Source organism: Siphateles boraxobius, unplaced genomic scaffold (assembly GCF_051911475.1).
Source record: "Siphateles boraxobius isolate OS27281-9 unplaced genomic scaffold, OSU_SipBor_1 32, whole genome shotgun sequence".
NCBI classification, from domain to species: Eukaryota; Metazoa; Chordata; class Actinopteri; order Cypriniformes; family Leuciscidae; genus Siphateles; species Siphateles boraxobius.
Genome location: NW_027508942.1, coordinates 5982507 through 6054595, shown reverse-complemented (window position 1 = coordinate 6054595; position 72089 = coordinate 5982507). Strand labels below are relative to the sequence as shown.

The following is a 72089-nucleotide window of genomic DNA, read 5'->3' as shown; positions in this document are numbered from 1 at the left end:
CACCATCACCTTCATGCGATGCGCGAGCGTCTGAAACTGCAGCAGAATCAGGATCTGGCCCAGAAACCCAGGACTCACACACGCCCCCACTGCATCATGGGAGCTATGGCTCTGAAAGCACAAACACACACGATCTAAAAGACCTGGTGTGGAAATAAAAGAAGCATTTTAGATTTATGATGTTAAAGGGGTCTGATCCTAGACATGAATCTTTCCAGATCTGATTCAGATTCTGATTCTTTCCTGATTCATTTGAACTGAATGAGTCTGTATGTTAATGTTTCTAGCACTTCCTCAAATCTCCTCGTCATCGCATTAGACTCTCAGAGGAAGAACAAACTCAGTGTCACATTACATCTGAGCATTAATTTTCAAACACACTGAGTGTCTTCAGAGTTTGAGCCACGCTGAATCAACCAGAAACATCAACCGGAAGGAGACGTTCAGTTTAGTTCAGTTCAGTTCAGTTTAGTTCAATTCAGTTTAGTTCAATTCAGTTCAATTCAGTTCACTTCAGTTCAGTTCAATTCACTTCACTTCACTTCAGTTCAAATCACTTCACTTAAGTTCAGTTCAGTTCAATTTAGTTCACTTCACTTCACTTCACTTCACTTCACTTCACTTCACTTCACTTCAGGGTTGTTCGACTTGAACCGGCGCTGCACAGACCGATCGGTTGATGACATCAAAGTACCGCGAGAGCGATTCAAAAGCATAAGGAGCCGTCTGCTCTCTAATCGCTCTCGCGGTACTTTGATGTCATCAACCGATCGGTCTGTGCAGCACCGGTTCAAGTCGAACAAGCCTTTTAGTTCAATTCAGTTCAGTTCACTTCAGTTCAGTTCACTTCAGTTCAATTCAGTTCAGTTCAGTACAACTCAGTTCAATTCAGTTCACTTCAGTTCAGTTCAGTTCAATTCAGTTCACTTCAGTTCAATTCAATTCAATTGCCGATGAATGGACAGATGGATGGATGGATGAACGGACAGATGGATGGATGGAGGAACGGACAGATGGATGGATGGAGGAACGGACAGATGCATGGATGGATGGAGGAACGGACAGATGGATGGATGGAGGAACGGATGGATGCATGGATGGATGGAGGAACGGACAGATGGATGGATGGAGGAACGGACAGATGCATGGATGGATGGAGGAACGGACAGATGGATGGATGGAGGAACGGACAGATGGATGGATGGAGGAACGGATGGATGCATGGATGGATGGAGGAACGGACAGATGGATGGATGGAGGAACGGACAGATGCATGGATGGATGGAGGAACGGACAGATGGATGGATGGAGGAACGGACAGATGCATGGATGGATGGAGGAACGGACAGATGCATGGATGGATGGAGGAACGGACAGATGGATGGATGGAGGAACGGATGGATGGAGGAACGGACAGATGCAGAATCTCGTGCATGACACGGCGTCCTGAACATGACTGGTCAGTGTGAATGTGTGAGACTCGAGTCCAAGACAATAAAGTGAACTGAACTGAATTGAAGTGAATAGAACTGAATTGAACTAAACTGAACTGAACTAAATTGAACTGAACGTCTCCTTCCTGTTGATGTTTCTGGTTGATTCAGCGTGGCTCAAACTCTGAAGACACTTCAGTGTGTTTGAATGCTAATGCTGAATCCATCCATCCATCTGTCCGTTCATCCATCATCCATCCATCGATCCGTTCATCCATCCGTTCATCCATCATCCATCCATCTATCCGTTCATCCATCATCCATCCATCTATCCGTTCATCCATCATCCATCCATATATCCGTTCATCCATCATCCATCCATCTGTCCTTTTATCCATCACCCATCCATCCATCTGTCCGTTCATCCATCATCCCTCCATCCATCCGTTCATCCATCCCTCCATCCATCCGTTCATCCATCATCCCTCCATCCATCCGTTCATCCATCCATCCATCCATCCATCTATCCGTTCATCCATCATCCATCCATCCGTCCGTTCATCCATCATCCATCCATCTATCCGTTCATTCATCATCCATCCATCACCCATCCATCCATCCATCCGTTCATCCATCATCCATCCATCTATCTGTTCATCCATCCGTTCATCCATCATCCATCCATCTATCCGTTCATCCATCATCCATCCATCGGTCCTTTTATCCATCACCATCGCCCATCCATCCATCTGTCCTTTTATCCATCACCCATCCATCCATCTGTCCTTTTATCCATCAACCCTCCATCCATCCATCCGTTCATCCATCCATCTATCCGTTCATCCATCATCCATCCATCTATCCGTTCATCCATCATCCATCCATCTGTCCTTTTATCCATCACCCATCCATCCATCTGTCCGTTCATCCATCATCCCTCCATCCATCCGTTCATCCATCCATCCGTTCATCCATCATCCATCCATCTATCCGTTCATCCATCATCCATCCATCCGTCCGTTCATCCATCATCCATCCATCTATCCGTTCATCCATCATCCATCCATCACCCATCCATCCATCCATCCGTTCATCCATCATCCATCCATCTGTCCTTTTATCCATCACCCATCCATCCATCTGTCCGTTCATCCATCATCCCTCCATCCATCCATTCATCCATCCGTTCATCCATCATCCATCCATCCATCCGTTCATCCATCATCCATCCATCTATCCGTTCATCCATCATCCATCCATCTATCCGTTCATCCATCATCCATCCATCTGTCCGTTCATCCATCACCCATCCATCCATCTATCCGTTCATCCATCATCCATCCATCTGTCCTTTTATCCATCACCCATCCATCCATCTGTCCGTTCATCCATCCGTTCATCCATCCATCCATCCGTTCATCCATCATCCATCCATCTATCCGTTCATCCATCATCCATCCATCTATCCGTTCATCCATCATCCATCCAACTATCCGTTCATCCATCATCCATCCATCTGTCCGTTCATCCATCATCCATCCATCTGACCTTTTATCCATCGTCCATCCATCCATCCATCCATCCGTTCATCCATCTATCCGTTCATCCATCATCCATCCATCTATCCGTTCATCCATCATCCGTCCATCTATCCGTTCATCCATCATCCATCCATCTGTCCTTTTATCCATCGTCCATCCATCCATCCATCCATCTGTCCTTTTATCCATCATCCATCCATCCATCTGTCCTTTTATCCATCATCCATCCATCCATCTGTCCTTTTATCCATCATCCATCCATCCATCTGTCCTTTTATCCATCATCCATCCATCCATCCATCCATCCGTCCGTTCATCCATCATCCATCCATCTGTCCGTTCCTCCATCATCCATCCATCACCCATCCATCCATCCATCCATCCGTCCGTTCATCCATCCATCCGTCCTTTCATCCATCCATCCATCTGTCCGTTCATCCATCCATTCATCCATCCATCATCCATCCGTCCTTTTATCCATCACCCATCCATCCATCCATCCGTCCATTCACCCATCCATCCATCCATTCATTTATCCATCTGTTCGTTCATCCATCCATTCATTCATCTGTTCATTCATCCATCCATTCATCCATCTGTTCGTTCATCCATCCATCCATCCATCCACACAGCTTGAAACTACAAATCTCTCTACAAACATCCCAAATTTTAAAACTATGCAACACTTGCCTTTAAACTCATTTTGTTTTATTAAGCCATCATTCACAGTTTTTCCTCTCCTCTCTTTCCCACCTGTGCTGCATTCCTGATCTCCTCTCAGAGGCGCAGCACTGGCTCCAGGCCACGCACACACACACACACACACACTAGTCACGGCAGTCCTCGATCTCACTGCAACAGCTCTGCAGAGTTTCTGTGCGATGATATAGAGATATTGTCCACACCAGCAGCTCCAACCCGCTCAATTCCCATGATCTGATAACATGCACACCTTGTAATTGTAAGTTGGAATCTATCTATCTATCTATCTATCTATCTATCTGGTCAAAATATCACTTTTGGTTCTACTTCACCAGTTAATTCATACTGAAATCACAGCCATTCAGAATATTTTAGATAATGTATATTTATGTCTGAATAATGTAATATGGAGAGAGTTTATAAACCTGTTTGTCACTCTATCACACTGTATGGGCCCTATTTTAAGGATCTAAGCACATGGTCTAAAGCGCACAATGCAGTTAGGACAGTTTAACGACGAGAAAAATGGTCAGTGCTCCCGGTGCTGGTCTGAAATGTCCTTATTATGAGTAATGGGCAGTGTTGTGCAAGTTACTTCCAAACTGTAATACATTATATATTACTTGTTACTGTTATTTAAAAGTAATTCATTACCTTACAATATTACTGTCTCAGAATTGTAATGCGTTACATTACTCCTGTATTACTTTTGAGTTACTTTCACCAAAATAACTATACAGAAGTAGAACTTAACATTCTAAAATGACTAGGGCTGTAGCGATATGCGATATGAAACCGAAATCGCGACACTCAGATCCATGAACCTGCAGAATGGCGACACACCCCTTCCAACTCCCAGCGTTATCCATACCGTCCAGATCCAATGCTACCACATCTTTAAATTACTATTAGTATTATTTGAAGTTAACTTAACATTATAAAATATGTAGACCTACACCACAAAACTAGTTGAGGATAAATTATTTAAAATTTGGGAATTCCAGCGTTATGGACATGACATTTGCAGACTTGCAGTCAAAACTTATATAGGCCTAATTATATAAATTCTCAGAAAATGCATTAATACCAAAATATTGAAACTTCTGTTTATCCATAGGCTCCTCCCAGAAAGGAGTCCAGACATTAGAAAAATATCAAATCGACAGTCATGTGTGACAAAAAAAAATCTTTAACTTTTAGGAGGCAACGATTTTTGTTGTTGTTGTAATTCTGTGAATTACACTGCGCAAATCTAATGAAGAAGGGTTGGCTCTCCACAGAACATAAAATATTCATTTTATTTTATTTTTCGTGTTCGCATTTATGAGGAAAAAACAATGTTACAGACGTGACAGTTCTCCGTTACGCACGCGATCGCTCTGAAGCGGCACTAAAAGAATGCTTTAAAACTTTCACAGACACCTTACAGAAGACACGAAGCCTTTCTTTAAAGTGAATTTCGTTTTGTATTACGGACCTGAAAAATATATCTATATTGAAATGTCTACTTGTAAACAGAACAATTCAAAACGAAAGAAAACAGACTGCTCTCTGCTTATGAAATGAAATGTGCATTTCTCTCTGGTGCATTCACTAGCCTACTGCGAAGATCGCGAGTCAGCATCGTCAACTTCATCTTGACTTTATTAATAAACAATCAACATGTCTCCTTGCTATATTTGACATATTCATAATCATTGCTTTTGCCGGTTCTTTGTGACAGCTTTTAGGTGCTTTATCGGCAGCGCCGCCGCCCTTAAATAAACGCGTCACCACCGCATCAAAAACATGATTGCGTGATGAAAACATGAAAAATACCACATAAACATAGCCTAACTGTTTAGAAAGAAAACACAGAACGAATAGCCTAATGCGCATACGTCCATCTCGCAAATGTAGTCTTTTCCATGACATCTTCACCATTAGCCGCTTTCCCTCTGGCCAGCGCGAGCACAGAGGCCGAAATCATACCTCACGGCACTCCTGTACAAAATAAATCGCTAAACAAATATATCAGACGCTGCCATTTAGTCTTTAATTACAGACTTGGACACCACACGCGGCTATTGACTGACCACGAACAGGTAATTTAGCTACTTGCATCTTTTATTCGTTAATGTCTGGCGGTCTTGCTGTTTTTTTTTTTACAATTAAAACTAAAAGTCTGTTGTAACGCAAGCCTTACCGAACATGTATCGAGTAAAATATTACTGAAAATTGATTAGTAATGCCTTACACTACTGCGTTACAGCAAAACGTAACATGTTACTGTAATGCATTACTTTTGTAACGCGTTACTCCCAACACTGGTAATGGGTGTGTTTTATCTCTATGCTCTTAATGAGTAATAGGTGTGTTTTAGTAATGGGTGTGTTTTATCTCTATTCTCTTAATAAGTAATGGGTGTGTTTTGGCCGTAACGTGCAATAAACCAATCAAAAAGTCTCATCTCCCATTCCCTTTAAAAGCCAGTTGCACTCGCGCCGCGGCGGATTCACTATTTACATGGAGGAATTCACAAGTGGAAAAACTGAACGCGTCTCTAGCGAGGAAACGGATCTGCTCGTGCGCGAGGTTAAAGCACAAACAGACCATCTACGGGACAAAGAGTTGCGTGTTGTGGACGCACACATTACTAACGCACTCTTTAAATAACTGCGCCATTGACTTTTGACCAGGTTTCAGTTGGTCAATGGCTCAGTCTTTAGCCCAACTTCTGCGTTGCAGTCACGCCGTAGCTACGTCGTAGGCTGTGTGTAGCGCGCATACCCTTCGGCTTACCCTGACGTGCACCTCTCCAAAAATGTAACAACGCGTCAATTCTACGTGGACGCAAGCGCTGTGATTGGTCCGCTAGAACCCCTCCATCGGGTTTCACATGCTCCCTCTGCATGTGTAATTGTGTGTCAACGCGGACAACAACGCAGAAGTATAAAAAACCGATGCGCAGTCTATAGCGTAGATGCTCCGGCGTACGTCCGACGCAGAACCATAAATAAGCCTTATTTCAGTTCCTCAAAATAGCGACGTGCAAACAATACGTCTTAACACACACCTGGTTCTCAGACCAGCAGCCCATGGGTACACAGATGGGCGCAAATACATTTGATATTTAAACAACGTGGCGCAGAACATGAAAAAGAAACTAGCGAAACACTTGCGTCGCGCCTGGCGCTGCATTGTGCATTGTTTATGATAAGGGCCTTTGTTTGTCTCTCTATCACACTGTATGTTTGTCTCTTGTGGTGGCAAACAACTTTACATAACTGAATAAGAGACAAACGTGTACCAATTGTCTTTAAAGGTTTCTTGCAAGAAAAGGCCAGCAGTCACACAGAGTGGCTGCAGAATGCGAACATTTACATGAGCGCATCCTTCCTTCTTAATAGTTGACTCCCTTTAATGTGATCAAGTGACTAAATGAACAACATGTCCCATAACCAACACATTGTTGCATCTACCTTTGAGTAAAGGCTCTTTGTCTCAGTCATACATTAGTCAAACATTCCTCTATAGTTTAAATCAGCCGGAACCGGGAACACTTCGCATAAATCCTGATGTACTTGGTACATTATAAGAAGGATGGCGTCTACGCTAATATTAGTCTCTCTGTTTATCCCTAGATTTACCGCAGTCTGCCGGATCCAGGCCGTATCCAGATCTGATGAAGGACCTGCGCCTGTACATGACGACATTGCATCCCTGAAGTGTCACTAGTCTCTCCCTTGTGAAGGCCTCCTTCCCTTTACATCTGTACTGATAAAACGTTGACAGGATAATTACGATTCACGTAGCTACGCGGAAGCGATAAAAACATTTTCAGAGCCGCCAGGCATTGTTTTATGCAAATGAGCGGTCGGATACCATTAAAAGGTTTTCTGTTAGAACGGTGTCGTGTTAGCGGCCGCTAAGTTAATAACTAATGATCGTTGCTACGGAAGTGAATAATTCAAAACTAACTTTAGCTGGACAATAACTTTTTTCTAGATCTGCTGTAAAGCCAAAACAATCTCTGTTACTGTAATCTCCTATTATCACTGTAAAGCTGCTTTGAAACTCTATATTGTTAAAAGCGCTGTATAAATGAAGGTGACTTGACTTCAAATTGTCCAGTCATGTTTTCTTAGATTCTATGCTTTAAAGTTTATGCAAATATATAGAACATATTACATTTCTTCCACAGTATGTTCATCTCTCTATCACACAGCTCCTGTAATACCTTCCTCAGCCTCCTCCTCGCAGGGTTGAGTTGACAATTAAAGGTGACTGTGGAATCGGGTTCCCAGTGAATCTCCGCACATACCAGTTCCAGTTCTCCCACAGCCGTCTCCCTCAAACCAGAGAAGTCCCTGCTGGAAGCCGTCAGTCTGAGAGTGCAGGCCTGAAGCTCCTCGGCCGATTTAACCTGAAACTGGATCGCTTCTGGACCGAGACCGAGACCGAGTCTGCGTGTCGGCGTCGGGAAGATCGGAGGCAAACCGGCCCGGATCGAGGATCCACTCAGTTTCCTCGAACCCCGGTAGAGACCCAGAACTGTGACTGTGAGTTTCCCCTCTGCTGGTGAGAAAAGTAAAGTGAAGTGAAGGGATGGTGTGTGTTTGTGAAAGTTGGAGCCGTAATGTTGATTGTTATTCCCATTAAGCCTGTCGGTTTCCGCATACAAGACGTCATTATTGCGTTTTTGCGACTTGACCGCCAGACTGAGTTTAGTAATATTTGGAAGCGAGGAACGAACAGGAACGGCATGTTTTGATGAAACGATGGGGGAACTGAGTCGACGTAGACCGAAACGAGACTTCGAAGCGTGAGGAAGAGATGAAAGGTCTTCCGAAGGCGTTGAGTTGCTGTTAAACGAGGGATAGTCAAGGACATCGCCGTCAAGCTCCTCATACTGCTGTTTGATTGGCTGAGTGTTGATGGAAGGGGCGGGGCTAAGAGTCAGGGTCACATGATCCACAGGTAGAGGAGGTAAGGATAGCTCCGCCTCCTTGTCATTCGTGGGATTGGATTTCTGATGCCGACAGCCGATTATGCAGCCAATCACCAGGCAGAAACAGAGAATGGCTAAACCAACAGCCAATAAGATCTGGAGATGCACTAGTGAAATAAACAAACACACATAATCAATGTAAAGTTGAAAGCCTCAGTTGAAAAGAAATAGCAAGTAATAAATGTGACAATTTGAAGTAGACGTTTTTCTCAGTTATCTGCAGTCAAAATTGAATTCACCCTTTTTCTTGTAAAACATACTCCAATAATCTTTGAAAAATCATTTTTACAGTGAGGGCAGTGGGTGGTGTGGTGGAAAAACGTGATTATATATATATATATAGGCTACTGCAGCGTGATTTTACAATAATTCAAATGACTCATAACATAATTTAAGACTTTGGTCGTGCCAAAGCAATATTAAATATTCTGCTGTAGTGCGCTAAAGGAACACACTGCATAAAAAGATTTTCTAGTATTTTTGTCTTGTTTCCAGTCCAAATATCTAAACATTCTTAAATCAAGAAGCATTTACTAGAGAAGTAAAATGACAAATTATTTCTTGTTTTCTGATAAAACATTTTTTTTAATTAAGTGAGTTTTTGCTTAAAACAAGCTAAATTATCTGCCAATGGGGTAAGAAAAAAAATCTTAATTCAAATTGAAAACAAGAAAAACAATCTTAATTCACACGAAAAAGAAGATTATTTTTCTTACCCCATTGGCAGATAATTTAGCTTGTTTTAAGCAAAAACTCACTTAATTAGAATATATTATCTTGTTTTCTGATTATAATAAAAAATTACATGTCATTTGAAAGCCTTCTTGATTTATTGATTTATATTTGGACTGGAAACAAGACAAAACTACTAAGTAAGAAAGGCATTTTCTTAAAGTGCAAGAAGTTATTCCTCACTGTGAAAACTATTAGGCAAACACAGACTCATAATAACTGAGGGCTTGTTTACTGCATCTCTCCTCATCATTGCTGATCGCATTAAGGCAGAGGAGCAGAGGAAATGATCCTGACTTTACAGCATCATCATCATGATCAGAACCAGAGCTGATGTCACAGATCATGATGATGGATATGCATGACTCAATTAATCTAATCCATAACAGTCAAAATGAAATAACATGCCAGTTGTGCTTCTAGTAAGAACTCCTATCATGTGAATCTTATCATGTGCATCTGTGAAAATAAAACCAATTCAATCATTAAGTGAAATTGATTTTAAACATCTTAGACATTTAAATAAAGAATGACTTATGGTGCTGCTGTTGCCTTTGTATAGTATAAAAACTCATGCATGACATATCTTCCTTATGATTATGAACTGAAAAAGAATAACATGCAAAAAAATCATTAAAACATAGAAGCAAAAAATGAACATCAGGCTGATATTTTTCTTACCTTCAAGTTCCGCGTGCATGTTCTCAGAGACCGCTGACTCCTCAAATCTGACTAACTAGTGCTGTCTGGTCTGCAGTCGTGCTCTCTAGTGAGTGCTCACGCGTTAAACTCGAGCTCACGGGTCTCTTGCGCGTGCACACACACGAACAGAGTCTATAATCGAGCCGAACGTGAACGCGCGCTAGCTAGGCACGCGCACCGCAGAATTCGGTTTACCGGCGCTGATGCGTGATGATGATGATGATGATGATGATGATGACGAAGAAACGAGACAATTCGACTTAGTGAAGAATTGCATTTTAAAAACGGTGAGATTATGCTATATATATAGAAGCGTCGGATTTATGTTATTTCCACATAATCTTTCGGGTAAAATTTAAACAATCTCTCAAATCAGTATCTGAGAAATATATAGAAAGTATAATACAGCAGGTTCATCACCGTATACAACACACACACACACACACAAACACACAGAGAGAGACTCTCACACACAGTCTCTCTCTCTCTCTCTCTCTCTCTCTCTCTCTCTCTCTCTCTCTCTCACACACACACACACACACACACACACACACAATATCTCTCTCTCACACACAATCACTGAGAGACTCACACACAGTCTCTCTCTCTCTCTCTCTCTCTCTCACACACACACACACACACACACACACACACACACACACACACACACACACACACACACACACACACACAGAGAGAGACTCTCACACACAGTCTCTCTCTCTCTCTCTCTCTCTCTCTCTCTCTCTCTCACACACACACACACACACACACACACACACAATATCTCTCTCTCACACACAATCACTGAGAGACTCACACACAGTCTCTCTCTCTCTCTCTCTCTCTCTCTCTCTCACACACACACACACACACACACACACACACACACACACACACACTATCTCTCTCTCACACACACAATCACTGAGAGACTCACACACAGTCTCTCTCTCACACACACACACACACACACACACAATATCTCTCTCTCACACACAGTCTCTCTCTCACTATCTCTGACACACACACACATACACACAATCACAGAGAGACTCTCTCACACACAGTCTCTCTCTCTCTCTCTCTTTCTCTCTCTCTCTCTCACACACACACACACACACACACACACACAAATCATGCAGGAAATCCTGAAGGACCTGCACAATGCATTCATTTTGTTTCGTGATAAATTTCCTGTGGGACTTTTGTGGGATTCCTAAAAAAATATTATTGCCAGGACAGTATAGACTACACGACTCCAGCATGAATGTACCCTGTACCCCGGATTCCTGCAGGATTTTCTGTAAGGGACACACACACACACACAGTGTACATGGACACAATTATGTCTAAAAGGCACGACTGGAAATTGATCAAGAGATTTTCTATTAGATAAGCTATACATTATTTTGCTTTAATTAGATTCTTGTCATCGTATAAAAAACAACCAAGTTACAATTAATAAAGACGAAGTACCATGCAGGGTCTATTATAGGCTTTTATAGAAACACATCCTTTAAATTACAACACAACCATATCCATTTTTTGAACGACACTGAGTTGAAAAAGCCGACTGACTCCTGCATAAGCCAGTCTGACCAACAGGCAAATAACCTTGTTTTTTTGGACTTGTATAAGCTGATTATGACTCCAGAATGACCCAGTGTTTCTGAGAGATCGAGCATGAGTCACTCTCTCTCCCTCTCTGGCGTAAAAGTGCAAATTCGTTAAAGTAATTCTGCCGCTGACGGATGACTTCATTTTGGCCGGTTCAGTGCAGAGACTCCCTGAGTTTCATCATATAGTGACTTCAATGCAGTCCAACGGGTCGAAGGTCCAGATGTGAGTTTCAGTGCAGCTTCAAAGTCCCGACACGATCCAGCCGAGGAATAAGAGTCTGATCTAGACAAACCAGCGACATTTATAACTAAAGAAACATTTATATACTTTATAACCACTAATGCTGGTCCTGCACGAGCTGTGATGCGACACACATTACGTAATCAGTCACGTTGAAAAGTCATGCGTGACGGAGGGGGAAGTACTGAGTGTTTACAAAGCTAACGTGCAAAGACCAGGTCAAACGCCATTTACAATCAAATAAATAAATAAATGGTAAAATAACGACGTTGGACGATTTTGACGTTTAGGAAAAAATGAGGAGTTTTTCACCCTACCTTACATTTTTCATCAGGAACACGCGTGACCTGTCATACGTAATGTGTGGCGCATCACAGCTATGAAAAAGGAGCATCTGTGGTTAAAAAGTATATAAATGTTTATTATTTTTTAGAAAATGGCCGATTGTTTTGCTAGTTAGCTTCAGTCGGCAACAAGTCTATAGGGTGACAGGGTGATATGATCACTAGTACCTAAAGAATGATCTGGAATACACTGTAAAAATATATTATTGGTTTAACTTAAAAAAGTAAGTTACCTGGTTGCCTTAAAATATTAAGTTGTTTTAAATCAAAATTTTTAGTTAATGCAATGAAGGAGATTTAATCAACAGAAACTCAAAATATAATGTTATCTGAACTACATTAATTATATATTTTTTTTACAGTGTTGCATCTAAAATATAAGTAGTAGTAGTAGCATGAAAATAGATACTATGTTTTGAGGATTAAATGTTAAAACGGCTTGCCATATGCGCTCGGTCAAAAGAATTAAAAGATCTGCTTTATCCGCTCATATAAACTATACTGCAGCTATTCATCAGGACAAATCTATTGCCACGAAAGACAAAGCCAGCGTTTAAAAAGTTGCATTTGCAATGTTTACTTCCATGATGTGATGCATTTCTGAGTAAAAAAAAGAAAAAAGATTTTCCAACAAGACCAAGATCCTTCATATAGACTATAAACAGTTGTGCATAGATATATGTCTAACAAGAACATCCGCACTTTATCAAGATAAACTTTATTCTACAAGATAAGCTACTGCATATATATAAATGTTTCTTTAGGAATTTAGTTTTTATTACACTCAAAAAAATAAATTTTGCCTCTTGTTAAATTTAATTAATTAAAATAAGCAAAAGGAACACGATTGTTTAATATTTTGTCACAACTTAATTTAATTGTGTTCAATCAATCTAATATATTTAAAACTGAAGTTTACTTAATTAATTTGTGTGAAAACTACATGAATTATTTTTGTTGACAACTAACTTGGCAGTGGATCTGTAGCTCCCAGCATGCTTTGCAAGGGACTGCATTATGAGGGTAAATTTAGGGATTAAAATGTTATTTTATGTGTTTTTCAGTAAACGGAAAGATGTTGTTAGTTGATGTTAGTATTTAACGTTCAGTTATGTTAGAAACTTAGAGGACTTTATGTAATGTTTTTGAATTTTGTGGTTACCATTATGCAGAAGAGTGACGACTGTGTTTAGGCTGTGGGAACTCAGTAAACACTCCATATGCATTAAACCTCACTTGCATCCCTGCCTAAGTCATATCTAATATTACTATGCGAAAAGTTGTTCTAATTATATCGACTGCTATTCGCTAATATCATTGTAAGTAACTATAGAGTCAAACTAACTAAAATTATAATGTTGACGATTTTAGACAGGACAAAAATTAAATCTGGGTAACTTGACAAAATTCTATCTAGTAGGAATGACAATTATTTTAGTAGTCTTGACCAAATTAATTTAAGTTCATACAGCAAGATTACAACAAATCATTTCAAACAAATTCGTTTGTGTTGGATAAATATAATTCAATTTCGTGGAAAACCTTTCCTTAATTTAATTAAGTTGGTTCAACAGATTATTTTTTTGAGTGTAGTAACCAATTCATATTTTTCCCTTTTGCCATAAATACCCCAAAAAAATTCCCAAAAATATGCCAAAAATATATATAATTTGCATTATTTTAAACCATTACTGCTGTTACAGACGGACATTTTATACAGCTCAAGTATCTATAGTTTATCTTTAAATCCAGTCAGCAAAACAAAGGATTTTCTCACAGAATTTGTGACTGCATCATGTGATTTCCAAAAGCACATCACCGCACATTTTTGTTTGTAAACAAAACCGTTTGTAAACAAAACAAACAGCCAAGTTGCTCTCCCAATACTTGTGTAAAAGCATCTTGTTATTTAATTTTCTACTCTTGTCAATTCAAATATTAGATTTGTGTTTTTTACAACGAACAAATGTTTGTGTTTTTTTCATGCAGTTACTATGACTGTTAACAGAGAGACTTTTCGGTGTATGAAAGAAAGAAAACAGACCCTAGGCGAGGAGAAGACACGCTTAGTTTATTCATTAGGCCTACTTTTGATTTCTGCCATGTGATGTTTACGAATATAACGCTAAAACATTTAAATCAGTGTACACAACGCGTCTTCTCTGAAATTTATGATGATGTCATTTCGCGCTCTTAGCTTACTCGAAGTTACTCGTGATCAGTCGTCACACATTTCGAATTAAATGCACACTAGGCCTATTCAAGATTTGTACCTTTTAATTTCGATCCTCAATCGGACCGCGCGAGGAACCGGGCAAGAGTCCCACTCGCTCAGGCTTTCACTGTTAAAGCTGATTCCTGCGATTATCATGAGAACAGTTGTCAGTATCTCACATAAGTATCAGGACATAAATAAGCCTACACGTTCCGTGCACAATTTTCAAACTATTATGATAAATTGCAATAATCATGACATCACAATGGCAAAAGAATGTTAATATAATAATGCGACGTACATGTAACTTTATTGATGTGATCTGGCATTTTGTAATGTTTACATTATACTCAAAAAACACAAATTAAATCATACAGTAGGCCTAGGCTATAGGCTATTTACTTGTAATGTAGCATATATAGCTGCAATCATTACACGTTATAAGCCTTCAAACACGGTAGGCTAGGGGAGACCGGGGACAGTTGCAACACTTTTTGCATTTGGCTCTGTTACTCAGAGACGGTTTGGATTAGACAAACCAATTGTTTATACAATAAACTTGCATCTGTATGCTAATAGTCCAAACCATTTAAAGATAATTACAGAATTTACATTTTTCACAATTTGCATTTGAATGTAAGGAGTCAGATGTTGCCCCGGGCCCGGGGACAGTTACAACATGTTACAAATACAATATATTACAACATATGTCAGTGTTAGCAAAATGATTATTAACAAAAATGTAATATTACAGTGTTATTTATTCATCAGCTTTGATTAGATGACAATTATAGATTTGTCTAGATGAGTAGGCCTTATGCGCAGATGTCAAATATTCAAATTGATATAAAATACAGTAGGCTTTTAGTGACATAGGAAGAATGGAACAATTTGTGAGACAATTAACTTTTATTTAGCCTATTGTCACGTTAAACATTTTTTTAAACTATATTTTATATTATCATTTTTCATTTTAACAATATGTTATGCATGGTCACAGACATCTGCATGTGTGCGCGCACATGCACACACACATAAACCTCCTGTCCTTGCTCCAACTTGATGAACTATATTATATTTAAGTAAAAACTTATGAATTTTTTAAAAAAAATACTGTTATGTGGTCTGTTTTTATATTTCTGCATTGTAAGGGGACTGTTGCAACTGTCCCCTCTAGCTAAACAATTGACCTTCTCACTCTCGCCTGTGACTCTAGGCGGCGCTGTTTGACAAAAACGTAGTGTGCATAGTGTGCCTTTAAATGAGAATATCAGTAACGTATGTAAAACTGGGTTTTTAATTACAGTTATCTTGGCATTCAGATGAAGGACCATCCCAGCATCCATCCCACTATCAAGTGCGCTGCACACACACATACACACACACACACACACACACACACATGGCTGAAGAGGATAAGAAACTAAAACCGCGCCTCCTCTTAAAAGTCTGTGAGGAAGTTTAACAGACGCACTTTAAAACTCACTCAGTCTGTCATATATCGCTTGTTAAGATGGTCTGGACGTGTTTCTGTGTGCTGTCGATATGGATGTCATGTGTTTGTTCAACAAAACTGCATTATGATGCTCGAGTGACGGTGAAAAACGAAGGTAAGCGAACATTTACATGTTATATTCTCAAAATCATCGTTTTGTGAAGGAAAAAAACTAACCACACACACACACAGACACACACACACACACACACACACACACACACACACACACACACACACACACACACACACACACACATAGATATATAATAACCTATAATATATATATATATAACCAGGCTATTACAGTCAGTAAGAATAACAGGGCTGCCAACTTTTGAGTTCAGCTTGGAGTGAGAATTATTATTTTAATATCATTTAAATTACTTTTAAATAATATGAATACTACTATAATATAAAAATAGCATATTAACTGATTTTATACAATGAATATAAGGTGTTTTTTATAATATCATATTTTTCTAACGATATAAGAGTAAAAATAGAATGGATATGTAATATAGTGCCTATATTTAGCAAAATTCTCCTCTAAAGTAATTTTTCTAGCTTACTATGTTATGGTCATTGAATGGCTTTTCTGAGATAAAAGTGACATACATTGTTTACAAGATGTTTTACTGTCGTTTTCTGTGATTGAAACACTGATTACTTGAGACAAATGAATGATTTCAATAACTTGTTCTGTATATTTCAACATTCCTACGGATGTTGATTCATGTCTATTTAACGCTGTAACTACTTGTACTAAAGAGGAAGAGATGATCGGTTCAAAAGGCACATTAATACGGAAGCTTGTTTCCGTCACGGAATAAAACGATTCAAAAGATAAGTGCGACTTATTTACATCTCACAATTCTGATATAAAGAATATAAACTCGCAATTGCGTTAAAGTCAGAATTGCGAGTTTATATTGTTCAACTCTGACTTTATAACTACACCCTTGCCTCATTTAGTATTAGCGGTTTTATGTGCAAATGTGCCCCGCCTCCACGCACTCACAGCAGCTCAGAGATTCACTCATTGACGATCACACGTTGACCTGATTGGTTACAAGGTAGTTTGTGACGTCAGAAACTGTCTAGGTTATGACTGTAACCTCTGTTCCCTTCTGAAAGGGAACTCACACTGCGTCGATTTGACGCTATGGGGAACGATATGCCAACGCCACCATGCTGAGGGGAGTTATGCCAAATTATGGCTATGACAAAACGTCAAAAAATGGCAGTTTCACTGAAATGCCAAAACACTCCCCCTTCGGGTCACGTACAGGCTGTCAGTGACAGTATTCCCTACGGCCACTGCCAAAGCTATAAGATACAATGAAGGCCTAACAAGGCCACGTAAAGACCTGGAACCAACCGTTTCCGTCCGCTGTAGTGTTACAAATGTATTAAATGATTTAATTTACAATAGTATATGAACTGAGAAAGTTTAGTAGACCGAATTTAGCATTTGAAGTATAAATGATGAAATCAGAAAGAATTACCAGCAAGAGATTCATTGCCAGTCCTGTTCTCTCTATTGTAAGTTAAATGAGTCAGATTACTGAGACTCTCACCCTTTGTTCTAATGACTCTAGGAGCCCCTGTCCCAGTCACTGAATAGTCCGGCTGATTGGATTACAATATTTACAGTTGAATCACACTGTTATGCTGATGAAGATCAGGGTTGGGGAATTTCCGGTAACGTGCTGATTCCTGTACTTCATTTACATGCTTTGTTCAGATTGTCGCCATCTATATGGAAATCCCTCCCCCTTGAAAAGATATAAACGCTGTGTTTTAGCTATTGAGTTCAGACTTGGGAAGACTACAGCGATGCAACAGCAATAAAGAACTCTGCTGTTTAATAGATACCCCCGAGTCTCCTGGTCTTCGCTTCTGAGTTGCCTACACTTTAGAAGAAAAAGTTCACAACTCCGTGTAAGGGGTTCCTTTAAGGCAGGGGTAGGCAAGTTCGGTCCAAGAGAGCCGCTGTCCTGCAGAGTTTGGCTCCAACACTGAAATAAACCTCACCTGCATATAGCCGTAGTAATCCTGAAGACATTGATTAGCTTGTTCAGGTGTGTTGGATTAGGGTCGGAACTAAATTCTGCAGGACAGCGGCTCTCTAGGACCGAACTTGCCTACCCCTGCTTTAAGGGAATATGGCCAGGGGTCCGACAGGAGTCCCGCCCAGTCACTTTTTGAGGGGGACATAGTTAACCCCACATGCCACCAGGGAGGCTGACCTGGTCTATTTTACTGACCTAGTCTTGCCAACAACCTGTCTGTTTCCTACACAGAGTCTCTAACGTTATTTGCCTCACTTGTGGAGACATCCGATAGGGAGGACTGCAGATAGTGGCAGTAATCGCTCACAGACCGGATCATAGAGATGGGCATCCTAAAGAGTAGAACTTTCTAAAGGGCCAATTTATACTTCTGCATCTAACTCACGCCATAAGCCCAATTTATGCTTCTGCATCTAACTCACGGCATAAGCCCAATTTATGCTTCTGCGTGTTTAACTCACGCCATAAGCCCAATTTATACTTCTGCGTCGGACCTACGCCGGAGCCTCTACGCTATACACTACCCGTTGGTTTTCATTTATACTTCTGCGTCTTTGTCCGCGTTGACGCGCAATTACACATGCAGAGGGAACATGTGAACCCCGAGGGAGAGGTTTCTAGCAAACCAATCACAGCGCTTGCGTCCGCTTAGAGTTACACTCGGCTGTACCGGTCGTTGTTATATTATTAATTTAATACAAGTATGCTGCTAGTTCAGACACACACTTATTTTCCTGTTGGTTCTTTGCAATGTTAATAAAATATATTGTACGCTAATTCTTTATGGGTCATTACTTTGTACTTTTGAAGGAAAGTGTTTATATTCACACACACACACACACACAAAAAGATTCAGATAATCGATAATCGCTTTAGCATCGAATCGCAGCCCTCTGAATCGTAATAATATCGAATCGTGAGGTGCCTAGATATTCCCACCCCTACTACGACGTAGCTACGGCGTGGGTTCGACGCAGAAGTATAAATTGGGCTTTAACCCTTGCGAACGAGGGAACTCTACTCAATCCTGGATCTACACAGTCCTGCAAAGCCCTGTGGAGGCAGTGCACTCTTAAAAGGGACCCTAATAAGGGGAGCGCATCCAGCTCTGAGGTTTACATTGCCAAAAGGCAGTGTACTTAGCAGAACTGCTATCGACCCTTTAAAGCAAGGGGAGTACAATCTGCTGCGTTCACACCGGACGCGAATAGCACGTCAGGCGCGAGTGATTTCAATGTTAAGTCAATGCAAAGACGCGTTACGAGCGTAAAAAATTCATGCGGTGCGAATGAGGCGTGGAGCGCGGCGCGGTAGACGTGAATACGCCTCATTCGCGCGGCAAGTTCATGCGAATGGCGCGAATTGAGCATCTGGCGCGTTACGCGCGAATGGTGCATTTTGTGAATTAACGCGTTTGACGCGAATTCGCGTCTGCCGCCCGAGTTGAAAAATCTGAACTTTGGCGTCAATTTGCGCCGCGTTAACCAATCAGGAGCCTAGCTGCCTGCTGTCACTCAGGAGGTAAAGTGACGTAAACTCCCGCTCGGAATGTTTCATTCCAAAATCAATGACAGCTATGGAGGAAAAATTAATTCTTGCTGTAAGCAGTCATCCAGAATTGTACGATTCCACTTCATATTTTTACAGAGACGGGTACGAAAAGGACCTTTATTTTATTTTATTTCATATCTAAATCTAGATTATATGAAACATTATTATTGTAATGTAAAGACAACCAACATTAGTGTCTGGACAGTGTTGAATAAGGAAAAAACACAGGACAGGTTAATTACTTTTGGAGGCTGGCTCCATTTATCATCAAAACGCTCCGATGCGGGACAACAGGTCATCAAACTGGGCGCGGGACAAGCGGCCGTCATCCAGGCGCAGCTTCTGGAACAAATTATGAAATTCGCCGAACTGGGAACGCCTCCGGAGGGTCTGGTGGACCCAAGTACGGCGACGACGACCCATACGCCGCTGTTCTGCTTCTCCAGAGCAAATACATAGCGGTGACTCTCTCCACGAATGCTCGATCAACATCAGCCATCTTGTAAAAAGATGGCCGTCAACGGGTTTCGCCTTCGGAGTTTCATCGGATTTCGCGTCCGACGCGCGTAAATTTCGCTTCTAACGGTACTGATCCATTTTTGCGACACGACTGAAGCGTGGTGTCGCACGCCTCTTCACATTTGTAAGTTGATGGGCGTTCCTCAAGTTTACCGCTATGGGCGTGGTTTTGACCCAGCGGCCAGTCTAGAACAAAGGCCCCTCGAGAGACTACTTCTATTGGATAGACGCGTCGCGTTTGACGGATTCATTTGCATAAAGATGGTCATCGGCCAGCTTTTTGACGCGCAGCATTTTTCCCAAACGAAGCGCCGCCTTCCCGGGATGCTTTGCGGGCGCTTTAAAGTTGCGTGACGTCACCCATAGGAATAAAGCGCAGTGCGGCGCGACTGAAGTGTCGCACGGACAAGTGGATCAGTACCGTGACTTTTGTTTTTTACGCGCGTCAATTTCGCTCTTGACGCGCGAATGGATTCAAAGTGGTCAAGCGTATAACTAGACGCGGTAGGCGCGAATTTGACGCGCTATTCGTGTCCAGTGTGAACGCAGCATTATGCTATCGAGGAGGCCTACTATAATGGTGCGTTCACACCAAACGCGAATAGAGCGCATGTGATTTCAATGTTAAGTCAATGTAAAGATGCGTTTACGCGCGTCTAGAAGTCCTGCGGCGTGAATGAGGCGTTTAGCATGGTGCGGTAGACACGATTTCGCCTCATTCACGAATGACGCGAATTGAACATCTGGCGCGAATGATTTTATTTGGTGCATTCACGCGTTTGACGCCCAAGTTGAAAAATCTGAACTTTTGCGTCAGTTCGCGCCGCGTTAACCAATCAGGAGCCTGCTTGCTGCTGTCACGTGGTGAAGTAAATATTTTATCACATAAAAACTTGATTTCAATATATGAGACATATTAATTTTGTATTGAATGCTATTTATTACATATCTAATCTAGATTATATAAAACATTATTATTCTAATGTAAAGACAACCAACATACTTTAGTGCAAGAACATACTTCGTGTCTGGACAGTGTTGTGTGAGAAAAAAAATCACAGGACAGTTTAATCACTTTTGTAGGCTTGCTCCATTTATCATCAAAACAAAAATAAATTACAGATTAGGTGGGTGAGGGCGAGGGTGATCTTCGCTCCGATGCGGGACAACAGGTCATCAAACTTCATTTGGTGTGAACGCAGAGTTTTGAATGTCACATGCGTCAGCCCGGGCAGTTTTCGGCTCTAAGGGAGCATATCAGGGTCGAGGCCTATTATCATGCATACTTTACATGACAGATTTTACATTCTCTACTAAATCCAAGGAAATGGATGCTGATGGATCAGAGGATGTTATCGCCTGAATCGCCTGGTACAGAGACCCGTCCCTCTTCTCTCGAGGGTTTTCTCAAGGGAAAAACTCATCATTGGCACAAGCAGATCCTGCATGCTCTGAGCCCAAACAATGAACACACAATTTGTGTGTGTCATCAGGCGTAACCCACAGATGCACACACTTCCTGACGCGTTTTTTCTTTTCTCAAAAGCCATGATTACCTTTTTGAAGTTCCAGGTTGAAGAGAACAGACAAAACGGTCCCTGAAGACGAAAAAGTTGTTGACGTTCTCCAGTCTCCCCTTATATACTTCCGGGTCGCATTAGTAGTGATGTTATAGTTGCCGTGATTAGATAAGCGTTTACACGAACACGGAGGCGTTCCCCATGTTCCCTTTCTAAAGGGAAACCAGCAATTTCAAACCGTGTTTTTGAGACTGTCTTTGGTTCACTGCAGTTTTAAGGAGAAAATACTCAGCAATGCTGTCGACTTATGAATTTACACATGATTTGTCTTAAAGCATATTAAAGGGACATAAAGCATATTAAAGGGACAAATGTCATCCATCTAGCGGTGAAATTGTATTTTGCATTCAAACGAATTGTGCTCTCCAGCGCCTCGATTTTTCAAATGAGTGTTGCATCTACGGTGGCTGTGATGTACCAAAAAGCTATGACAGGATGTCTTCTAACAGCACTTCGTCGAGTTTTCCTTCGTGAGAACAGGTTTGTTATTTCAAACAAACTGAAACTTGACACAACGAACACACGAATGTTACAGTATGAATAATAACAGTGCAATGCAGTCTCTCACTGCTCTGCTCCTCCGTTTCTGGTGCTTTCAGTCACGTGACGCTGGCTCTGAACGAAAACGCCTCGTGGAAACGCGTTGGCCTCGTACTTTTTGGCCCTCTCTGCTATTATAGTTTTTCAAGATGGCGGAACGACATGGAAGCCTCCGTGGACCTACCCGTCACATGTATATAAAGATAATAAACTCTTCGTTTATGAGGATAAGTCAGATAATTGGCGTTTGTACATCATTGAGGACATTTTTATGAATAAAAATATTGATTTTAGATAATAAAATACCTAAAAATCGACACATATTCCCTTTAAAAACACCACATAGACACATAAACAACATTTAAAGCTTGATTTTTCACCACAGGGGGACTTTAAATTGTTTGAAAAACATTTTATTGTCGCATATTACATGAAAATGTTAACGGTGCTTTATATCCAAAATCTAATATTTAATAGTCAAATATTCACATATTTATGTCAAAGCCTCACTTCATGTTCACATGTATTCTCATGAACTCCATGGAAATTACCCACAAACCCCTCAGGGGTGTGTTTCCCGGAGCCAACTATGATACGAACTCAACTGAACTTGCGATCATATTAGTTGGCTAATGATGCTTTTGGGAAACGCAACCCAGAGCTGGTGTTGTGCATTATTAAACTGGATTCACACTTTTTGGATATTATATCTTCAGTTTTTCTCTCTCTTTCAGGTATTACCAGGTTTTCTTTTGGAAACCACTATAGTGGTCTGGTTAAGCTGGTCGGCTCCTCTGGGAGCATCATCTGGCTTGGAAGAAACAAAACGCTTTATTCAATCAAACCAGCACAAGACTTCAAACCCAAACTGGTAATTGATATAGATGTATAAAACCAGCTGATCATTGTCTGCAAAAAAAAAAGAGAAGATATTTTACTTTAAACGATTATGCAAAAGCACATGCAACTGCTCTGATGAGAACCATTTGAAACATTGACATACATTCAAATATTTTTGAATGTTTATTGCTTGAGTTTCATGATTAGCAAGTTTGAAGGTTATGTTTGTCTAGTTTGTCTTCTTGTCTTGCTTGTAATTTGATATGTTTACAGTAATAGACTTGATATCTGTTTGGATCCTTGTTTAGGTAAATCTGAATCTATGCAAGGATGAAAGCGAATATTCAGACAATTCAGTAAGTATTAAGTATTTTTGTAATGCAAGATTTGTGATATTCAGGCTTCATAGGGTATCAAACTTGACTGACTCTAGTATCTACCAATATACTTATTACATTTTTTGTTTTAAAACCAGTACTGGTTGTACTGGTTTAAATGTAAACATGATTTCCATGCTGGTTTGTTTGCGAGACTTAAAAAAAATATTTTTTATCTTCTTCGTTCGGCTGCACAAGATGAAAACATTTCTATAATATCTTGTGTTAAAATGGAAGTCTATATATTTCTGTGAAACTTTACCAGTGCGGATGATTTTTTGTCACATGCGCGCGCACACACACACACACACACACACACACACACACACACACACACACACACACACACACACACACCAGAAGTCGGCAATGCAGGTTAAGTTGTTTAAATGGCAGGATATAATAATCTTACTATGCTATATTTATTTGTTTATTTTTTATTCTTGGTTTTGTTTTTTTGATGGATATTGTATACGTATTGCTGTCTTTTTTATTTGAATATTTTCTATTTTAATTGTTCGAAATAAAGATTTTATTCATTCATTATTCCAATTAATGCACTTTCATGACCACTCACATTTTATTGTGCATAATCGAACATTAACGTAAACATTCTCAATGTTGTTTCTGGAGCTTCATGTATTTTTTGTCGCATTAAAGATCACTAACCGCTGTTGAACTTGATTTCTCAGAAGTGTCCGTACAGGCTCTCTCTGCTCAGTCCGGGCGCTGATGGAAATCTGTTTTTCTGTGGATCTGGTAATGAAAATACAAAGTGCTGTTACTTGGTATGTCCTGTTTTTACTGTATGCTTTTTAAACTGGTGTGAATGTATGAAGCTGAATCATCTGTTTTGTTCCAGACCTCCAGTTATTCCCTGACTGACTGCTTCGAATTAGAAAATTATGAGCCAGATATTAATGAGCCATCATTACTTGTTGGTGAGTATTGCACACTGTTTTGAGTATTGGCGTATGCGTTTGTGTTCATGTATGAATTCATGTTTTACCACCGCGGTTTGTTACATTTCGTAACATACCCGTGTTTATTTTAGCACTTCCGTCAGTGAAACACCACACTACAGTCTGTGAAACATTGAAGTAAATATCAGTAAATATTGGTAACCTAAATATTATAAGTTACATATTTAAAAAAAACATTTGTTTTAAATTTCCCAAAAAGATGCGTCTCTCTCTTCGCTTTAAAATGTGGGACACGAGCAGGAAAGAGTCGTTCTCTTTTCTAATATCTTCATGTTTTCTCCTGAAGAATCGGACACTTGTTGTAAAAAGTCTGAAGAGCGAATTTTATCTTCCGCAGTTTTAAGACAATTTAGGCTATGTTTGATTTTATTTGCTGCCAGAGAACGTGAAACTAAAATCCCAAGCATGTGTGAAATGCGCTATACAAATAAACGTCCCATAATAACAAGCACAAACTGTGTTAAATAAAATTTGATGTGGAAGCACAAAGGTATCAGGCCTATTATAAATCGCATTTTTACTGTGATAGAGTAGAAAAAAAAAGCTGTAGGACAAATTAAAAGCGAACCAAAAGGAAGAAACGTTTATAATCCCCCGCGAAAATGAGACGTGAGAGAAGATTTGGGAAAATAAAAAACAAGATATTCCATGTCCAAAATGAAATATTGGTAAATTCGCTGATAATCAGGTGACCAGATCGCAAAACATAATACAAAGCTTAAATGTATGGGCTTGCGTGTCGTACTTTTCTCATTCGGCACGAATCCAAATGATTCCATGGCTGCAATGTAACGTTTAATCGCTAAACTTCGCTAAAGCTTCGCTCCTGTCATAATATTCACGTAAAACAGCATTCAAAGCGTACAAAGAAAATGTGATGTGGTTGTCAAGTTGGCAGAGGTATTTGTACACCATTGAGGACATATTTATGAATAAAAATATCGATTTTAGATAATAAAATACCTAAAAAAACTACACATTGTCCCTTTAAAAACACCACATAGACACATAAACAACATTAAAAGCTTGAGTTTTTTCAAGTTGCAGTTTTGGTGCCATTAAAAAGAATTGAAAAAATAATGATGAGTTCATATCTTGTTGAATATTTGTGGTATTGAAGGGCTGGATTCATCTGGTGACTATGATATTCTGAAACACCCACTCAGATTCTTTACCATCTTGTTCTTCGGCTTGTTCATTGTTTTGCAGCGGAGCACAATAGGAGGATTGTTGTTATTAATTTGAGAAACGGGGGAGATTGTGCTTGGTTTGTTTTCTCGAACACTTTCCCTTCTGCTCCATCCCGTTCCTCCATAAATATCAAGGCACTAATCTTTAGTATAGAAGCTTATATTATGAAATAGCATTCCACAATATGATTTCTCACCGGTTGCGTGTTTGTTCTAGCAGTGTTTCAGGAAGCCGTCAACGTGTTGAAACGCTGCGCGGTTCCTGAAGCTCATGCTCCAACTAACAAGCATTTGCATTTATTGCTGATACTACATATAACTAACTGTCAAAGTTCAACTCGTATTCTGGAAAACTGACAGGAAAGTTGAAGGATATTATATAACCCTAAAACATTAACATTCATGTCGTTCCAAAGAAATGGAGACGTTTAGCAGAATGTTCACACTGCTCTATTTCATACAATGTCAAGCTCGGAAAAGTCAAGAACATTATTTATAAAGCGCTTTTTACAATACAGATTGTTTCAAAGCAGCTTTACAGAGATAACTGGAAAATAATGTTGTAATAATATTGTTAAATATAAAATTAAATGTCCCCAACTAAGCTAAAAGCCAATGGTCAAAGGCGAAGAAAGGCGAAAATGCGACAAAAAAAAAGGTGGAAAACCACCAAGTATGACATAAATATGTAAAAGCAGGTCATATGACTTTACAAGTCTTTTGCAGTCAATTGATGCTTTGTGTGAGGAACAGACTGAAATGTTTATCACTGAAAATAGAAAGAGCGACTTGGACATTTTGCTATAAATATCCCTGGAGACTCATACAGTATTGAAAATCCTCAAATGCTCACGTTCGGTTAAACTACAGTGTCACGAATGCGTCCGAGAAGAGATTGTGATTTCTGCACACTGGTTTGTTTCATCACAACATCTGAGAGAGGAACTGAGAGAGGAACTAAAGCTTTCCGTTCTCTGATGGTCTACAGTTCGTCTCCATATATAGATCTGACAGATTGATGTTGACCCTTGATTAGAGTTTCTGTAAATTATTTGTTTGACCAATAGGAACGAGTCTGTGCTGTCTCAACCTTAAATATTTTCTGGTTGCATCAAGCACATAGGGAGAATCTTTACAGATTTTCTTTCAAATCTCAAACCTGCACACACTACAAGACTTAAAAATTGTGGCGCATCACATAAGTACAAGATATTCTTAAAGTCCTTCTGTAATCAATAATCATACCCCTTAAAACTCGTCTTTGATCACCAAAATTCCTTAAAATATCTTGAATGTAACTCGACACCCTTGCCTCATTTAGTATGCGCGGTTCTATGAATATGCAAATGAGCCCCGCCTCCACTCACTCACTCAGCTCACTCAGAGATCCACTCGTTGACGATCGCACGTTGATCTGATTGGTTACAAGGTAGTTTGTGACGTCAGAAACACCAGCGATTTCAAAGCGTGTTTTTGAGACTGTCTTTGGTTCACTGCAGTTTTAAGCAGAAAATACTCAGCAATGCTGTCGACTTATGAATTTACACATGGTTTGTCTTAAAGCGCAATAAAAACACCACAGAGACACATAAACAACATTAAAAGCTGGATTTTCACCACAGGGGGACTTTAAATGCACATTGACTGCAACCAACACATTTCACAAGAATGCTTTGAAAGGTAAAGCATCACTTCTGCACCAAACCGAGAAGTACATAAATGGTGCTTGTATGTGCAAAACTTCCTTCTGTGATGCTAAATATATGGAAATAAAAATAAATATATCCGTCAGAGCTTGGCTATGAGATTGTTAGTGGTTTCTTACTGGTTCAAATCACAAGAGTCCATTGTCAAGACTTCTCTTTATATATGAGACTTTCGGTTTGAGTTACACATTGAAGTTTAATACTTGGTGTTAAAGAAATAATTCACCCAAAAATGAAAATGATCCCATAATTTACTGACCCCTCAAGTGTCTAGACGATCTTCTTTCAGCCAAACACAATCAAAATTATATTAAATAATATCCCGGGTTTTTCCCAGGAATGACATTGAATGGTCCCTGAGTTTTTGAAGCTCCAAAAAACAAATCCATCATAACAGTAATCCATACGACTCCAGTGGGTTAATAAAGGCCTTCTGAAGCGAAGCCATGGGTTTTAGTAGCTTATCAAGTTTTAAATATGGATATTTTTCTTGTAAAAACCCATGGCTTCGCTTCAGAAGGCCTTGATTAACCCAATGGAGTCGTTTGGATTACTGTTATGATGGATCGATTCACTTTTTGGAGATTCACTATTCACTCCCATTATAAAGCTGGGAAGAGCCCGGATATTATTTAATATAACTCCGATTGTGTTCGGCTGAAAGAAGATAGTGTAGACACCTAGGATGGCTTTACGGTAAATATTGGATAACTTTTGGGTTTGTTTACATCACTTTGTGCCCAAGGATATACATTAGTCTGGGTGGACACAATATTACATTTAATGTGGATGAAAAAGAAGTTTAGACTTTTTTTTTTATATATGATTTATTTATTGAATTTTTCACAACAACAGAGACAAACACTCAATAAAAAAAAAAAAAAAAAAAAAATTAATTAATTTAAATAAAAAAACATCAATTCAAAAACACCAACACACAAAGTCCTTCAGAAAATGAAGTTTAGACATGCACTGTATAAAGGTCAAAAATCATTTTCACACAACTCTCAACTTTCAAACTGGTTTTAAGGAGTTTTTGTCAACTCAGCCTTTTTTGTTTTGTTTTGGCAATATCTTTTTTCAGCAGAACAATTGGCATGTTGTTAAACAACAGTACATTGCTGTACGCCTCGTTTTCATTCTGGTTCAAATTAAAATGACATTACACTGACTAAGGTCTACATGATTGAATAGCAACAGTAATGCACTATTTGCTTTTATCACATGCAACATGTGACGTCCATGTTCTTTCTTTCTTTTACAGATAATATGCTGTACTTCACTACGTCTAAGATGGGATTGTACAGGGTAAACAAGGACAAAAATTACAACATTTGGTCTCAGTCGACTCAAACGGGTGAGAAATCAGATTAAAAACGCAATAATACTGATATCTAAACGGTTTCATTTCACTTTCTCACTGAAATGAGTTTCATTCTGAAAAGTGACGTTTTTCTCTTGTAACATTTAGAGCAAAAGTATTTGAAGCTGATCGCTGGTAAAGGCCACAATGACAAAGTTTATTCGTTCTTCGCTGAGAAACACAAAAGTAAAGATGGCGAATCTGACCAGTGGATTGCTCGAGTCTCTCAGAGCTGCAAGGTGAGCAGAAACACAGCAAAACATCTCCAGATCTTCTTTTATTTGTGTGTGATTGTGTTGTACAGCACACATATGTGACCCTGGACCACAAAACCAGTCATAAGGGTACATTTTTTGACATTGAGATGTATACATCATCTGAAAGCTGAATAAATAAGCTTTCCGTTGATGTATGGGTTGTTAGGATACGACAATATTTGGCTGAAAATCTGGAATCTGAGGATGCAAAAAAAATCTAAATATTGAGAAAATCGTCATTAAAGTTGCGATTTTGCGGCATCCACTCACAATTTTTTTTTTATATATTTACGATAGGAAATTTACAAAATATCCTCATGGAACATGATCTTTACTTAATATCTGAATGATTTTTTGGTATAAAAGACAAATCTATAATTTTGACCCATACAATGGCTATTGCCACAAATATACTTGTGCAACTAGAGATTCCCCTGACCTGTATATAAACTTCTTAAAGGGTTTTTCTACATCTGAGGAACCTCAATAGGGGTTTAACAATATATCGGGTCACAAAAATGCAACAACAATATGTATCGTGGATAGTTCACCTAAAATTAAAATTAAGAAAAAAGTCAAGTTTTCAGAGTTTTAGTGTCAGTACTACATTAAACTACTATATATAATGTTGAATATAATGTATAATAATGCAATGGGGGAATATTTGTGGGTCCTGATAATGCCAAATTATAAACTACATTATTTTAAATATATCTAGTCAGTGACAGTGCAAACATATGCATCTAAAATAATTCAGTATTTTCAGCTTCACAATCATTAATATTGTTATTCTGATGTCTCTATTGTCCTGTGCTTTGGGTTTCCAGCACCAAGTCCAAGACTATTCATTTTACACACACAATATAGTATCAAATTTAGCATTTTAATCAACGGCACATTTCTTGTTAACCTTTTTATCGCAATAATATGGTATCGTGAGTTCGGTATCGCGATATGCATTGAATCATGAGGGAATTGTTACACCCCTAAATCTAAATCTCAGGCAAAGTACAGCTTTAGTGTTTTTATAGGTCATGTTCATGCATTCATATACAACAACAACAATTTTGCATGCTTACTAACCTCATCTAATTATGACTCCACCCAAACGGTCATTATTTACTCGTCCTAAAGTCGTTCCAAACTTGTATGACTTCACTGGAACACAAAAGACTTAAAAAAATATAATTTGTCCATAAAAGGAGCGTCCATATGATGGTGAGTAAATAATGACAAAATTATTTTTGATGGGACTATCCCTTTAACACAAAATCTGAAGAAACCGCCCAATGACATGTTTATCACAGAACACTGCAGACGTCATGCAATTTAATTGACTTCAGATGTACACTAGCAGTCAAACGTTTATTAATGTTTTTAAAAGAAGTCTCTTCTGCTCACCAAGGCTGCATTTATTTGATTAAAAATACAAAAAAACAGTAATATTGTTAAATATTATGACAATTTAAAATAACTTTTCCATTTTAATATAATTTAAAATGTAATTTATTCCTGTTATCAAAGCATCATTACTCCAGTCTTCAGTGTCACATGATCCTTCGGAATCAGTATAATAAAAAAAATTCAGCTTAAAAAAAATCATTATTATTATCAATGTTGAAAACATCTTTTTTTCAGGATTCTTTGATGAATAGAAAGTTTGAAATAGAATCTTTTGTAACATTATAAATGTCTTTACTGTCACTTTTGATCAATTAAATTAATCCTTGATGAATAAAAAAAAATAAAAAAAATTCTTACTGACCCCAAACTTTTAAACGGTAGTGTTTAATGTTACAAAAGCTTTCTATTTCAGATAAATGCTGTCATCATATTATAGTGATTTCTGAAGGATCATGTGACACTGAAGACTGGAGTAATGATGCTGAAAATTCAGCTTTGATCACAGGAATAAATTACACTTTACTATATATTCACATAGAAAACAGCGGATTTACATTCTAATAATTTTTCACAATATTACTGTTTTTTGGTATTTTTAATCAAATAAATGCAGCCTTGGTGAGCAGAAGAGACTTCTTTTAAAAACATGAAAAATCTTATCGATCCAAAACATTTGACTCGTAGTGTACATAAGATATAGTATCAAATATATAGTATCAATGCATATATATATATATATCTGGTGCACAGTGTAGGTATCACTTCTGTTTCTCAGTCAAGTTCACATTTGTGTGTGTGTGTGTGTGTGTGTGTGTGTGTGTATTTCCTCTGTTTCCTTTCACCTATTTTAATATGACACCTGCATGTTTAATAAAGATGTTTGTCAGTAACTCACAGCCACATTTGTGCTAGAGGGAAATTTTATTTAATTATAGACACAGGTGCTGATGACACATGTCAAGTGTTCGGGCCCTATCTTGCACCCAGTGCAATTGACTTTGCACACCGACGCATGTATCATTCGTATTTTGCACCTGCGCAAAAGCGTGCTTTTCCCTCCACAGACGCACGCCGGCAAACTAGGGAATGAACTTGCGCTCCCTGGGCGGTTCAGCGCAAAAGACGAGGCGTGTTCCGGCGCAAAAAATCCTTGGTGGTATTTTGCTGTTCTATAAAACAACTGCGCCACTGACCAGTAAAGACCTAGTCTAAAGTCAGTGGCGCGTTGCGCGTACATTCAGATGTTATTTTAAGCGCGCATGCTTGGCCATAAAACAGAGTGTGAACAACGCGCATACACTGTAGATGATTCTCTCATCTACACAGATGCATTTAACTTTTTGCAAATGACACATTATTATAAGGAAAAATATTAAAACACGAGGGAAATCATTGTTGTGTCCATGACGAAGGGAAAAATAGGCATAAAGCTTACACATTTACCCAAATTATCATATGCATGTTTAACCGAAGCTAATTTGGGTGGGTTTGTCCCATCCCCAATGTCCCTTCTCTTTCTTTTACGGCCCTGACGAGAACATCGATCTCCGGGGCTGAGAACCGATTCTGAAATCGCGCCTGGTAAATCCGCCATAATAATAACAATCCGCCATGCAACATGCGCACCTGCTCTTAAAGGGTATGTTGGATGACGCTCTGATTGGTTTATTTCACGTTACGCCCAAACCACACCTATGAATAATGAAGCTATTTCAGACCAACCCCTTTTGAACTTGTGTGAGGCGCAAGAGTCATTTATCCCGCCGGTAAAATAGCAACAGCGCCGAGATCCGCCCACAAAGTTACTTGATACTTGCGTTTCAGATCGTTAAAATAGGGCCCATCATGTCAAAGCTCTGATAGATGCAAGAAATTTAACAGAAAATGTCTCTGAATTTTTGCAATTATGAAAGCATTGACTGAACATTAAAGGGGTCATATGATGCGATTTCTTGTTTCCCTCTTTCTTTAGTGCGTTATATAGCGGTTGGTGGTTATATAGCTGTTAGTGCGTTATATAGCGGTTGGTGGTTATATAGCTGTTAGTGTGTTATATAGCGGTTGGTGGTTATATAGCTGTTAGTGTGTTATATAGCAGTTGGTGGTTATATAGCTGTTAGTGCGTTATATAGCGGTTGGTGGTTATATAGCTGTTAGTGCGTTATATAGCGGTTGGTGGTTATATAGCTGTTAGTGTGTTATATAGCGGTTGGTGGTTATATAGCTGTTAGTGCGTTATATAGCGGTTGGTGGTTATATAGCTGTTAGTGTGTTATATAGCGGTTGGTGGTTATATAGCTGTTAGTGCGTTATATAGCGGTTGGTGGTTATATAGCTGTTAGTGCGTTATATAGCGGTTGGTGGTTATATAGCTGTTAGTGTGTTATATAGCGGTTGGTGGTTATATAGCTGTTAGTGTGTTATATAGCAGTTGGTGGTTATATAGCTGTTAGTGCGTTATATAGCGGTTGGTGGTTATATAGCTGTTAGTGCGTTATATAGCGGTTGGTGGTTATATAGCTGTTAGTGTGTTATATAGCGGTTGGTGGTTATATAGCTGTTAGTGCGTTATATAGCGGTTGGTGGTTATATAGCTGTTAGTGTGTTATATAGCGGTTGGTGGTTATATAGCTGTTAGTGCGTTATATAGCGGTTGGTGGTTATATAGCTGTTAGTGTGTTATATAGCGGTTGGTGGTTATATAGCTGTTAGTGTGTTATATAGCGGTTGGTGGTTATATAGCTGTTAGTGCGTTATATAGCGGTTGGTGGTTATATAGCTGTTAGTGCGTTATATAGCGGTTGGTGGTTATATAGCTGTTAGTGTGTTATATAGCGGTTGGTGGTTATATAGCTGTTAGTGCGTTATATAGCGGTTGGTGGTTATATAGCTGTTAGTGCGTTATATAGCGGTTGGTGGTTATATAGCGGTTGGTGTGTTATATAGCGGTTGGTGGTTATATAGCTGTTAGTGTGTTATATAGCGGTTGGTGGTTATATAGCGGTTGGTGTGTTATATAGCGGTTGGTGGTTATATAGCGGTTGGTGGTTATATAGCGGTTGGTGGTTATATAGCTGTTAGTGCGTTATATAGCGGTTGGTGGTTATATAGCGGTTGGTGCGTTATATAGCGGTTGGTGGTTATATAGCGGTTGGTGGTTATATAGCGGTTGGTGGTTATATAGCGGTTGGTGTGTTATATAGCGGTTGGTGGTTATATAGCGGTTGGTGTGTTATATAGCGGTTGGTGGTTATATAGCGGTTGGTGGTTATATAGCGGTTGGTGTGTTATATAGCGGTTGGTGGTTATATAGCGGTTGGTGTGTTATATAGCGGTTGGTGGTTATATAGCGGTTGGTGGTTATATAGCGGTTGGTGGTTATATAGCGGTTGGTGGTTATATAGCTGTTAGTGCGTTATATAGCGGTTGGTGGTTATATAGCGGTTGGTGCGTTATATAGCGGTTGGTGGTTATATAGCTGTTAGTGTGTTATATAGCTGTTAGTGCAAGTATAAGATCTGCAGTTACAAAGCTCACAGTGTAATACTTTGCAATACATCTTTGTGAGTTCAGTCTGGCGCTTCTGACTCACAGACGCCTGCAAGTATGTTTGTAAGTATTATAAGTTTTGAACAGTTTACAGGTGAAACTCGAAAAATTGGAATATCATGCAAAAGTGTGTATTTCAATAATTCAGATTAAAAGGTGAAACTAATATATTTAGTATATATAACTATATACATATGCATGATTATACTTTTCAGAGGGCCGACATTTCTGTGCGTAAAATCCTTTTTTTTTATTGATTTCATGTAATATTCAATTTTTTTTAGAGGTAATCATAAGCTGTAAGCCATAATCATCAAAATTATAACTTTTGGACGATGTTCGAATTTTTCGAGTTGCGCTTGCTTGTCGTTTCTACAATCACAAATGCAGAAATAGTTTTATATTTACATAGTGTTCTCACACCCGTAGCGCGACGCAACATGTTAAAGACAGTATAAGTCATTATAATCAGTAATTATGTCCCCAATGAAATAAAACTTACCAATCTGTTCAGATTCGGGTTCAAATTGACATTATCACCTGTCATTATTGCTTTGGGAGCTGATGGTCCAAATATGGTAATTGGAGTGAAGGTTTTTGGGCCAATCACAATGCACTGAATCGCTGGCCAATCAGAGCACACCGCGCTTTTCAGAACGATGAGCTGTGTAAAAATCGAGGCATAGAGGAGCAACAATAATGTACAGTATGTGTAAAATAAGGACTTTTTTAAACCTAAAACCACAAAGACATTGCATTAAACCAAATACACAAAATAATGCTCTTTTTAGAATCATCATAATATATGACCCCTTTAAATCTTGTTCTGTATGAAATCAGGATATTGCTGTAGATTTATGGTCCTTGTTTCAATTTCCTTGATTGCATTAGATCATTTGAGAAATAGTGAAAGTTAGACCTTTTTGCAATCACAGAGTGAAAAAACACCATGAACATTTCATCAAAGTAGTCCATATGCACTAGAGGTGTAACGATACATGTATTCGTTCGGGTCACATGACGTCACTGTAGCTTTGCGCCGCCATCTTGACGACCGACGGCCTCAGGAATGCCTGCAATATGTTGTGCAGTTGGCTGCAACAACAGCCGAAAGAGGAAATTAACAGTTAATTGATTTATTGACTATCGCGACAGGCCTAATCCAGATTAATGACATCTAGCCGCGAGCCGTGGCTAAAAGCTGGCAAGCTACCAGCTGTTAGCCACTTAGCTAGCTAACAACTCGCTACCTAGACAGAGCAAACTACCACCAAAATCATACATTTGAATTATTTTTTTTTATAATACCTACATTTCCCATGATTAAATATAAATCCTTGGTGGCCAGGCGCCGCACTTTTACGTCTTTAACCCATCCAGCCACAGCATATTGATATCCATAGGTAATCTTGAAAGCTTTCAAGCGATCGCCACTGTATGGGGAGGGGTTATGCACATAAATAACATGAAAGGCAGATTGGGGCAAGTCTGGGGCAGATAATAAAGGACAAAAGAAACTGGGGGTAACAAATAAGGATCGGAGCCTAAATTTAAAATTTTCTCCAGGTGGCTCTGTCTCTCTCTCTCATTCAAATGGGCAGTTTGGGCGGCCATACCGGGCGAGATCGGTCGTAAATATGGCGGCGTTCTATTTCGTAGGTGGCATCTATGAATTCGTATTGAACCGTTCGGTACGAGGCTTTCGGTTCGGTACGCATTACAAACCGAGCGATTCGTTGGACCATTTTTCCTGCCGACCAAAATCTGCTATGGCGACCAACTCAACGTTACGCAACATCAAATAGCAAACGTAATGAAAGCGGAACGAAACTGCGTTACTCATTATTTTGTGCTTCACAGACCGTTTATCAGTTTGGACCAATGACAGTGCGAGCTGATAGACAGTAAAAGAAATGGACACAGCGACCCCCTTGATTTCAACGGAGAAACGTGATGCCCATTTAAAGCACTCACTTCCTGATGGCTGAGCCAGCTAAAACTGAGCTTCACGACAGTCTGACAGTTGTAAATCTTCTAGTAGCTGTGCCAAGACAAATCTGAATTACCTAATTATTTCCAATTCCTCAAAAACGTTGTTGAAATATTTTGTCCCGTTGCTTTTATGGACTCTCTATCTATGGGCTTCTCCCTTGACTTTATGCCTCTATGTCCCCCGATTGCCTCATAGACAGTAAAAGATTGCCTGCAAGCTTCTCCTCGTGTCTATACGGTAATTTCTCTACTGTGCGTCAGAGTCGCGTGGTTATGACGCAATCGTTAGCCTATTTTTACAAAAACAGCTTCTACGGGGCCATAACGTAGGATACAAAGTAATGGACCCTTTAATACATTGTCGTGTTTCTTTAGAAGAAAATAATGGACAAATGAAGTCTTTGGACGCCTCAGATGTAAAGTTATTCGCTGCCAAAATGAATGGGAGTCAATGGAATGCTAACAGCAGGTTATGGTCTGCTACAATGGTGAGAAACATTAAAATATCTCCGTTATTAACGATCAATCAGCGCTGACATGGAAACAGGAGAAATATTGTTCCAGGAATGAACTAGTTATAGGCTTTACGTCCACAGATCAGCAACATTCACCATGTTTTACTGTAGTAACACTCACTGTAACCATGGAAGTGTGGCAGGATTAGTAAAATGCGTTCAAGTACGTCACACATCTTTTCCCAGCACTTCAAAACTCAAATATCATCATATTTAAATGTTATTTTTAATGTGATGACCAAAACATTATTTGTTCATCCTTCAAAGATTACCTCCATTTATAAAACTAAAAGTTTCAAGATGTAGGAAAACTCACACTTATATAAACATATTTTTTCTTTTAATAAATAGGAAATTTCTCTGGCATTTCTTTCTTTTTGCCGTATCGAACCCTGAATTGTGTGAGCCGTTACACCCCTGATTTGCACTGAATATGCACACGCATTGACCCGAAGCCGATGTGTTTCAGAACGACCGCGGCGGTCCGAAGGCTCAGCTTCAGAACAGCTGGACCTCGATGATCTACGCCCGTCTGTTCTGTAGGAGAGGTGACGACTTCAGTCAGCTGATCGATGTGGCCACGCTACACACGGACAACGACATCAAAATATATGCGCTTTTCAGAAACTATTGGTAAGGCAAACACTTCATCTCACGCTTCGCAGTGTAGAGGTTAAATATTGTATTGTTAGATATTGTATTGACAACTCATCAATTAAATATTTACCATTATATATTCTGCATAATTGGATGTTTTTAAATAAACACTGACAAATAACTACACAAGTTTTAGGGCTGGATGATATGATGATATATACAGTGGGTAGTATAAGTGAACACACCCATGCTAAAGTTGACTAAAAAGAGGAATAAAAAATCATCTTTTGGAAATTGATCTTAATGCCTTAATTTAAAAAATGAGTAAAAATCCAACCTTTAAGGACACCAGTTTTCTTTGTGAATGAATAATGTATCGTAAATAAATAAATGGATTCGAACCCGGGTCTCTCACACCAAAGGTGTGTGTGTGTTCACTTATACTATCCACTGTATAGCATTGATATAAGTGATCAAATAGATTTAGACCTATATTGTATTTATATAAAGCATTCACAGGCAAATTAAAAAAGAGAAAGTCTCAGCTTTCAAATTCTGTCAGTTTTATCATTAAATTCAAACAATAAATGTGGTTTTGTGGCTCTTTAATGTGGGGTGACCATTCATCTCTTCCTCTTTCTTACTTAAGTCATGTAATCAGTGTTTAACAGCACATTCAGTGAATATAAACTTGATAGTCAGCTAGAAAAATGAGAGAGGAGCATTTTTATTAAAATATGCTCAAAATTACATATATTATGTCTATTTTCAACAAATTGGTGTAGAAACATATGTCATCACAAACTTTATTATTATAAAAATGCCTTGTGTAAATGTTTTATACAAATCAGTTGTTCATTTTAACCTTTAATGTTATAGTAATGTAAATTTTACAACATTAATTGATGTTTTTACTGTACTGTACCTAAAATATACATCCAAATGAATCAACATCACATCGAATCTAGTCTGTCACATCATGACTGACGGTCAGTCACATGATCCTGTTGAATAGAGGTTTTACATGTTGATGTCTGTTATTTCCACAAACAGAAACAAAAAGAGAAGTTGTGTGTGAAGTGTGAAGTTCTGCATCTGTATTTACAGGAACATGAGTGCTGTGTGTGTTTATAACATGACTGAAATCAGCGGTGTCTTCACTTCCTCTGAATTCAACCCCACCAACGTTCCTGCGAATCACCGGCCGGGAACGGTGAGAATTGTGCCGTCACTGAAGCGATACTTCTTTATTACTTGTATAAAATCACAAAATGAGATCTATATTATCGCCCAACTGCAATCTGCCAAATGCAGCTATAAGGCATGAAGATAGTAGGGTATTATAAACATTAACATCTTGAATTTGTGAACAATATTTTTTGTGAAAAGCACTATACAAATAAATTTGACTTGTACTGTCAATATTGTATGGAAGCTTGTTTCACCACCACAGAATAAAAAAAAAGGTAATTGCGACTTTTTATCTCACAATTGCATGATATAAACTCGCAATTGTGTTTTAAAGTCAGAATTGTGTGTTATAAAGCTGCAATTGCGAGTTTTAAAGTCAGAATTGCGTGATAAAGTTGCAATTTTTTTATAAAGTCAGAATTGCGTGATATAAAGTTGCAATTGTGTTATAAAGTCAGAATTGTGTGTTATAAAGTCCGAATTGCGTGATTTAAACTCACAATTGTGTTATAAAGTCAGAATTGCGTGATTTAAAGTTGCAATTGTGTTATAAAGTCAGAATTGTGAGATATAAAGTCAGAATTGCGTGATATAAAGTTGCAATTGTGTTATAAAGTCAGAATTGCGTGATTTAAAGTTGCAATTGTGTTATAAAGTCAGAATTGTGTGTTATAAAGTCCGAATTGCGTGATTTAAACTCACAATTGTGTTATAAAGTCAGAATTGCTTGATATAAAGTTGTAATTTTTTTATTAAGTCAGCAATTGTGTTATAAAGTCAGAATTGCGTGATATAAACTCGCAATTGAGATATAAAGTCCGAATTGCGTGATATAAAGTTGGAATTGTGTTATAAAGTCCGAATTGCGTGATATAAACTCGCAATTGTGTTATAAAGTCAGAATTGCGTGATATAAAGTTGCAATTGTGTTATAAAGTCAGAATTGCGCGATATAAAGTTGCAATTGTGTTATAAAGTCAGAATTGCGTGATATAAAGTTGCAATTGTGTTATAAAGTCAGAATTGGGTGATTTAAAGTTGCAATTGTGTTATAAAGTCAGAATTGTGTGTTATAAAGTCCGAATTGCGTGATTTAAACTCACAATTGTGTTATCAAGTCAGAATTGCGTGATTTAAAGTTGCAATTGTGTTATAAAGTCAGAATTGTGAGATATAAAGTCAGAATTGCGTGATATAAAGTTGCAATTGTGTTATAAAGTCAGAATTGCGTGATTTAAAGTTGCAATTGTGTTATAAAGTCAGAATTGTGTGTTATAAAGTCCGAATTGCGTGATTTAAACTCACAATTGTGTTATAAAGTCAGAATTGCTTGATATAAAGTTGTAATTTTTTTATTAAGTCAGCAATTGTGTTATAAAGTCAGAATTGCGTGATATAAACTCGCAATTGAGATATAAAGTCCGAATTGCGTGATATAAAGTTGGAATTGTGTTATAAAGTCCGAATTGCGGGATATAAACTCGCAATTGTGTTATAAAGTCAGAATTGCGTGATATAAAGTTGCAATTGTGTTATAAAGTCAGAATTGCGCGATATAAAGTTGCAATTGTGTTATAAAGTCAGAATTGCGTGATTTAAAGTTGCAATTGTGTTATAAAGTCAGAATTGTGTGTTATAAAGTCCGAATTGCGTGATGTAAACTCACAATTGTGTTATAAAGTCAGAATTGCTTGATAGAAAGTTGTAATTTTTTTATTAAGTCAGCAATTGTGTTATAAAGTCAGAATTGCGTGATATAAACTCGCAATTGAGATATAAAGTCCGAATTGCGTGATATAAAGTTGGAATTGTGTTATAAAGTCCGAATTGAGTGATATAAAGTTGGAATCGTGTTATAAAGTCCGAATTGAGTGATGTAAACTCACAATTGTGTTATAAAGTCAGAATTGCGTGATATAAACTCGCAATTGAGATATAAAGTCCGAATTGCGTGATATAAAGTTGGAATTGTTATAAAGTCCGAATTGAGTGATATAAAGTTGGAATTGTGTTATAAAGTCCGAATTGAGTGATATAAACTCGCAATTGTGTTATAAAGTCAGAATTGCGTGATATAAAGTTGCAATTGTGTTATAAAGTCAGAATTGCGCGATATAAAGTTGCAATTGTGTTATAAAGTCAGAATTGCGTGATGTAAACTCACAATTGTGTTATAAAGTCAGAATTGCGTGATATAAACTCGCAATTGAGATATAAAGTCCGAATTGCATGATATAAAGTTGGAATTGTGTTATAAAGTCCGAATTGAGTGATATAAACTCGCAATTGAGATATAAAGTCCGAATTGCATGATATAAAGTTGGAATTGTGTTATAAAGTCCGAATTGAGTGATATAAACTCGCAATTGTGTTATAAAGTCAGAATTGCGTGATATAAAGTTGCAATTGTGTTATAAAGTCAGAATTGCGCGATATAAACTCGCAATTGTGTTATAAAGTCAGAATTGCATTATATAAAGTTGCAATCGTGTTATAAAGTCAGAATTGCATGATATAAAGTTGCAATCGTGTTATAAAGTCAGAATTGCATGATATAAAGTTGCAATCGTGTTATAAAGTCAGAATTGCGTGATATAAAGTTGCAATTGTGTTATAAAGTCAGAATTGCGTGATATAAAGTTGCAATCGTGTTATAAAGTCAGAATTGCATGATATAAAGTTGCAATCGTGTTATAAAGTCAGAATTGCGTGATATAAAGTTGCAATTGTGTTATAAAGTCAGAATTACGTGATATAAAGTTGCAATTGTGTTATAAAGTTGCGAAAACAAGCTTCTATAATATTGTCACTATGGAGCTCAACAATATCCGCCTTTCTTCAGCAACAGAGTATTTTGTGTACTTCATGTCTTTTGTGAGGGAATGAATGAACTACACATCTCATAAACTGAATGATGTAATCCAGTCAGTCTGGGTTTTATAGCATATTTCATCACTTCACTTCATGATAGAGATTCTGAATGACTTGAACTGAATGTTGAGCTCTGATCAACAAGTCACAGTGATCTTTCCCATTCCTCCTAACTAACAACCCGTCGTTCTTCCAGTGTGTCAATGACAGTACTAGTCTCGGCCCGGATGTCCTGAAGTACATGCTGGTGCGTCCCGAGATGAAGGATTGGGTGATGCCAGAGAACGAACCCCTGCTGTTCAGACACCGCCATTACACACACATCCAGGTGGACCGAGAACACGACGCCACCGTCCTGCTTCTGTCTCTCGGTACGTGAATCAGTCTCTAAAGAGGGGAACCATTACACTGTCAGTGAAATGTGACCCGATTCCGATGTTTTGCTCATATGTGACACAGATCGGATGTGTTTGATGACCGTGTAAACGGGAAAATAACGCATGCATTCGGATATTTCGAGATCGGTTTCAGGCCTCGTTCATATGTGGAAATAAATCAGATATAAATCAGATATGTGCCGATGCGACTCATGTGAACAGGCGGATCGGTTTTCTGAGGCATTAGCTACGTCTCCGCGGTTTAATGACGAGAGAAACACCGACGCGCATCTGTGAACATCGTGTCGTCGTAGGAGAGGAGTGTGAACACACATCGACACAACATATCAAAGGTTGTCTTGCTCATCCTAAAATTTAGGACTCACTGCTCCTCGTTAAAGCCCGACACAATCTCATTTCAAAGTGCGTATCTATAGCCCGATTTTTATTTATCGTGCCATTTACGGCAAAAACAGTTTTTGCGTGCATATGATATGCACTTTATGGCGTGTAATACGCACACACTCCACACACCCCTAATCCTAACCAAGGGGTTTACAGTGTCTATCATGCACATCAAAAATATTTTTGGCGTATAATTGGCACGAAAAAAAAATTTCTAGTCTCGAGTCAGTTAGTGTAGCGTGATAGCGTAGAGCTACGTCACACGTAGGCTCACTATTGGCCGACGCTGGTCATGTGTGTGATGCGTGTGACGTACACACAGAAGCGCTGCGCTGTTACACTAGTGAACTCCCTCGACGCCCACAGAGAAGGAAATCAATAGTTGAAATAAAGTTGTTATTTTTGTTTGTTTTTGCGCACAGAAAGTATTCTCGTCGCTTGATAAACTTAAGATTGAGCCACTGTAGTCACTTGGACTATTTTAACGATATCTTTAATAACTTTTCGGGGAACAAGTGTCAATCCCTTAGGCCGGAGACACACTGGCTGCGTGGCGTGCGCGTCTCAGCTGCGTGGCGTGTCCGTTTTTATTTCGGCTCCCGTGTTAACAGGTTAGAGCTTGCACACTGCCTGCGTGACACGCGCGTCTCAGGCGCGGCATGAGCCGCGCGGAAAACGCATGCATGCTAGAAATAGAACCGACGCCAATTTTTCACGCGACACGCAAGCGTGTTGGAAGCGTTTCCAGGCAAAATAGAATAGGAAAAGATGTTTAAATGTTATTTTGTACACGAATACATATTAATAAATTACATTTTTGACAAATTTAGATATAAATATAGGCCTAATTTAAAAGTAAATAAATAAATAGGCCTAATTATCAATTTTCAAATATTGCACCTGTCAATACAGAACGACATATTCTGTAGTCTATTTTGCTGTCAATACTGCTGTGCTGACAGTGTCTTTATCAGTAAGCTTTATATTTATGCTTAACATGAAGTATAGGGCTTGCACAACTCTATCCCATATGTCGAGCAAGGGTGTGATGCGTGTCAGCAGCGCCGCGTCAGACACGCTTCTGATGTGCAAAGACACAGAAAACGCGACGCAGCCGCTACGCAGCTGACACGCAACAGAAACGCCACGCTTACGCCATGCAGCCAGTGTGTCCCAGGCCTTAGAAGCCTATGGAGGAGTGACTCAGCTCTCAGATTTAATCACAAATATCTTAATTCGTGTTGCGAAGATGAACGAAGGTCTTACGGGGTCGAACAACATGAGGGAGAGTAAATACTGACAGAATTTACAGTTTTGGGTGAACTATCCCTTTAAGCTTGTGCAATGTTGGAGATCTATGTCAGGTGTAAACGCATGAATCGGATACGGGTCACAATTGAAAGATTGCGTAAAAAGACGGTCAAAAAAAATCAGATATAGGCAACAATTCAGAATTGGGCATCAAGACCTGCAGTGTAAACCAGGCCTATGTTAATACCAACTAGCAGTTAGAAAAGAGATAATCTTACACAGTCTTACTTTTCCAATTCAAAATAGACCGATTTACCTTTTCATGTAACTGGCTTTAAAAAGTAAGGACCGGTTTTAAAGGAAAAAAAATAAGAAGTTTTTGCAACCGGCCACCGGTCCTCACATTACAAAGGCGTGTAAAGGCGGATCCGAACAGTTTCTGAAATGTTCCTATGAAACTTGAGTTTGCATTCCTCTTTATTAATCACAACTTACTCTAAAATGTCAGCGCAATGTGAACAAGCGCATCATTTCCTCCTACAGAACTCCCACAAATATATCTTTATGGTGCAGAAGAAGTACGCCAGTTTAAGAAGACACTCTCTGAATGTCGGATTATTTATGGGATCTGTCACTAGAGTTGGGAAGTAGGGATGGGTATTTCAAGCAAAAATAATATTTGATGATCGCTGGGAATTATTCGATTATTATTAAAAAACAAAAAACAAGAAAAAAAAAACCTCCCCCCATGCTCAGATCACGCTCTGACATTACATTTCTCTATACGTGTAGTAGTCATTAAAGAAAACGCATTTGGTTTCACATTTATTTCTAAATAATATTATTTTTTAATTTCATCTATATGAAAAGTGAACCGCATGAGTAAAATCGGATCATAAGGGTGTCGAGGAGCGTTCAAGCTATTTTAAAGCACTTTTTTCCAAGGAAAAAGCATTTCAATAAGTAATGTTAGTGATCAAAGATGAGTTGTAAGAGTTTAAGTGATTGACTGCAGGGGGATTTTAAAATGACGTGTCTCTTTATGACTTCCTGTTCAGTGTCACCTGAGCGCTTCAATAGGTCGTAAATGAAGTTTTATGATGATTTAAAACTCATATCAGTTTTATATTTAAATGACCAGCAGCTACAGGAAAAGGCTTGTACTTAATTGCTAGAAAACAATGTAATGAATCATTGATAATGTCGTGTTAGTCAATAGACTGAGGCTGAATGAACATTGAGTGTGTGAGGAGTGTAGTATGACTTATTAAAGTGATGCAATCTAATAGTTTTAAGCCATAGTGAGCTGTCTAACTAGGTGTCATTATATAGGGAACACACTCCCTCAGCCGGACTGAGTCAGATAGGGCGATCGATCACCATCAAACACACCAAATGTGGGACGTTTATAAGTTTGTGAGGGACCAACACTAAAACATAACCTGAAACTGTTATATAATGTGCCTCTCAGCTGATAAAAATGATTTGTTCTTTAGTCCCTTCCAGAAAACAGCATTACATCACAATGTAACATGACACGTCTTTATTTTACATGGCATTTAAATTCAACATCTTCATGCAGATCACTATTTATGAAACAGTTCTGACCAAGTCCAACTAAAATCCAACAAAATAAATAATGAACGAATTAAATACAAAGCAACATGAATTTAGATCATTGACAGTCTTATATATTAAGAATATATTAAATCAAAAACGTTCATATTTTTAGAAAGGATGTGAATTAAAACAATCACAGCAGCAACAAGTTGATCAATTCTGTTAAATTTAAAATTTTATTTACCGAATTATCCATTTGTTTTCTGACAGAAACACATGAACGAATCACCGCTTCACATTTTGATTGACAGCGTCACAACCCACTAGTGTCCGTGTTTACTCCTTTCTTTTCAATCATTGATAGGATTTTAAAACCGGCTGTTGTATTTGTACTTCTGACGAAGCGCTGTTAAATATAAGTGAAAAAGTACGCCGCAAAAGAATAAATAAAATGCTTTCTTAAAAAAGGCAAAAGAACACATGCACGTTTTAATAGAAGAAACTGGGAAAACACGAGTAAAACAAACGATTATCAGTTTAAACTAAAGCTTGGACTCGATATAGTGTTTTTTACAACTTACCAAAGATCCAGTGATGGTGGATATTACATGCAGCAGGAATCGTGTTTCCTCACATTGAGCCTGATTTCAACATCGGGGAAATACATAAAGCAAATTTGCCTGTGAACGCTTTATATAAACACAATATAGGTCTAAATCCATGTGCTCACTCATATCAATGTTATTTATATATCATCATATCGTCTAGCTCTAAAACTTGTGTAGTTTTTTGTCAGTGTTTATATAAAAACATCCAATTATGCAGAATATACGATGGTAAATATGTCATTGATGAGTTGTCGATACAATATAATATATTGGGTGTGATTTTACCCCGTAATTCAGCATATCGACACACAATGAAAACTGCAAATCTAGATATTTCTGTGAATTACAGTGATTATTTGCTTCTCTGTTCTGTAGCGTTCGTCAGTCTGTAAAAATACACCTCAGATTTCTAATCAAATCTATACAGTCAATCTCAAAGCTCTTTCTCATGTTAGATGTGTTTTGTGTGTTTTTAACGGCATTCACGCTGAAAACAGTGTGTGTAACCGCAGTCACTCCGGCCTTGTGACTTGATAATTAGCCTAAGCATTTCATGCAAACATCAAACCCGATGTGGAGTCGGTATCTTTAATGCTTCGCACATAGAGATGCTTGTGTGATGTGCATGTGACACAGATTAGTTATATGTCCTGTTGTTATATCTTATTCTCTCACAGAAAGTGGAGGTGTCCATAAAGTCCTGGAAAAGCCAGTTTTTGTGATTGCGGAGTATCTGCCGTTTCCACACGGGACACACATCACCGGCATGCTTCTGGACACTTCTGAGGTACGACACTAATAACATGATGACATAAGCACTTAATTACATGCTAAAGTAAAAGAAGATGAGAATGATGCGTCTCAAACAGCAGAACATCATCATGATCTGATCAAATGGATATTTTGAATGCAATGCAAGTCGCTCTGAACAAAATGTTATTATACCGTATACATGTAGTGCGAACATCCTATGCTTTAAAATATAGTTATTTATGTGGTTTTATTTTGCTTTTAATTATGTAGATTCTAGGGATGCATGATAAGAAAATGTGGCCGATATATTAAAGCTGATAAATAATGTATTATTTCCTTCACTTCAGATGCGCACTGTTCAACATGATGGTTTTAAATGGCTTGAAATTTGATTGGAATCACTTCAAAAAAAGGAAAATATGCTTTAGTGCAACACAAGTCTGTCATATCGGCTACATAAAATTATCATGAGAACATTATAATTGTGTGTTTGGGTCGTGGCTTTTGTTTTTGTAATCAGGCTCTCTCTCTAAAATTATATAAAATTTGGATTTAGATTTATCGGCCAATATATCGGTTAGCGACGTTCAAATATAAAGAATTATCGGTTATCGGCCAAAATTTTCATATTGTTGCATCCCTAGTAAATACCTGAAAAACAGTCATTTGTTAATTTCTTAATTTGGTTCTTTAGAATCTATGATCGATCTTCATTGTTTTTAATCTCATGAATGTATCATTAGCGTTACTAATGTATGCTGTGTTTAATTTCTCAGAAGCGTCTGTTCGTGAGTTCCAGTAATGAGGTTGTTCAGATTGACCTGTCGGCGTGTAGTGTGTATGGAGATGAGTGTACCGAGTGCTTGTTATCTCGAGACCCCTACTGTGCTTGGGACGATTTTTACTGCAAGTTCGCTGCAAAGTAAGCCACACACACACACACACACTCTCTCTCTCTCTCACACACACACACACACACACAGACCAACGGTTTGCACTGCAACTTCGCTGCAAAGTAAGCCCCCACACACACACACACACTCTCTCTCACACACACACACACACTCTCTCTCACACACACACACTCTCTCTCTCTCACACACGAACGGTTTGCACTGCAACTTCGCTGCAAAGTAAGCCCCCACACACACACACACTCTCTCTCACACACACACACACTCTCTCTCTCACACACACACACACACACACACACACACACACACGAACGGTTTGCACTGCAACTTCGCTGCAAAGTAAGCCCCCACACACACACACACTCTCTCTCACACACACACACACACAGACAGACACGTGCGGGTACACACACACACACAGACGAACGGTTTGCACTGCAACTTCGCTGCAAAGCCCCCCCCCCACACACACACACACACACACACACAGACGAACGGTTTGCACTCCACCTTCACTACAAAGTAAGCCACACACACATACACACACAAACAAACGTACAGACACACACACAAACACTTCCTTCCTGATAAAAAAAATATTTTTAGCACGAGCCACAAACTTAAAGCCCCCGTTAATAAAGCTCAAGCTCATAATAGTCTGCTAATATATTGAAAGAAATGTTACAGCGTTCTGGTTGGTTGTTCGGTGGTTTCGTACTGGTTTCAGTCTCTCTGATCAGCAGAACGAATTACACACAAGTTTCATACTTCGTGTTTGAGGTTTATTCTAAGTAAAGTACATTTATTTGTCCCCGTGAGGAAATTTGTTTGCATGGCTATCAGGTAGGCATTACAACATACATCATACACCAAAGGAGAACCTTTAAACATACAAAGACACATACTAATACACTTAACACATATTTACCCATACCCCGCACTTTACTACCGATTAAATTAGGCATATCAGACCAGCTAAGTATCCTACCTATTTAACTTACATGTTTAAAAACTTAATTGCTTGAGGCACAAATGAAGATTTTGATCTATTTTTGGTAAACAGAGGGAGGCAATATCGTCGCCCAGAAGGCAGCAGTTTGAATGAAGAGGCAAGGGGGTGCCTCTTATCTCCCACAATGGATTTTGCCTTGTTCAATACTCTTTCCCTGTAAATGCATTCCACACTTGGTAACTTGATCCCTAATAGTTTACTGGCCATTGTTACTGTTTTTCTTACAGACTTCTTCTGTGCCTCAATAGCATTACCAAACCAGCAGGTGATGCAGAAAGCCAAAACACTGTCAATAAAAGAACAATAGAACATCTGCAGCATTTTGATATGAACATTAAAAGATAACAGTTTCTTTAAAAAGTACATTCTTTTTTGTGTCTTAGTGCTGATGAGGTCAGACCACAGATCCCATTTAAGCTTATGGTCAATCACAATGCCAAGATATTTATGATTTGTAACTGATTGTATAGCCTCCCCGTTGATAAAAGTTGAATTTGATGATTGGCTCATTCTAAAATCAATAAACATTTCTTTTGTTTTGGTAGTGTTTAGAAGGAGGCTTGACTTTTCACACCAGTTTAGGAAATAGTCAAGAACTGGCCCATGCTCCTCCTCATCATCATATAATAGACTTAACAAGGCAGTATCATCTGCATACTTAATAAGGTGCCTATTTGGTAAAGTGCTGGTACAAGAATTAGTATATAAAATAAACAATAAAGGAGATAAAACACATCCCTGAGGAGAGCCTGTGCAAGTAGACATTTTGGCAGAGAGAGACGTTCCTGCCCTGACTTGCTGGATTCTACAGCTAAGAAAATCAACAATCCATAGAATCAAGCTAGGTTCAAGTGAAAATTCTGAGACCAATCTATCCGCCAAGATACTGGGCTGAATAGTATTAAAAGCCGAGGAAAAGTCCACAAATAAAATTTTAGCATGGGTCTTTGGTTTCTCAAGGTGAGTGTGCAATAAGTGCAATAGTGTCCCAATGGCATCTTCAACTCCCCTGGAGGCCTGATAGGCAAATTGCAAGGGGTCCATGAGGTGCTGAGTTTCAGATACAATGTACCTCTTCACTAAACGCTCAAAGCACTTCATGACCAGCGATGTTAGTGCAATTGGTCGAAAGTCATTTGGTCCAGTGGGTCGCTGAATTTTTGGCACTGGTATAATTATAGATGTTTTCCACAGCGTTGGGACCTTGTGAAGGTTAAAAGAAGATCTAAAGAGGTCAGTGAACACTGGTGCTAGCTGTTCAGCACAGTGTTTTATGACCCTTCCACATATGTTATCTGGTCCTGAGCTTTTCCGATAATTACATTTTCTAAAAAGCTGGAGGACTTCTGATTCCTTGATGGTGAAGTTAGATGAGAGGGGGAAGAGAGGGAGGGGTAGGGGTATCCCAGTTGTTGCTTCCGTACTATTGCCCCTCTCAAACCGACAAAAGAATGTATTTAGCTGGTTAGCCAGATCAAGTTCCTCGCTACTCTGCAAAACCAGTGGTGAATTTCCCCTGCCCTTGTGTGGAACATTGGTCATAATTTTAATTCCTTGCCATATCTCTCTAGGATTACCAGATGCCAGGGTGACCTCTATCTTTTGTTTATAGCTGTACTTATCCAGCTGTATTTGTCTTTTAATCTGCCTCTGTGAGTCCCTTCTCGCTGTTTCATCCTGGTTTCTATAAGCTTTTTTCTTTTTGAATTATGAGATTCTTTAGTTTGTTCGACACCCATGGCTTGTCATTGGGAAATACTTTAAAAGTCTTGGTAGGTATCACAGAATCTACACAAAAGTTAATATAGTCAGACACTGCTACAACATGATCATTAATATCAGGGCTCTTAAAAACATCCCATGCTGTACAGTCAAAACACCCCTGCAGAGCCATTATGCTGTTATTGTTCCACAATTTGACAGACCTTTTTTGAGGCTTCTCCCTCTCCAGTAGCCTCTTATAGACAGGCCGAAGATGAACCACACTATGATCAGACGCCCCTAGTGGTGGTAGCTGGGATGCTGTGTAGGCGTCTTTGACGGTTCCATAACACATGTCTAATGACTTGTTTTTCCTAGTAAAACAATTAACATACTGATAGTATGTGCGCAGGTAATTTTTAAGGGAACAGTTATTAAAATCTCCCAGAATAAACTTAGGAGCATCAGGTGAAAGAGACTCCAGTTTCTGTGAGAGGTTAAAAAGAATCTCTGATGCTTTGTTGACATTTGCCTTTGGGTGTATATATACCACTGTAAGAAAAATTTGAGGAAACTCCCTTGGCAGATAGAAGGGTCGCAAAGAGACACACAGCAGCTCGATGTCAGGAGTACAAAGTTTCTCTCTCACCGTAACTGCCCGACACCACTCGTCCCTGATGAGGAGACAGACTCCGCCTCCGCGAGCCTTCCCGGTGATGTTGGGGTCTCGGTCGGTCCTAAACGCCGAGAAGCCTGAAGGTTCCACCTCACTGGACGCGATGTTACTATCCAGCCAAGTCTCAGTGATTGCCAAGACACACGCGCTCCTATACTCGTACAGGAAGCGGGTGTTAGCCGATAACTCGTCTGTGTTCGCTCTCAGTGATTGCGCGTTGATGAGCAGTGTAGTAGGCAGAGGGAGTTTTTTTTTCAGCCTCTTTAATCGAAGTCGAATACCACCCTTACGTCCGCGTTTACGTTTCGACCGAATATTCCCTTCCTTAGGATTTGATTTAAGACAGTTCGGTATCAAGTCCACAGCAGTTAAATAGTCCGGGGGAATGTGATTGCGGTACAGCAGTAAGAATTCTCTGCTGTATCGTATTTCACAGGATTCGCCGGCAGCAGCATTGTCGAGGTTGCTACCTTGAGCAAAGTATGTGTTTAAAACCACAGCAACCAGTCCAATCACATACCATAAAATAAAATCCATTTTGATACTAAGTGGCAAAAAACAAACAAACAAACAAACAAAACAAATGCCTAACGTGAAAGCAGCGAGGCAGCCACAGAGCAGCGCCAAACCGGAGGGTATTCACATCATTATGAGCACTAGTAATAATGATGCCTGACTAGTAATAATGATGAAAGCTTTTCTTTACTAGCAGTGTGTAGTCTGTGCACATCATGCTAATCACTCTGAAACCACATTATAACCACTGAAAAAACTCAACATCGCTTTACCTACTCTAACAACTCAACCACATAATACATATTTACACTCATTTCCATATTTTCTACCACTGAACCAACAACTCCCCCCACCCACACACACACACACACACACAACAGAAACCACACTGCATCATCATCAAATTTATACATATAAAAATTGTAGGAAAAGTATGAATGATGTGTCTTGTTTTCCACAGAGGCGGAGTCAAAGACCCCCACGACTGCAGTAAGTCTGGCTCTGGGTTTTTTCTTGTGTGGGATTGGTTCCGAATGACATTTGCGGTGCTGATTATGAGTAGCTTTCACTTTAAAACGAATTTCAAATAAACTCAACCCACCTTCTGTGGTCTAGGGTTCGTCACTGTGGTCTACATCCCAGCTAAACCAATGTATGCTAATCATTAGGGCTGGGTATTGATTCAGATGTTCCGATTCGAAGGTTCAATTTTTACCGGCCCCCACCACAAAAAAAATTATGAATGAATAAAGTAATGTATCCTTGTATCGTAATAAGGTTATGACACCCAAAATTTTAGATAACAGCGAAATTTAACAATTCTCGATTCCATTACCACAGCTAAAACTACTAATATCACTTTCAAAGATTATTAAAAAACAAGTAAACAGTCATCAATAAAAAAAGAACTAATAATTAAACTACAAGCAATAACACAAATACATACAAACAAAACAAAGATACCACTGAAATAATCAGTGCTTTAAAGGTTTTTCAGGTACAGAATCTGAATAAAGTAATCAAATGTAAGATAACACTGCATATAATCTTCACTGTACATATTAAATAAATGTTAATCCTTGTTAAAGTTACAAAAACTTCTTCTTCTGTAGTTTGATTAATAATAGAGACAGCAGCAGGAGGAATATTAGACTAATGCACAGATCCAATATACTGTTGAAGCAGAGGAGGAAGCAGGATTAAATAAACTCTAAACTACACAAATATAGACTCAGACTCGGGAACAGAACAAACAACGTTACAACATTAAGAACTGACAAAGACTGAAACTAGACAGAGCCAGACAGGCTAAACGAGATTACAAGAGGACGTGGATAATAGGAGACTAATATACATTAAAGGGACAATGTGTAGTTTTCTAGGTGTTTTATTATCTAAAATCAATATTTTTATTAGGGGTGTAACGATACCCTCATGTCACGATTCGATACATATCACGATACTGAACTCACGATACGATATTATTGTGATACTCCAAGACGTATGATAAAAGGTTAACAAAAAACGTACTGTTGATTAAAATGCTAAAATGCTGATATCACATTGTGTGTGTAAATGAATAGGCTTGAACTCTGCTTTTAACCCAAGGACAATTGAACAAATAACTCTGCCAATCATCTGACTTATCCTCGTAATCAAAGAATTTATTATCTTTATATACATGTGACGGGTAGGTCCACGGAGGCGTCCATGTCGTTCCGCCATCTTGAAAAACTATAATAGCAGAGAGGGACAAAAAGTACGCCAAATACGTTAACCAATTTAATCTATCCGACTTATTTGTAAGTGTGAACTCGTGAAACATGAAACAAGACGGGAACACAGACTACAATCATGACACTAACACCACAATAAGTGGGTTTATATTAGGCTGCTGTCACTTTAAGACTAATGCACAGATCTAATATGCTGATACACATGCGCTGAACGTACATGGAAAAAATCATTACGTGGCTTTTGAGAATCAACCACATTTTATAAAACAATTTATCGAAAAATAGATTTGGGAAACCCTGCATTCGAGTCTGACATACTAACACCACAATAACGAGTCAAATAAAACATTTAGTTAAAGGTGCATTGTGTAATATTTCTGAGGATCTATTGACAGAAACGCAATATAAGATCCATAACTATGTTTTCAGTGGTGTATAAAGACCTTGCATAATGAACCGTTATGTTTTTATTACCTTAGAATGAGACATTTATATCTCCATAACCGCGGGCGCCCCCTTCTATGGAGGTCGACATATTGTGTGGTCATGTTTCTACGGTGGCCCTAAACGGACAAACGCGTTTCGTTACTATGTTGCTCTTCGTGAAAGGAAGCAAGCTTAGTTCAGCGAATAAAACACTGACACAATGATGAACAAGTAACAGTAATATTCGCAATAACCTATAGTTTTACTGAATAATTAAGTAAACGTAATTTCTTAATTTATCCTTGTAAAGAAACCTCATCGCTGAACTGGCTACTCTCTGCTGTCTCAGACGATGACATCACTTCCTGTCGGCCACCGTAACTTTTGTTGGTTGCAATTCGTAACCTCACCACTAGATGCCGCTAAAAATCACACACTGCACCTTTAAACTATTTCTGCTAATGGTATTAAATTAATTAAATTTATAATCAACTTTGAAGCTTCCTTCATCTCAGAATTATGAATATTATCTCTGATCCTGTGATGCATTCTGGGATTGCCATCTAAATTTCCAGCTCAACAGTTTTTGTGAAAGAGTGAAATGTTTTCAGAAATATCCATTTATGTCAATTGGACAAACGCACAATCACATGACCGTCTGTTCCACAGAGATGCCTTTAGCCGAACCTTCAAAGACTGAATTTGGTGCCGAGACGTCAGTGGTTCGTGTCCCGGCGTCCTCTCGACACTTCCTGCTCTGCCCGATGACATCACATCACGCCTTGTACGGCTGGCACCGCGGGAACACGCGCGAGGAGTGTGTGCGCTCGGATCAGGGCTGTTTGTATCTCATCGAGAGCATGAACGAGACTCACGAAGGCTCGTACACATGCGTGTCTTCAGAGAACGGCTATAACAGGACCGTTGCTCAATACGAGCTTCGCTTGAGCCGCTCACACGCTCCCCGTCTCACTCCTGTAGGCTTACTTCTGCTCCTAGTGATGTCACTTCCTGTTTTAGACCTTTGAAAGTATTATCTGAGCCTGAAGTTCCTGTCAAATCACCTTTATTTCTAAAGCGCTTTATACAATAGAGATACAGGAATACAGCGATGCAAGAAGGACAAGTGCCATTGTTCAGCAGAAAAATTATCATTTAAATCTGATGAATCACTCAATGACCTGGAGTAAACAGTAAATACTCCCAACATATACCAGATATTTACAGTATATGAAATGTGCAATATCTTAAGAGTCAAGTTAATCATCAGTCATAAGAGTATGAAAACACACAGGCTTGATGTGGGAGAGGATCAGCTCGGATCTGATGATTCCACATCATATTTTACAGGATGTGGAGAGATTATAGTGTTGTTTTAATGATCAGCAGTGTTTCAGTCATGTGATCTACCAGTCAGACATTCAGACACAAACTCTATTTATGTTCCTCTTGATCTTAAAAACCCTTTTTATCTAAATGAGTTATTAAAATTAAATAAATTAAATAACTGAGCTTTGCACAACTACACAAAAAAGCTGAAATATAAGAGTTTTCATTTGTTGCGTGTTTTATCACATCATTCCCAGAATTCCAGATTATCAACAAACATGTGTCTGAACGTTTGACTCCATAGCATTGTTATTTATATTGTAAAGACTTAATTTATCATTTAAGATTATTAAATATAGATAAAACTAGAAAGAGGATTTGATTGGATCAGTCAGGAGGATCATTCCCTAATGTCTAAATATCATTATGAAATATCAATTAAACTCTCGGGTTTTGTAAAGAAGTAGTGTTGGAAGATCGTAACAAAACCAGCGTCACACGCTAGATTTGATGTTTAGATTGTAAAGTTTTGAAATCCTTGTTGAATTACTCAGTATTATTTCACAAAAATCATTAGTTTAGTGTTCAGTATGTAATGTTACTCAGTAATTCACACTGTAATGTCTTGACTGTGTTTGTACGGAGTGATGCGACTGAAAGTCATATTTATTTTGAGTGAAAGAATATGAATGGATATATAAACTGTGGTTTATATATATAATCTCTATAGAATCATGTATATTTAATTTGCCAAAAATGTTTATTTTTTCTCTCTTGTAGCCTATACTTCCTGATATATATTGTCATTGCACTGTGAATTTCCACATTTGAAATGTTTGAGATACCTGGAAAAACCGCTACACCAGAGGAACTGTACATGAGCGTTGCTGAAGGTCAAACACACACCCAGCATCAAAACTCATAAGATCTCACTGGAAAGAGTGTGTTTATGTGGTGATGATGATCAATGCTGGGTGATTCACCGATTTACACACTGAATAAAGACTCGTATAAAAGCTCAAACGTCCCGGTTGTTTTAACACACACACTCTGTCATGGTGTACATTACAGATGACCACACACACATACAGGACGTGACTAAACATCTCTCACTTCACTGAACACAGGAAACTGCAGATGTTAACTCACCATAAAACAGATTAAAAATTTGGCTTGAGAAAGTTTGAAGAAGTTTAAAGTAGTTTAAAGTTTAAATTATTTTGAAGTTTAAAGTAATTTAAAGTTGCTAAGGCTATCATCACTGAGAAAAGCTTTTTTCAAGTCACAATTTCCTTTTTTTGTTGTTGTAAATGCTGTGTTTGCCTGTCGATTTCACAAACAAATTTAGACCACTGATGCACTAGTTATGCTTAACGCAAAGACTCGTGTGCTGAATTCAGAAGTTCTGGCTAGAGATGCACGATATATCGGTCACTATATCGGTATCGGCTCATATATGTTCATTTTTAAATGTTATCGTTGTCGACCCAATAAGAAAATTTGGCCGATATATTAAAGCTGATAAAAAATGTGTTATTTCCTTCAGCTGAGACACTTCAGATGTTCAACATGATGCTTAAATTATGATTGAAATCACTTCAAAAAAGGAAAATACAGTTCAGTGAAACAAATCTGTCATATCGGCTAAATAAAATTAAATAAAAATAAAAACTACATAAAATTATAATGAGAACAATATAATTGCGTGTTTGGGAAATGGCTTTTAATGGTGAGACTTTTGTTTTTGTAATCAAGCTCTCAAAAATTACATAAAAATTTGGATTTGGATTTATCGGCCAATATATCGGTTATCGGCTTTCAAATAAAAATAATTATCGGTATCGGCCAACATTTTCATATCAGTGCATCCCAAGTTCTGGTGCCTCGTTTATAAAATCTAAGATCATTTCTCAATTTGTATTGCAGATGTGAAATCTATTTCTGGATTATAGGGCATTTTATAGCCTATAGATTGGCTGAAATAATTAGTATGCATACTAAATAATTGAACTTTAATGATGTGTAATGATGCTAACTGGGTTTATTATTACTACGGCTACATTTCCAAAGCTAAATAAAATTTTTTTTTTATAAATCTGAACTTTGGCGTGGATTTTAAGCGTTCATAATATCAACTCGTAACACTTGTGGAGTTCCCAAATATTGCTTAATATATATTCTGTGTTATTGCCAAATATTGGATTTTTCAGCACAGCACAAGAGTTAAAGTCCGCCTGTGTTCAAAATCCAGCTTTTAATGTTGTTTATGTGTCTATGTGGTGTTTTTAATATGCTTTAACACAAAGCATGTGTAAATTCATAAGTCGACAGCATTGCTGAGTATTTCCTCCTTAAAACTGCAGTGAACCAAAGACAGTCTCAAAAACACGCTTTGAAATCGCGGGTGTTTCTGACGTCACAAACTACCTTGTAGCCAATCAGATCAACGTGTGATCGTCAACGAGTGGATCTCTGAGTGAGTGAGTGAGTGGAGGCGGGGCTCATTTGCATATTCATAGGCCGCGCATACTAAATGAGGCAAGAGTGTCGAGTTACATTTAAGATACTTCAAGGCAGGCAAAAATGTTTAAATATTTCATTTTGGTGATCAAAGATGAGTTTTAAGGGATAAAATTATTGACTACGGGGACTTATTAATAATAAGATAATTGCAGTCTATAGTTATTACACTAACTATAAGTAGTGATTTATGATAGTTAAGAATATTCTTTTCAAGAATTGGAATTGTTCAGTTTTATATTAAGGGAAGAACATTCTAAAAAAGTTATTTTGGGAATACAAAATCTTTAACTTTAAGCTAGAAAATACAATAAAAGAAGAATTTTTTGTCTGTTTCTCTTGAAAATGCTTCATGAATCCAGTCCCAGGTTTGACATCAAAATGCCTTCGGTACTGAAGTTTCTAGAGCTTCACTGGAGGACAAAAGTTAAAGTTTGTTTCTTTGCTCAAAAGCTGAACAATTATGGATTCATATGGATTTACTGTTATGGTTCCTTTATGGGGTTTCACAATCTGTGGTCATGAAGTTCATGAAACTGAAATAGTCAACAAAAAAACTGTGCTAAACATAAATCTAGAATAAAAGCCATATTGCAAAAAATTATAAAAATACCACAGAAGATATAAATTAAAACTTGATCTAATGTCTAAAGCACTGTGAATCATAATGTCCAACGTTGACCTTGTTTTAGTGGTAAAGTGCTAAACTTGTTAACATACAAAGTTCACATACATTTACATTGGATTTCTTCTAAATGTAGGCCTACTTTTTAAAATGAAACAAGGTTGTATTGTAGTAATAATCACAACATTATAGAAAACATCCACAAACCCAATGTGTGACGTCACAGAGAAGGTTTAAGAACTTAAACCAAGAAAAGTTATATATTTTAGAGTTAATTACGAAAAAAAAATTCCAACTAATCTAACACGAAAAATACAATCAATAAAAACTACAGCTGAACAACTTCATACAAAAATCAGATTGAACATCACCTCTCTCTCTCTCTCTCTCTGTCTCTCTCTCTCTGTCTCTCTCTCTCTGTCTCTCTCTCTCTCTCTCTCTCTCTCTCTCTCTGCACGAGCGCCACCTCGTGGTTCACCAGGACTGAGTCACTCGACTCGTTTCCACATGAAAATCACACAGGACTCATTTGTCATTTCTTTCAGTTCTAGCAGTCAATAACAGAAATATAGATAAGCGCATTAATAAAAGACGTTAAGAAACTCATAACTATGTCAATAAACCACCATGTGAAAATAAAAAGTCCTTACCCCATTTCCCCCCCCGATTGACCTACTGCTTTCAGTTAGGCTAAATTTCAAAGCTTTTTAATATTAATGACAGAAGTTCTGAGAACGACGGAGAATCGAAATTATGACATACTAAGTAATTATGAGATAAATTAAATTATAACCATTTAGATTTTTCCTCTTATAAACATTTGTAGGCCCATAAGTGTTCGAGTAGGAGTTTTTGTTGTTCTATGTTTTTCTTCTAACTGATCTATCAACACGAATACAAATGTAGCCTATTGATTTTCTTGATTTATGCCTTAATTGTTTGTACTTGAAGGTTGGCTATCACTATGTTACAAAGGTAGTGAAATATTATGTATGGCCACCGCTTGTAAATCCATTCGTATATCAGGCATTTGAAGCCTACACTGCATTTGTTTTAGTTCGTCAGTATTTATTTCAACCATATTTTTATCGACCACTAGATGTCCCCTATTGTCCATCCGATCGATGCCTCAGCATACTTTCCAGTTTTGTGTAGATTCATATGCATAGTATAATAAAACAACATAAAATGTAGCCTATGTGCTTTGAGAAGATGTAGCCTTAATCATTTTACGATCAAAATTCTGGATTACGAATATATTAATCCATCATGTAAAACTGAACAGTTATTATTATTATATCATCATCAAGCAAAGAACCATAGCAAAGAACACAGACTACCAGATAAATGGTACAGCCCAATGGGGAGGGTTTGAAAATGTATTTCATTAGATTATTTCCTGAATTGTAGGTATGTGATGGTAATACTGCATTTAAATACATACAATTTTAGATAGGCTAACATTTTCAGTACCCCCCCAAACTATTATTTTCCCTTTTGGAAGGGTCCAAGTCTCATCTAGGGGAGTCGGACCCCCGTAATTCCAACTATGAGGCCCATGTCATTTCGACTTTTTATTTATTAATTATTTACAAAAGCCTGATTTCTGATTTGGGCTTTAGTTAGCATCATCTACACATTTTCCAGACTAAAACGCTCACATATTGTGAGGTTACGAGAAAAGGTTTGTCCTATTTTAATTTCTGAGAAAAGTTATTTTTCCACGAGGGCGCTGCGCACGGCTTTGGCGGGCAAAATCAACATCATAGCTTTAATTTTCTAACACTGGTCACACACATGTAAGTAAAGTATATTCCTACCTATTTGTAGCTCATTTTCCAACCGCCTGTGGCTTAAACTCTCCCTGATGTTAATGAAAACAGCTGAAAGAGCGCAAACCAATTTGACGCCGAAAATCTGCCGTTACATCACGTGTACATTATTTACGCCGTTAAGTGGCGTAGCATTACATGTGCACTTACATGGCTACTTTTTTGTTGTGTTTTTATATTAATTGATGTGAATAATAATTTTATGTCATGACATTTTAAATAAAGTGGAGGGAAATTTGCAGGTGCCACTAAGTAAATGGCTGCGGGCGTCACGTGACCTGGACGTTAAAGGGTGCGTCTCAATCAGCTGCCGATCAAATTATTTATATGTATGCTAAAATATAATTGAATAACAAACAGATAAAAATAATCATGTGTCCTGCAGTGTATTGTGTTTTTATGTCTCACTCACACTTAAAAATTCTATTAAGGGAAAGAAACAATGTAAGGATTTTGCGATTCAGACAGCCCTTAAATTTGACGATTCCCTTAGTAGATGATTGAGACCTGGATCAGTATCTCTTGAGTTTAACATTGTTTGTTTGACAGGAATAGTTTCATCTCTGACCCTCAGGAGTCTCCATATATTCAGGACTGAAGAGAAATGTGATGTTAAAAACCTGTTCTGATGATCCACTGATTGGACGCTGGAAATCTTTTATGGCTCTACAAAACCCGACGCATTTTAAAGCAATTAGACACAATCACAATAAAACAAGACAGAGAATCTGCACAATCTGGTTTTTAATCCAGTTCAAACAGAAGAAGAGCTGCAGCAAACATGGAGAATCAGAGCTGGAACAGAAGAATCAATGTCCTGAGAATAGAGAGAAAGCACATCAATATGGCCTTCAAACCTCTTTCAGACCAGACAGAAACATCTGACCAGACACGTGTGTGTTAATGCACCTGGTCATTCCCTGGTCACCCATTACATCATCATGATACAGACCTGTTAAAACACACTCGATCTGGGGTGTGTTTCCCGTACAGCGCTGTAACTCGCTGCTTCACGATCATACGAAGCATCGTTGAAGAACTCAACTATAGTCACGACTTTCCTGAAACCGTACTGTCGCAAATTGGTCGTTCAACCACGTTGGTTAATGATATCACGCAGGTTATGGAGTAATAACTCATTTTAATGAATCTGTTTGAGATCGAATTAATACTACATGTTTTGCTAAATTCTGAGGACTTTTTCTCATTTTTCTCAGTTATTTCACTTTATTTCCAGATTCAATTATAGACTCGTTCTTGCGCACTAGAGCTCGTTCACACTTCAATAAACGCACGTTAAATCTCAAACTAAAAGACATTTGTCTGTATTCTAGATAAAAGATTGTACTGAATGTCCGCTTGATTATTTTGCTCAGCATCAGGATTTATTCTCGACCTTCTAAACATCTTCAATGTGTGCTTCTTTTACCGATATATTTACCGATATATTTTGCATTTCTAATCCAAACAACGTTAAACTCGGCACTGCTCTTACTCGTGCCCGTAGCAAGACACCCGTCAAGTCTGAAATCCATCGGACTAACGGTTCGAGAGATATGCGAATAACACACACACACACACACACACACACACACACACACACACACACAGAGACGTTCCTGTGATTTATAGATATATTTCCAGATTCAATCATAGACTCGTTCTTGCGCACTAGAGCTCGTTCACACATGCGAACGACACGTTTAAGAACGACACTTTAAATCTCTTGACAAACTAAAAGACGTAAATGACATTTATATGTATTCTAGATAAAAGACAGATTGTACTGAATGTCCGCTTGATTATTTTGCACAAGATCAGTATTTATTGAGTCACATGTCATGCAAACTATAAACTCTGTTTCTAACCACTGCTTGAGATCTGTCGTTAAACACACAACTCTGCGATGCTGTTTGCGAATGTTCGTTAGAACGATGTTTTCGGGAAACACCGACTCGTTGAACTATGATGATAACGACAGAACTTGCTACCATAGTTCGGCTAATGATGCTTTCAGGAAACACACTCCAGAAGATGTTCTAATGCATGACGCTTGTGAAAACACCATCAATAAATGCATATAATGCAGGTGACCTTTGACCTGGTCTTTGGTATCTAGCTGTGCAGGAACTGAAGGCAGTTTGTTTGGTTAAGGTGAGCAGGTTTGGCCACCTGATTGTACAAATGCAACAGTTCACGTTTGTTTGGTTTTGCCACAAGAATAAAATACACTAAAAAGAAAGAATCGAGGGATTCACGTCCAGCATTCCAGATTCCACACATTATTCGGGAAGCGCGTTTGCTTCCGGTCATCATGGCAGCATGAGGTCTGTAGTGTAAATCTCCACACTTCACAACAACGCTTCATGAGTGATTATATTCATAGCATCTTAAAAATAATGAGTTCACTTAAAAACATCACAGTACTTCCTGAGAGAGACGCCTTCCTGTTGCGGAAGGCAAACGTGAGATTGGACAATAAAGAGGATGATGTTCTGTGGGTTGAGGAATGATTTGATGGTTACGCTGAGAACTTCATCACACCATTCATGGGTGAATCTCATGAAACCTCTGAGAAAAACATGATATTTTGATCCATAATCAGCAGAAAAGAAATGAGAAATTATATTTTGCATAAGGAAAATGTTGGATGTTTTAAATGATGAGGATATTATAATGACAATGAAATGAAACAGTCCTAAAAACAGGCTTAAATTCCCTTATAAAAAAATTATATTATATTAGTGCTGTCAAATCAACTAATAATGATTAATCACATCTAACATAAAAGTTTATAATTATATAATTATGTGTGTGTATATATATATACAAATATATACATTATATATAATATTACATACTGTATTTGTGTATGTATATATAAAATTGCTATCACATCGATTGATTGTGATTAATCACATAACAAAACATTTGTAATTATATATTGTGTGTGAATATATATATATATATATATAGATATATATCTACACACAAATATGTATTATATATAATAATATATAGTAAATTTATATATATATATAATTGCAGTCAAATCAATTAATCATGATTAATTAATAAATAATGTATATATATATATATATATATATATATGCACATACATATATAATTGCTTTAAAATGAATCACATCTAACAAGTTTGTGTATATACATAAACTTTTATGTTAGATGTGATTAATCGCAATTGTTGGATTTGAAAGCACTAATACATACACTAATACATGCACAGCACTAAAATATATATACATACACACACAAACACATACATTTATATATATATTATTACTGGCAAATCGATTAATCGCGGTTATTTGCATCTATCATAAAAGTTTGTGTATATACACAGATGTGATTAATCATGATATATTGATTTGACAGCACTAATATATATTTACAAATTTTTTGTTGTGGTTGATTTTCACGAGATTCACCCATATATATTTAAAACTTGCCCTGAGATCCAGATGAAATAAACACATGAGCGGGCGATCGCTCGTTCAGACATCGACTGAGACATTCAGCTGGTTTCTGAGGTATTCCACTGTTGTTCTGAGACAGACGGGCTCCGACTTCATCAAACGATTGAGAGAAGCGTATATAAGATCCCGGGATTCTCCTCTTCCCTAGCGATCCCGTCCTCGGGTCCAGACGGATGCATAGAAGAGAGTCAGCGAGGTCCCGTCATAAAACCACGTCAGCATTTCTGATTCTGACGAATTTAAATGGATACTAAAAAAAAAAACTAAAATAAAAACTCATTCAGAAAAGGTCTGAACTACAGATCCTGAGGTAAAAGACATTCCCGTAACGTTCCACCGATGAATGTTTGAGGTATGAATGTAAAATGAGGAAAACTTGAGAGAAAAAGTTCATTCAGGAAGAAAAAAAGTCACGAAACAATCAGAAGACAGATCGAAACACACTCTAAATAAAAATCTTCAAGTTCTGTAAAACCTGCCCGTCGTTTGGCTGAGCGTTTGATTGTATGTAGCGTTTTCTTAAACGCCGGGCGTCGTTCATGAAACACAAGCACAAATTCCTGCATGAATCGTTCATAAATCCATTCTTACATTGAATTGATTTGGTTTTAGATATAGGTTTATATCTCTTTTAATTCCTTTTATAACTGTTTTAATTGTCCTTGCTTTTATTTTAGTTCCTTTCTGTGTAAAGCACTTTGAATTGCCATAGTGTATGAAATGTGCTATATAAATAAACTTGCCTTGGCTTACAGTAAGAGTGTTTTTGAACGGTTAACTTGTGATTCCTGAATGAGGCCCAGCGATGTTGTTTTCTGCATATGTGTCCATCTACGTGTGCGAAAACCGTAAATATATTTCTAAACACGCGGACAGCCGATGTGGACAGGAGAGAATGAGGTACTGATTGTGCAACAGTTTGCGGTCGGCTCGGGTTACGGGGAGCCGCTAGTGGATGGTTCCGCGGAGCTCCGCCCCTTGGGGGAGGAGGAAGAGGTGGGGCTTTGGCTGGGGGCGGAGCTAGAGAAGGGTCGAGCTGGAGGAGCGTGAGACACACACACACTCGCAGATGCAGACGCCGACTTCTGCGCGAACAGAGTTCCTGTTATAGAAATACACATTTCAAAAATTAGATTAATAGTTTTGCACCGAAATTAATATATTTATATATATATTATATAATATATATATACACACACAATGCATTTTGGAGTGAGCTTTACCTGAGTTAAATGATGCCGTTCACACACTCACACTCTCTATAAAACACACACACACACACTCACAGTCTGGTTTGCTATCTTTGTGGGGACTCTCCATAGGCGTAATGGTTTTTATACTGCCCAAACTGTATATTCTGTCCCCGTACACTAAAGCCCAATTTATACTTCTGCGTCGAACTTACGCCGTAGCTACGCCGTAGGCTGTGCGTAGCGCGCGTACCCTCCGGCGTACCCTGACGTGCACCTCTCCAAAAATGTAACAGCGCGTATATTCTACGCGGACGCAAGCGCTGTGATTGGTCTGCTCAAACCACTTCCTCTGGTTTCACATGCTCCCTCTGCGTGCGTCAACGCGGACAACGACGCAGAAGTATAAATTAAAACCAAAGCGTAGTCTACGGCGTAGAGGCTCCGGCGTAGGTCCGACGCAGAAGTATAAATCAGCCTTTACCCTACCCATCTCACACACACACGCGCACACGCACGCAAACGCACACACACACACACACACACACACACACACACACACACACACACACACACACACACAGAAAAAACATTAAAAAAAACAACTACTAATTTTATCATGTTTATTAATACATTTTTATTGTGAGGACCAGCAAAAAGTCTCACAAAAGTAGGGAATCTCAAGTTTTACTATCTTTGTGGGGATATTTGGTCCTTAAAAGTATAGCTAAACATGCAAACACACACACACACACACACACAAACATACCTGAGTAAATGATGCCATTCACTTCCACTGACACGCTGATACTCGCTGCTCCGGTGGAGGAAATACTCATGGCCAGATCCTGCTTCTCTTCTGCAGAGACAAACACCTTATTAACACACACATCAGTGCGTCACACAAACACACACACACACACCCTCCCTCACACTGACCCCGGACGGGGGCCCCGAGCCGCAGGTTCTGCGAGGCCATGGCCATCAGGTTGTGCTGGAAGGCCTGATGCATGAGTCTCTGCTGCTCCTCCGCGAGTCGGATCATCTTCCTCTCCGGCGCTTCGGTCTCCAGCTTCTCTCGGAGATGCTCCAGTGTGGAGGCCCTCAGCCCGGCCTGGGGCCCGAGAGCCAGAGAGCGGCCCGCCAGCAGAGAGGAGACGCCGTCCTCTGGGCGAGAGAGACGAGAACACGGATGAGGAGAACGCCTGGCATATATTACTGTATACTCACGCACCCACTCATGCACACACTCACGCACACACACACTCACGCACGCACTCATGCACACACTCACGCACCCACTCATGCACACACTCACGCACCCACTCATGCACACACTCACGCACACACACACACTCACGCACGCACACACACACACACACACACACACACACACACTCACGCACCCACTCATGCACACAATCACGCACACACACACACACACTCACGCACACACACACACACACTCACGCACACACACACACACACTCACGCACACACACACACACTCACGCACCCACTCACGCACACACTCACGCACACACACACACTCACGCACGAACACACACACACACACACTCACGCACCCACTCATGCACACACTCACGCACACACACACACACTCACGCACACACACACACACACACTCACGCACACACACTCACGCACGTACACACACACACACACACACACACTCACGCACCCACTCATGCACACACTCACGCACACACACACACACACACACACACTCACGCACCCATTCATGCACACACTCACGCACACACACACTCACGCACGCACACACACAAACACACACTCACGCACCCACTCATGCACACACTCACGCACACACACACACTCACTCACGCACGCACGCACACACACACACACACACACACACACACACTCACGCACACACTCACGCACAAACACACACACACGCACCCATTCATGCACACACTCACCTACACACACACTCACGCACGCACACACACACACACACTCACGCACCCACTCATGCACACTCTCATGCACACACACACTCACGCACGCACCCACTCATGCACACTCTCATGCACACACACACTCACGCATACACACACACACACACACTCACTCACTCAAGCACACACACTCACGCTCACACACACACTCATGCACACACACTCACGCTCACACACGCACACACACTCATGCACACACACTCACGCACACACACTCATGCACACACGCTCACGCACCCACTCATGCACACACTCATGCACACACACACTCACGCACACACACACACACACACACACTCACGCACCCACTCATGCACACACTCACGCACACACACACACACACTCACGCACCCATTCATGCATACACTCACGCACACACACACTCACGCACGCACACACACAAACACACACTCACGCACCCACTCATGCACACACTCACGCACACACACACACTCACGCACGCACACACACACACACTCACGCACACACTCACGCACAAACACACTCACGCACGCACACACACACACACTCACGCACCCACTCATGCACACACTCACGCACACACACACACTCACGCACGCACACACACACACACACGCACGCACCCATTCATGCACACACTCACGCACACACACACTCACGCACGCACACACACACACACACTCACGCACACACACACTCACACACGCACACACACTCACGCACACACACTCATGCACACACGCTCACGCACCCACTCATGCACACACTCATGCACACACACACTCACGCACGCACACACACACACACACACACTCACGCACCCACTCATGCACACACTCACGCACACACACACACACACACACACTCACGCACCCATTCATGCATACACTCACGCACACACACACTCACGCACGCACACACACAAACACACACTCACGCACCCACTCATGCACACACTCACGCACACACACACACTCACGCACGCACACACACACACACACACACATACTCACGCACACACTCACGCACAAACACACTCACGCACGCACACACACACACACTCACGCACCCACTCATGCACACTCTCATGCACACACACACACTCACGCACGCACACACACACTCACTCACTCAAGCACACACAATCACGCTCACACACGCACACACACTCATGCACACACGCTCACGCACGCACACACACTCATGCACACACTCATGCACACACGCTCACGCACGCACACGCACGCATGCACACACTCTGACTCACTCACACACACACCTGTGTATATGCATAACTTGGTATTGAAACAAATAATATATATAAGAAGTTCCTACATGTTTATGATCATATTGTCATAATTTAAAAATAGCAATAAACCACTCAAGGCTGTTACAGTAATTTTATGGACAAGACACACCAATAACACAATTCAACAGATTCATTGAATGTCAGTGAACACACACACCGAATTAATGATACAAACCTCATCAAACACATTCTCAAAAATAAACGTTCCAAAATGCTTTTTCAACTGTGATGTCATAGAAGAACCTTTAAGTGGTCAGTTCTTAAAAGAAAATTTTTCTACTTAGTGTGAAGAACAATATAAAGGACATTTTTGCACTATAAAGAACCTTTAGTGGTTCCATGTATGTTGGCGGTTCTCAGTGAAGGTGCAGTTCGTGCTCAGGCCGACAGGAGGCGCTCTAACAGCACAAATACACCAGCAGACTGAGCTGAACACGTGGCCAAACAATTCTCAACATTGCGTTTCTTTTTGTCAGGCACTAAAACAGCATGAACATGTGTTCACTCGCTCAACGCACCGGATATTAGTGTTATTGAACTAACACTGAATTACTTTTAGCAGATCTACTCATTAAAATTCACTTGGCTGGAAGAAGACCATAAACATTCAAGGCTCATGTTCTTCATAGGGGGGTTTTGTACACATTTGTGTCCAATTAAATGCTCTCTGGAGTAAGAAAGTCCCGCCCCCTAAAGCCAGGCTGTGATGATAACTATATTGTTAAAGGGATGGTTGATTATGATTTCACTTTTTTAACTTTAGTTAGTGTGTAATGTTGCTGTTTGAGCATAAACAACATCTGCAAAGACTACAACAAACGGCTTGTAGCGACTACAATGAGCTTCTTCACGGATTAGTGACATCACTAACCCTAAAATTTACATAAACTCCGCCCCCGGGACGCGATTTATAGAATATCATGACAGAATATGCTAATCGATGACTTGAAGATAGTTAACTCCACATCAGCTACATCAATTCATCAACTAAGCATTCAGAAATGTCCTGTTGCTCTACATGTTGTCACTTCTAGAGTCTCTCCATCTTTGTCTGACTCCGGTTTGAACATAAAACACTAAAAGGTTTTGAAATGTTCAGTGTGTGTGTGTGTGTGTTATTAGCTCCGATTACCTCTCACACACACACACAGGCGCGCTCCGAAGCTCCGCCCTCAGCAGCTCATTTGCATTTAAAGGGACACACACAAAAACGGCGTGTGCATTTGCTCACCGTCAAAAAGTGAAGGTTTTAAAATGCTATAAAAAATATCTGTGGGGTTTTTTGAGCTAAAACTTCACATACACACTCTGGGGACATCAGAGACTTATTTTACTTCTTGTGAAAAAGGCAATTATAGGACCCCTTTGATGTTCACTCACCCAGTCCCTTCTTCAGAGACGGTCCTGGGTGTCCGTTCAGGGCCCCGAGGGCGGAAAGATGCATCTTGGGAGGGGTCATGATGTGAGGGGCGGAGCCGGGGGCGGGGCTAAAGCGGAATAGGTTGTTGCTGTAACTGGGGCGACGGCCTTCGCGCCGGTTGCTGTCGATGGCGGCCTGGAGCTCACTGGGAGAACTCAACGCCTTCCTCTCACACTCGTATGGATATAGGTACTTCATATACCTGAGAGAGAGAGAGAGAGAGAGAGAGAGAGAGAGAGAGAGAGAGAGAGAGAGAGAGAGAGAGAGAGAGAGAGAGAGAGAGAGACATCAACTCTACTGAACACAACTAATGTGCAGAAACTGTTGAAACCCCCCTCTCTCTCGCTCTCTCAATTTTTTCAATTTCAATTTCAAAAAAGCTTTATTAGTATAACTGTGTATCACAATGTTGCCAAAGCATGAACATATTATTTATAAACAATAAAACAAACATACAAATAAAACATATATGTATAGATCATGTCATGTGTAGAATCGTAAATAAATAAACACAATCCATCTAAATAAATGAATATATTATATATTATTGAACTATTCAATATTATTATGCAATTATTCAACCCCCATTGGAAGTTTTTTTTTGGTAAAATTTACAGACTTTCAGCTGTTTGCAATGAACAAATCAAACAAAAGTAACTGAAAAAGCTTGTTTGTTTAGGGCGATGATATCTTCTCTTAACTTTTTGAACCATTCTTTTGACTTAGCCATATTTCTCACTTGCAGCCAAACATGACACTCAACAAACCGAGCCAGTTCAGATATTTCATGTGTTCTAGCTCAAGCACACCTGGTGCAGCTAATGAAGCCCTTGATTAGTTGCATCAGGTGTGCCACCCGGGTCCCACTCGACCCGCTCCGAGCGGGCCTCGAACCCGGGTCTCCGGCATGAGAGTCAGGCGCTCTAACAAGGAGGCTAAAGACTGCAGCCCCTAGCATCTGTCGCCAGAGTGCCTATTGAGATCAGAGGAGTGAGGTTTACTCGCACAGCAACTACTAGCTGGCCTCCGTTACACTCACCCCCCTAAACCTCACTCCCATCCGGGTCACGGCACCAATGTAACCCCCTTCACCCGAGTCCCACTCGACCCGCTCCGAGCGGGCCTCGAACCCGGGTCTCCGGCATGAGAGTCAGGTGCTCTAACAAGGAGGCTAAAGACTGCAGCCCCTAGCATCTGTCGCCAGAGTGCCTATTGAGATCAGAGGAGTGAGGTTTACTCGCACAGCAACTACTAGCTGGCCCGTTACACTTGTTGTCTCAAGTGATACACTTGAGACAACACCTTTTTTGCAGATTTGTTCTGTTGTGAGGGATTCTATTCAGGGGGTTAAAGTCATTAAAAGTTAGGGAAACCACTTGAAACATTTGTTGTGTTGGGTTATTTCATTTACCTTTGTTTGATTTGTTCATTGCAAACAGCTGAAAGTCTGTACATTTTGCCAATAAAACTGATTTGCATTGGGGGTTGAATCATTTCGATTGCAACTGTTTGTGTGTGGTAAATGTGTGCGTGCGTGTGTATATATATATATATATGTGTGTGTGTGCGTGCGAGTTAGTGTGTGTGTGTGTGTGTGAGTTAACGTGTGCGTGTACACAGAATATATATTTTGTGAGCACAGATCCAATTAAAGAGAGATCGAGAGGATGTTCCTGTTTCCACCCCCACACTAAAGTGACCCAAATCAAATCAATATATCAATAAATCTTTTACCTCAAGCTAATTAGTGTGAGGCAGAATCTGATGAGGAGAGAGAGAGAGGGAGAGGGAGAGAGAGTGTGTGTAAGGTGTTTGATGTGTGTGTCGTACTGCATGTGGATATATATATATATGACCCTGGACCACAAAACCAGTCACAAGTCGCACGGGTATGTTTGTGGCAATAGCCAACAATACATATTGTTGCATTTTTTTATTGCGATATATTGTGACACAATATATTGTTAAACCCCTATTGAGATTGCTCATATGGTAGAAAAATCCCTTTTGGAGTTTATGGACCATGGACCACAATAAAATTGCCAACAAACATGGGCTTAGTGAGTCAGACTGGTAACCCAAAGGTTGCTGGTTTGATTCCAGTACTGGTAGGAAATTACTGAGGTGATTTTTCTTTTATGCCAAAAATCATTAGGATATTAAGTAAAGTTCCATGAAGATATATTGTACATTTCCTACCATAAATATATAAAATATATATTTTTGTGAGTGGATTCAGCAAAATCACGAACATAAATGCACAACTTTAAAGATGATTTTCTTAATGTTTAGATTTGTTTGCACCCTCAGATTCCAGATTTTCAAATAGTTTTATCTCTGCCAAGTATTGGCAAATAACAAATCACACATCAATGGAAACGTATTTATTCAGCTTACAGATTATGTATGAATCTCATTTTTTTTTAAAGTAACCCTGTGACTGGTTTTGTGGTCAAGGGTCAATCCGGTTGCATCCGGAAAGTATTCACAACGCTACACTTTTTCCACATTGTTATGTTACAGCCTTAGTCCAAAATGGATTCAATTCATTATTTTCCTAAATATTCTACAAAGAACTCTACAAAGAATACCCCATAATGACAATGTGAAAGTTCGAAACTTTGCAAATTTATTTCGATTATTTTATAAAGTCACACGTACATAAGTATTCACAGCCTTTGCTCAATACTTTGTTGAAGCACCTTTGGCACCAATTACAGGCTCAAGTGTTTCTGAGTATGATGCTACAAGCTTGGCACACATTTTTGGGCAGTTTCTCCCATTCTTCTATGAAGAACCTCTCAAGCTCCATTAGGCATCGATGCTCAATCGACGAGAGATGTTCAATTGGGTTCAAATCTGGGCTCTGGCTGGGCCACTCAAGGACATTCACAGAGTTGTCCCGTAGCCACTCATTTGTTATCTTGGCTGTGTGCTTAAGGTCATTGTCCTGTTGGAAGATAACCCATCGCCCCAGTCTGAGGTCCAGCACACTATGGAGCAGGTTTCTGTACATTGCTGTATTCATCTTTCCCTCAATCCTGACTAGTCTCCCAGTTCCAGCCGCTGAAAAACATCCCCACAGAATGATGCTGCCACAACCGTGCTTCACTGTAGGGATAGTATTGGGACAGGTGATAGCGGTACCTGGTTTCCTACAGATATGACGCTTGCCATTCAGGCTAAAGAGTTCAATCTGTGTTTCATCATGGTCTGAGACTCCTTCAGGTGCCTTTTGTCAACTCCAGGCGGGCTGTCATGTGCCTTTTACTGAGGAGTTTGATTGGTGGAGAGCTGCAGAGATGGTTGTTCTTCTGGAAGGTTCTCAGG

At 39.2% G+C, this 72089-nt stretch overlaps 3 protein-coding genes and 1 long non-coding RNA gene across 4 annotated transcripts in view; 1 reads left to right on the top strand and 3 right to left on the bottom strand.

The window, feature by feature from the left end:
* Positions 1 to 10649, bottom strand: part of LOC143700918 (uncharacterized) — an 18972-nt gene extending 8323 nt beyond the window's left edge. The window contains exons 1-3 of the mRNA XM_077194688.1: positions 10080 to 10649; positions 7896 to 8773; positions 1 to 111 (exon numbers count right to left, since the gene is read on the bottom strand). The exon at positions 1 to 111 is cut by the window's left edge and continues 49 nt beyond it. Of these exons, the coding sequence (XP_077050803.1) occupies positions 1 to 111; positions 7896 to 8773; positions 10080 to 10098 (1008 nt within the window). The 5' untranslated portion in view covers positions 10099 to 10649. The remainder of the gene's footprint in view (positions 112 to 7895; positions 8774 to 10079) is intronic.
* A 5166-nt stretch (positions 10650 to 15815) lies between these two features.
* LOC143700909 (semaphorin-7A) lies at positions 15816 to 55404 on the top strand. The gene is made up of 14 exons (XM_077194672.1): positions 15816 to 16132; positions 23017 to 23153; positions 23431 to 23478; positions 24192 to 24287; positions 24362 to 24440; positions 28643 to 28735; positions 28850 to 28980; positions 36928 to 37091; positions 38163 to 38268; positions 41314 to 41488; positions 45996 to 46105; positions 46848 to 46993; positions 51351 to 51379; positions 53722 to 55404. Exons 1-14 carry the CDS (start codon positions 16036 to 16038, stop codon positions 54078 to 54080), a joined length of 1770 nt encoding a protein of 589 aa, XP_077050787.1. The 5' UTR covers positions 15816 to 16035; the 3' UTR covers positions 54081 to 55404.
* Positions 22680 to 24251, bottom strand: LOC143700937 (uncharacterized). The gene is made up of 2 exons (XR_013189683.1): positions 24169 to 24251; positions 22680 to 23191 (listed from the first exon to the last, which is right to left on the bottom strand). It is a non-coding gene; the product is annotated as an uncharacterized LOC143700937 (long non-coding RNA).
* Positions 55405 to 62698: 7294 nt separating the features above from the next.
* Positions 62699 to 72089, bottom strand: part of LOC143700911 (AT-rich interactive domain-containing protein 3B) — a 67849-nt gene continuing 58458 nt past the window's right edge. Inside the window, exons 6-9 of the mRNA XM_077194674.1 lie at positions 68720 to 68961; positions 64985 to 65212; positions 64815 to 64904; positions 62699 to 63957 (exon numbers count right to left, since the gene is read on the bottom strand). Coding sequence (XP_077050789.1) covers positions 63791 to 63957; positions 64815 to 64904; positions 64985 to 65212; positions 68720 to 68961 — 727 coding nt within the window. The 3' untranslated portion in view covers positions 62699 to 63790. The remainder of the gene's footprint in view (positions 63958 to 64814; positions 64905 to 64984; positions 65213 to 68719; positions 68962 to 72089) is intronic.

Bases quoted from the DNA above. Each gene is read 5' to 3' on its own strand.
- LOC143700909 (XM_077194672.1), top strand. From the start codon at position 16,036: ATGGTCTGGACGTGTTTCTGTGTGCTGTCGATATGGATGTCATGTGTT. The intron at 24,441-28,642 runs GTGAGTATTGCA...TTTCTTTTACAG, and splicing joins TGAGCCATCATTACTTGTTG to ATAATATGCTGTACTTCACT. The intron at 41,489-45,995 runs GTACGTGAATCA...ATTCTCTCACAG, and splicing joins CGTCCTGCTTCTGTCTCTCG to AAAGTGGAGGTGTCCATAAA.